Source organism: Elgaria multicarinata, chromosome 2, assembly GCF_023053635.1.
Source record: "Elgaria multicarinata webbii isolate HBS135686 ecotype San Diego chromosome 2, rElgMul1.1.pri, whole genome shotgun sequence".
In the NCBI taxonomy this organism is placed as follows: Eukaryota; Metazoa; Chordata; class Lepidosauria; order Squamata; family Anguidae; genus Elgaria; species Elgaria multicarinata.
The window spans coordinates 176,795,162-176,866,457 of NC_086172.1; the positions used below are offsets into that span (position 1 = coordinate 176,795,162).

Below are 71,296 nucleotides of genomic sequence, written 5' to 3' on the forward strand. Positions count from 1 at the left end.
GGAGGTTGAATCTGGGGAGAAAGAACACTGTTGATCCCTGTAAACTGAGTCCAGGGGATTTGAACTCAGGTCTTCACAGGCATAGTCTGACCTTATAATGGGAACACGATGGCCTTTGCTAGACCTACCTCTTAATCCATGCAGCAGGAGGGGCGAGCCCGTGGTGCAACTACCGCGGGCTGTTGCTCTAATCTAGACGTCAGATGCAACGGGCAAAAGGAAAGCTCCATCGCGTCCGCCATTTTTTTTGTATTTAAAGGGCCGGATGTGCACGAACGCTCGTGCACTTAGGCAAGTATTTTTGTGAACCACCCAGAGAGCGCCAGCTATTGGGCGGTATAGAAGTGTAATAAATAAATAAATTAAAATAGTTCTCCCTGCTCCCCTCCCCCATCCCTGATCTCCCCCCTGGCTCCGATCTCCCTGGCTCTGATCTCCCCCCGATCTCTCCCCCGGCTCCGATCTCTCCCCCAGCCCCTGGCCCCGATCTCTCCCCGTGCACGGCTTCTCCCGGCTACGTGCGAGTAAGCGGTGGAGCCGGGCTAGACCTTCCGCGGTCCCATGCTCAGCCCGGGACTGTGGAAATACCAGGCCAAAAGTAGTGCCCGTTACCCCGGGGCCAGGCAGGGTTGACCCCTGCCTGAGCCTGGGATCCCCTGTGCACCATCTGGATGCACAGGGGCAAGCCCGAGTGTCAGCCTGGGCTAAACCCTGGTCTAGCAAAGCCCTGTGTTCGCTTTATACCAGGTCAAACTACTTGTCCATCTACCAAAGAGTTGTCTATTTTGACTGCCAGCCACTCACCAAGATCTCCAGCCTCCCTGCCTTGAGATCCTTGAACTGGATATACATGGGACTAAACCTGAAACCTTCTGCATGTGAAGCAGAAGCTTGGACCATTCTACTTACCTATCATCCCTCTGCAACATTTCCAGGTATCCACACTGCCCCGTCTCCCGTTATTTACTCTGCATGTGAGGCACTGGATGAGTTCATACAAAGACACGACACCACTATACTGATGATAAACACTTCTTCATCCAAAGTAGGTCCTTAGTGCTTAACAGATGTCTGATCATTGATGATCCAACTGAAGCTGAACCCAGACAAGAATTCGATTTCAGATCTTCCCAAGCCTTACATTTATAACCCCTTTTTGTTACAGAAACAAGAGAGGCAGCAAATAAAACAGCCTCTAAAAACTATCAACAGGATCTCAAATATTATTAAAAGCACAGAGGAACCCAAGAGTTTCCGTTAGGTGCCGAAAAGGTAACAAAGGCCTTAGCTAGACTTTACCTTCTATCCCACGATGGAGGAGGGAAGATCTCGTGTTGTGATTAACGCGAGATCCCTCCTCTGCTTACACGTAAGGCGCAACGACCACAGGAGGAGAAGCGTTGCGCCCGCCATTTTTTTATTTTTTGAAGAAGACGGAGCGTACAAACGGTCGTGCGCAAAGGTAATTTAAAAAAAAAAAATCCCCGATGGGCGCAGCGCCCGGGACGGCGGAAAAAGCGGGCCCAGAGTGGAGGGCGAGATCCTGGGGCAAGGGAGGGATGATCCCTCCCTGATCCCGGGATCCCCTGTGCGTCATGTGGACGAACAAGGACGATCTCAGGGTTCGCTCTGGGATTTCGCCCAGTCTAGCTAAGGCCAAAGATGGCACCAGGTGAATATTGTCAGGAAGAGAGCTCCATAATTGGGGTTTCTCCCTCCCTCTCTTCAATTGCCCCCTGCCTAACCTCAGAAGGTAGCATCATCTGGTGAAGCACCTCTGAAGAAGATGTTCATTGGGGGAAAGGTTCATGTGGCAGAAGGCAATTCTGAGAAACACAGGTCTCAGCTGCTTATGGCTTTCAAGGTTAAAGTCAACACTTTGAATTGAGTCCCGAACTCAAATCAGAGCCAGCAAAGATCTTTTAGATACTGCCATAATATGTTCATCATGCTTAATGCCAGTTAGCAAATCTGGGCACCTCATCCAACACCAGGTGAAGCTTCTGAACGCTGTCCAAAGTCAACCCATGGTACAAGACACCCTCGCACACAACAGCCTAAGCTGTTCTGACATCACTGCCAGCTTTATGACTTCAGGCATAGAGAACATGACCTGTGGAGCCTGAAGCAGAAGAGTCTAGTTTCCTTCAGATGAGGCTCTCTTGTGGAACATAGCAGAGCCTGGCTTGGTCGCCTGTTTGCTTAGTCTCAACAGTGCATGGACCACTTTGCAAGCCTCAGGACTTTACAAAAGAACCGATGGATACATCAGTGCACTGAACAGCAAACAGGTAGCTTAGCAGCTTGCCCCAACCTGGTGTCCTGCGGATGTTTTTGACTAGCATAGCAATGGGAGTTGTAGTTCAACATATTTGGAGTGAATATGAGGTTGAGGAAAGGTCAATGAAAATAAGAATCCTTTTAATTGGAGTTTATGTGGGGATCCGACTGAATGTAAGAGGACATTTAATGAAAGGAAGGCAAGAGGGGAAGAGAATGAATTATCTTCTCTTTCCTCTTGCCCTTACAGAGTAATAAAAGCACCATCCAACAGGAGGGGACAGACAGACTGACTAGCCATAACTGCAAGCTGCATTTTTCCACACAATGAAATTCAGTTCAATTTAATTTTTAAATCCTGCTTTTCTGTAAAAACAATGAGGCAGCATATGGTAAAATCCACAATAAAGACAACAAAGGAGCTAAAAACGACACAGTAAGAATTAGACAATAATTTCAACTGGCCTAGAAACTGACAGGTCAATGCAAGCAGGGCTGCAGCTAGTTAATTTTAAACCCTAGATTTACAGAGCAATCCTATGCCTCACCACCCCTCTCCCCGGAGAGCAGCTGGGGTACCATACGATGCTGTGGATCCCCTCTTCCTTGGCCAGAGATAGTGCTCCACCCAGAGAAGCGATCCAAACATGGATTTCCCAACCCAATCCCCATGGAAAGGTACATGGCGGCTACCTTACCTGAAATCACTACCCCAAGGGAGAAAAAGGGGAGAGATAGGTGTGTCCTAGTGAGCATGGACAAGAGAGGCCATGGCCAGCCATTTCCAACGGACTCCCTATCGACATTCTCCATATCATGTATAATTTTGTACACCTCTATCATGTCTCCCCTTAGCCTCCTTTTTTTCCAAACTAAACAATCCCAGTTGATGTAACCTTCCCTCATAGGGGAGATGCTCCAGCCTCTTAATCTGGGACTGTTTAGGCTAGAAAAGAGGTGAGTAAAGGGAGACTTGATAGAGATGTACAAAGTTATGCTTGGTGTGGAGAATTTGGGAAGGAGGACATTTCTCTCCCTCTCCCATAATACTAGAACCCAGGGTCGGCCCATGAAACTGTTTGGTGGGAGATTCAGGACAGAGAAAAGGAAGGACTTCTTCACACGGTGCATAGTTAAACTATGGAACTCACTACCACAAGATGTAGTGATGCCAACTGACAAAAGATGTCTTTAAAAGGGGGTTAGACAAATTCATGGATGATAAAAACTATCAATGATTACTAGTCATGGTGGCTGTATATTACATCCGCAATCGGGCGGTATTCCTCTGTATGAAGGCTGCGGCTGCCAATTTGTAGGCTAATTGTGGATAACCCTTGTGTGGAATGGAGACTTATTTATGTGTGTTATTTATTTGCGTATTTATTATTTATTTATTTATTTAGTTATTATTTATTTAGTTAGTTATTATTTATTATTTATTTGCTTTATTTGCTTTATTATTTATTTATTTAGTTATTATTTGTTTATTTAGTTATTATTTATTTATTTAGTTAGTTAGTTATTTGCTTTATTCTCTCTTCTGTTTAGTGAGGTTACTTAAGTTTATTTGTACTATTTTATTATATATATTTATATTCCTACTATGTATTTATCTGCCAACACTATGGTTATTGTAGTTTTTGAATATTGTTGTATTTATTGCTGTTTGATACCTTGTAAATTGTATTTATTGTTGTTCATTTGTTATGTTGTGAGACGCTGTGGGCACAATTTTGTGGGAAAATACAAATAAAAATATGTATATGTAAAATACAAATAAAAATATGTATATGTAAAAATGTATGCCCGTTCCTGGGGAACATGGGCTGGAGGGTGCTGTTGCAATCATGTCCAGCTTGTGGGCATCGGGTTGGCTGCTGTGTGAACAGGATGCTGGGTGAGATAGACCCTTGGTCTGATCCAGCATGGCTCGCCTTATATTTTAATGGAGTTGTAGTCCAAAACATCTTGAGGGCACCAGGTTAGGTAAGGCTGGTTTTAGGCTCAGCAAGGGGGAGGCGCGGTAAAGGAATGAGAACTAAAGAGGTTACGAAAAAGGCTTCACCTGAGAAATATTTTTGAAACACGTGTCTATGTGTGTGTGCGCGCACTGTCACGTGTCTTCCCTTACACTATTCTCCCTTCTCTTGCCTCCTAAGAATCGTGTGTATGCCCCAACCCGCATCTTTCTATTAGTAGCCCCGCCCTCTCCCCGGCCCACCCAATATTCCCCTCAGGCTCGTTCCCGCCTATTTTTCGGCCCATCTGCGCCTGCGCCGCTTTCCTATCCTCGCAAGGGCCCTTCCATAAAGGCAAGATAAAAGGCGGAGGCATCGGGCTTTCTCACGCGTTGACCATAGAGTCTGGCTACGACCATAGAGACAAGAGAGGCAGGACGGGACTGGCAGCTGTGCCAACCACAGTGCTGGGGCCGGCCGTAAAGCGAGCGAGCCGCCTGCCCAACTGTCGCACGCGGCCGCCAGGGGAGGGAAAGGTAGCGAGCGAGGCGCACGAGCCCAGGCAAGGCCACGCCTCCTACCCCCTTTCTCCTTCCTCTCCCTCAGCCCTTCCTAGGCGCCTGCCGTAAAGGGAGGCGGCGTCGCGAAGCGTCGCGCGTCTTTTCCTCGCTCTGGAGCGGCGGCGGCGGCCTGGCCTGACAGGAAACCTGGCCTCGCTTTACGGCCGCTGGATGAGGAGGAGCGGAGAAGGGGAGCGGGAGGCGCCGCGGCCGCTACTGCTGCTGAGGAGACTTTGGGGTGAGGAAGAGGAGGAGGAGGAGGAGGAAGAAGGGGGCGCGGGCGAGAGAGAGGGGTGGCGTACGTGAGGGAGGGGGGAGGACGACGACGAGGGGGTCGCCATGGGTCTCTCTCCCTCACGCTCTCCTTCTCGGTGTCTCTTTTTCTTCCTCTCGGTCTCCTCAGGACATGGCCGAGGTACCGCCCGGGCCTAGCAGCCTCCTCGCTTCGCCGCCGGGAGCCGCCGCCTCGCTCCTTTCGCCCTTCCCAGGAGCCGCCGCTGAGGAAGAGGAGGAGGAGGAAGAGGAGGAGGAGGAAGAAGGAGGAGGAGGAGGAAGGCCCCGTGGGGGGGAGGAAGAGGAGGAGGTCGGGGATGAAGAAGGGCGGGAGGGCCCCCCCTCCCGCCGCCGCCTCTGCCCGCCCCGCCGCCGCAACCACCAGCTCAACGGGCTCATCGCGGGCCCGGACTTGCGGCACTTGCGGGGCTCCCTCAAGGGCAAGGTGCTGAGCGGCGGCGGCAGCAAGAAAAGCGGCGGCGGCGGCGGCGGCGGAAGCAACACGGCCCCTGGCAAGACAATGGGACACGGGCAGGAGCCCCCGCCGCAGGAAGGGCCGCCGCCGCCTCCCCCCTCGCTCAGCAACCACCACCGGGGGCCCCATCCCCAGGCAAGGACTGCACAGCACCACCACCAGCACCGCCGCCACCACGGCGCTTCTGGCCCCTCTGCCGGGGACAGGAATGGGCTGGCTGGGGGAGGTGACGAGGAGGAGGAGGAGGAAGGCCAGGAACAGGAGTTGGAAAGGGAGGAGGAGTCCCTGCTGCTCCTCTCCAGGTCCTTGGCCTCCACGTGCAGCTTGCAGAAATGCCCCGTGGGGCCCCCCACAGACTCTTCCTGGGCCCCGCAGCAGGTGGAGGAGGAAAAAGAGGACCTCACGATACGATACGTCCGATACGAGTCCGAGCTGCAGATGCCAGATATCATGAGACTGATCACCAAAGATCTGTCTGAACCCTACTCCATTTACACATATAGGTATTTTATTCACAACTGGCCTCAGCTTTGCTTTTTGGTAAGTTGGGGGTGGAGGGGGCGGGGGTGGAAAGAGACATGGTTAAAAGTGTGTGATGCTAGGTAGAGGGGGGACGGTGGCGGGGGTGGGAGGGGGGAGAGAGATGTAGGTTGGGGAGCACTGGGTAATATGTGGGGGGGAATTACAGCATCAGTAAAACTCGAGGATGTGCCCCAACTGTTGGTCACTTTGTCAATGAAATAAATGATACACAAAATAGGGGTGGTGATCTCTGTGGCCCAGTTGATTTGGCAGCTGTTTGTGTGAGTCTCTTGATTTGTGAAGAGTTTTGAGTAACAAAAGCCTGCGTATTGGTATGCATTGTAAATTAGTGCAATAAGAGAGAAACTTCTGTGCCTGTTAGTTTTCGGGAGCCAGGGTAGTAAATGGAAATCCTCAAGCTCCGTGAATTCACAGCAGTGTGGTCAGTTTTCGAAACGGTTTTGGAGTGTTCAATCATTTGTATTTTAATTGTCATTAGTTCTTTCATTGGATCTGTTTTTAGCATTCTCTTCCCCAGCCTCTGTCCAGGAAAAATCTGAAATAGCAATATTAATGGTTTTAAGAACATCAACATAACCTTCACAGGAATATTTGTAGAGCAGGTTTTTGAAAAATTAACTCCTAAGTTAATGTTATTAAGTCATAACATCTTGGCCTGGGTATGGTCTAGTCTTATTTTCCTGCAGCCAAGGATTGATGTAAACAAACATTATTTCTGAAAAGCAATCAAACTTTTTTTTAAAAAAAATACTCTAAAAATAACGTTCTACAGAATTTCATAATAACAAATTTCCTTTTCGTACAATTGGTGTTTGAACTTCTGGTCTATGTACACCAACTAACGTGTCTACAAATATTAACACAGTAATACTATCTTATCCATAGTGAAAATAGAACAATTGGTCTAATCTTTTTTTATATATTCGAAAACTGTATGCTTTCCCAGTCTCCATACTAAATGCTATTCTTCTTTGGATTCCTTCAGCTAGTTCAATGAGACAACTTGATATTATTCAGTGATGGTAACTGATGGTTCACTGAGGCTAAAAAAGTTTTAGAATGCTGAAATAGATGTTGGTAGAGAGTTAGAAATTTGAGAGATATGTTTGTTTTCCTACAGTATGTAGTGCCAATTTTAAATTGAAATGGCTACCTTTTAATCAGTAAAACCATGCTGTATTTATAACATTAATTTATATGCAACATTTATTGATCATGTCTCTCATCAAACTACATTTTGAAATACTTATTGTTCCAGTTACAGACATTGAGCAATTGGTCCATCCATATAGATAAGGGGCTGACCACGGTCCTGGGGAAATTTTCCTTTCAAGCCTAACTTTAAAAAGAGTGCAGTTAATGTGGTGAGAGAGAAGGAGGGGGAAACCTGCACACCTAATTAAGTGACAGTACTCTATATGGGTGAGTTCGGATGACAGCAACAGGGGAAGAAGCCTGCACGTGCTGCGTGAGTGACTGCCATTTGCTTTACTCGTCGAGCTGCACGCAGGTTGGTATGTCATCTGAACCCGGCGCACGGCCAGGGTGGGCAGGACATCGTAACCACCCTACAGCCTCTATTGCATGTTATGGGTTATAGGGTAGGTACAACTCCCCACTACACACCGGGTTTAGAAGACATGCCCACCTGAGCTCCAGCACAGGGAATAATGCAAATAGCCATCGTGGACAGCGGGAGGAGCCGTGATGGCTTCTTCCCCCTCTGTGATTGTCCAAACCAGTCTTGATGTTAAAGAACTTGTTTATTTTAAAGGAAAATGACATGTTCTTTTATACTACTAACAGTCAGATTGGACTGCACTCTGCAATGCTTAGACCTCAGACTTGCCAGTCCGCCATAAGTTTAATTTTATGGAGGTATATACGAAGTAACTGATGTTCAGGTTTATGGTATTTCTTGGAGATTGCTTTATGAGGGAGTCTGTTAAGCCATTCCCCTGATCTTTTCAAGGAAGACATCATCTGTAGGTTTTCTACACTGATCTGAAATGTGTGTAATATTTATGAGCTGCTGTTAAGACTGAGCTTTTGATAGGGTTGTGAGATGTAGAAGTGCAGCAGGAGGCATTGAAGGACACGAGTAGTTGACTGGGTAGGAAGCAAGAATAATGGTGTGAGAAAAATCTTCAATGTTTGGCTATTCATACTGGCAACATTAGGCTAAGTGTTCATCGCTCTTTGCATTTGGTCTATGAATCACTCAGACCTTGTGTACAGCTGGAGCAGATCTCAACCAGATGTATTTATTGGGTATGTGACTTCAGAAGCCATTGGCTTGGCTTCAGCAACAAAACTGAACACCATGTTTTAGTATAATGCTGACTTCATGCTGCATTTGGTAAAAGTGCCGAGGGTGTTCATGGGCATCTGTTTCTAAGAAAAGTGATTAAGCAATTCAACTTGAGTCAGCCAATATCTGTGTTCTGCACAGCTTCTGGCACTTGTTAGGCTTGTTTCTAAATAGTCATTTGCAGGGTTGATCTTCCAGTAGGCTGAACTAGAGCACATCACAAAAATGCATTTGTAAAGGCATTCTAGGAAGAAAGCATTGCGTTTATGGGTTTCAATGTTTATCAATCCTAATAGTTCTGAGCAAGTTCTAAGTATGAAATACAAAGTGTTCTTCCTAAATCTTTATGGCTCCTGTTTTCCAGGCTCAGTCAAACTAATAACGCTGCAAGACGTTGAGACCCCTGGTTAGTCTCTAGCGGAATTAATCTCTGTGCAATGTGTGCTTGATCATTTTTAGCAATGCTACGAAGCCGGAACTAATTTTGTAGTAATGTCAGGGAGAAATGCTCAGCTTCTCGGTAGTTAAGGGGATATTCATGCTTAAATGTTTAATTGGTGGTAGTGGTATACTATAATTCCCTCCCTGTTTAGATGAAATTAATAAGACACAAACCTTCAGTAGACTGAGAATCTAAATGGAGCTAATACGTCTGTGAACTTCTAGTTAGTGTTTTGTAGAGTAACGGCCCTGTTCAGTTATCAGTCTGGTCCAGGCCACAAATTACCATTTGGCAGTCAGGAACAGACTCCATCCACCTGTGGATTCCCTTTTCCTGGTTTAGTTGATTCATATAGTTTGTTTGATTTCAGGTGTCATAGGAAACTATGACCAATGCTAACTAGGATTGCCTAAAAACAATGAAAGAAAGCTGGTTTATGGACACATGAGAAGAAAGAGGGTGTATAAAAGCCTGTGGCATATACCTAGTCTCTAAGCCATGGCTTATAGATTGTCCCATCATGTTGTCTTAAATCAGGGCTATGAAGAAAATTTGTAAAGTGAATTCAAAGCTACTTCAACTGAAGCACTGTTTATTTAGCTGCATTACTGGAAATATAGTTAGAAAGCTCCTTTTCCCAGACAAAGGGACATAGGAGTTCAGGTGTTGATCAGGCACATGCAGAGGAACCCATGGCTCCAAGGTTGTGAACCCTGAGCTTGGATTTGCTGTTATCTCTGTTTGCAATTACTTTTGCCACTATTACAAGGCAGACATTGTCAGTCAGAAATAATTTGCTGCCAATCTTAAGATTGATCCAGCAGGGCTGCTCTTGTGCCCACTTCCTAAAATGCTTGCCAAACCTTTCTACCCAACAAGGATGGGTGGCTGGAATTGTTAACAAACCACCCAGAACCCACACTCTGTTTTGGTTTATTAACCAACCTTGTGTCATGCAAACTGAGGCTATGTCACAGTAACCTGGTTTGCATGTTCAATTTGAGCCACAGTAGCATAAATTTATTTAAAACATTTATATCCCACCCTATATCATTAAGATCTCAGAGTGGCATACAGATAAAAATATACAGTATAAAACAGTAAATATACACAGTTAAAAACAAATTAAACCATGATCCAAGTTAAAACAATATATAATTTAAAAGCAATAAAAGCAGTTAAAACAATGTGCCACTGAGTTTAACCATCAAAGGCATTGTTATAATAAGCCAATGTGGCTTGCAGTGTGTGCCCAGCCCCCACTTTGTAACCCAGCCTTTCCTCGTAGGTTCTTGTCATCTGAACCTGGTGGGGTGACATTGTTGGCATGGTTAACAAACCACACATAACCCTAAAACCGCCCATGGGGTCTGGGTGTTTTTTTAACCATGCCAACACCCAACCCTCACTAGGTTCAGATGACACACACAGTAGTTGGGTTATCCAGCACATCCTGCAAGCCACGGTGTCTTACTAAAGCCACTGTGGCTCAAATTGATTGTGTGAATCTGGCCACTATGATTTAGATGATGATGCGTAATAAAAACTGTTCTGCGTACCTACCAATACTAAGACTCTGTACTCTATTTAAATCCTAAGGATAGAATGTAAGAGAATAGTGGTGCTGGCATGAGGGCACAAAATGCTTAGGTTTTTACCAGTATAAACATTTTAAGATCAAGCAGCTGGTAGTACTTTCCCTGCTGTGCAAATACTGTCCACTGGCAAAACGAATAAGCCTGTTGTATACTGTGTGTGCATGTGCCCTTGAACTCACTACATGAATGCACTTGTTGCAAGAGGTTTGTCTAGAAAAAAAAACTGTGTCCCATTCATCTCAATGAGCAATTTAAGCACTTGCTTAAATCCCTCCTAGCGAAGTTGTTGGGACTTCAGAGTGCTTAATTGTGGTTTGATTGTACCGCTAGTCTATAAAGCTTCTGAATTGCAAGAGATCATGCATTTTCACCGTTCGTATCAATTTAACAAAAGGACTGGCTATATCGCAGTGGTCACTTAATACAGTCTAGCTACTCCACACAAAAATTGATGTTTTAGCATTTTCAGCATTAGAGCAACATTTCTCAGGATCTAGCTGTGTGTCAGGATCTAGCTGTGTATATCAAATGTGTGCAAAGTTTCAGCCTAGGGCAAGTTTTTCATGTAAGGTTGTTCGCTCTTGCTCTCTTTTCAGAACTCGAAAGCAGTTGCCCTGCAAACCAAAATAACTTGGATAGTTCCTCTATAGCTTATTGTTGCTTAAATTGTAATCTCTTAAACTTTCAAGGCTTCCTCTACCAAATTTGAAAAAAGAAAACATGTTATGTAATTAAATTTGAAATCCAGTATCTTTTCTTTAACCAAATAGTTAAAGGATTTGTGCAAAAGAGAGATTTCTTCAGTGGGTCTCTGTGTTGACCTGTTACTTGAGAAATTCAACCCATTTGTACATTGATTTGTATATGAAAGGAGAAAAGCGATAAATTTATCATGGAAAGATTAATTTTCTATATGTTTTAGATTCAAAATATTTTTTGCTTAAGTCAGCCCTTCTATATTGAAGGTAAATTTCTGTACAATCATACTTTATCATGTAGGTTTATACATTTTCTTTCGTTCTGCAATTTCTTCATTTCCTATCAAGATTTTTTTATGAGAATGATGCATTAGGAAATGTATCGTTAATATCGCACTTAAATGCTGATTGGATCTGCTGGCCAGTGAAGGGCGTTTTGAATCCATAAGGACTCCGAAGCAAATTCCATTATGACAAGTGTGTGTGTGAAATAGGGAAAAGGGGTGGGGTGGGGCTGAGCTCCCTAAAAGAAATTAACAAGGCATTCATCGTAAGATAAATTAATTTAAAGTTGGCCAGATTACATTTCAGAATCTGAATTTAGCTGTTTGCAGTGCAGAGGCCTTCTCCTCCCCCCCCCCCCCCAAACAATCCTCGAACCAGTTATTCCAGAATAGCCTCTGGAATCCTTCCTTTGATTCCAGTTGAGTACATAGTTAGAGGACATCAGGCTTTATATCATTAGAGCAGCTTATTCATCTAAATAATACTTAAGTCATGTAGTTTCTACTTGGGGTTTCATCATTCTTTTCCTTATGCAACTGAAAGGCGCACACTTATGTAGGTATCAATGATGCATCATTTGAATTACAATAAGGCTTTGCTTTGGCATTATATAGTTCTTTGGGGAATAGGACCAGGCCAAGCAATTCTAAAGGTAATGCTGGAAACTCGCATGAGGAGATCTTCCTGTCCCTTACACACACCCATGAAAAGCCACTCAGAAGGATTTGGCAACCCCTCTTAAACAGCGTGAGATGAGGCAGGGAGGGGGGAGGTGGAAATTGCTCAAAATTGGATGGAATAGCTTGTCCACTCCATGCACGAAAAGGTGTGCCCACCCAATCTTAGGCAACTTCCTGCTCCCTCAGCAGCCCTCCTTGCCTGTTCCCTGCTCCATAAGAGGGTCCCTTGACCCTTCACAGAGATTTGTGGAGCTGGGGGAGATGGGAAAGTCTTACACAAACGTCTTTCCCTTCCCATGACTCAGGACGCAAGCTCATGAGTGTAACATTTCTTTTTTGATAAATCCTATCGGAAAACATACAACAAAATGTGCAATGAACACTTTTGGTTACTAGGCGATGCATCTGTCTTCATAGCAAATAACTTCCAGGATGCAGTCCTTTTTATGAACGGGCATATAAGGTTAAGGATTTTGTAGCACTGCGTATTGGCTTCTTAATCTACAAAAATGTCTTTGCATTTTTTTTTTAAAGGCAATGGTAGGAGACGAGTGTGTAGGTGCCATTGTCTGCAAGTTGGATATGCACAAAAAGATGTTTCGCAGAGGTTATATAGCCATGTTAGCAGTGGATTCCAAATACAGAAGAAAAGGCATAGGTAAGAAGAGCATTCGTGTCCTTTAAAAATCCTCCTAAATACAATACACTGACTAGTTGCTGTTTTGAATTATAAATTTCGGCGTGCGCCCTTTCGTTTTACAGGTTATTTTGATCATGATTCGTTTTTAAGGCTGGGCCGTTCCCAGCCTCTACACAAGCCATGGGTTCTTATCCTAGGGATATACACTTCTGTTTGTAGTTACAATTCAACTTGATTATAGAGTTGAGTTTGAAATTATTATGGCACACGTAAAAAAAGGAAAAAAAGAAGGGGAAGAGAGATCTAAAATGAGTGAATTTGTTACCCTTCTCTTCCCATGACTTCCAAATTACACACATTACCAAGATGCACCACGCTTGCTGAAGCTAACCAGGACAGGGTCTCTTCAGTGCCTGAAAACCATAATGCCTCGTTGTGCTGCCTTGAGTTCCATTATGAAAGAAAATATCTTTCCCCTGTGCTATCACTGCATCATTATATTGTGGAATCCTTCGCGCTGTATGGTGTATCCCAAGTTTATGGAATTGATATGGAAATCATTTTAAACGCCTGCACTTAATCAATGCAAATCAGCAGAAGCACTCTAGCACCTAATGTCCTTCCTGTGCGTGTTCCAAGGGGACAAAGCAAACATTCCAAAGGGAAAAGCTGAAGCCAGGATTCTATGAGGTCACCAGCTTGTCCCATCGCCAGATGATATCTTCATCTTCTCTGCAAGTTCCCTGGGCTTGTTTGATTGAGTCACTGTGAAATCAGTGGAATATGTCAAGGCTACGTTCTGAAGGACATTTCTAGTCATGGGGCTCTAGCGAGTGCTGTGCAATAAAACCCTTAATCTACCTACCTATATGTGATGTGGGCAGGTGGCATCCCTCAGGTGGTCAGATGCAGCCTGACTACCAGTTGCCGACCCCTAGATTCTATACTCTTATTTAGGCGAGAATCTTCAAATTTTCTACCTGTGTTTTGAACGCACACTTCACTGGCAATGCATCATTGACAGACTGAATTGGACACAGGCCTTAGCTAGACCTAAGGATTATCCCAGGCAAATGGAGGGGTCGTCTCTGCCTGCTCCCGGGATCCCCTGTGTGTCATTTGGATGCACAGGGATGATCCCGGGATAAAGGCCTGGTCTAGCCATGGCCAGAAACAAACTAACCTTCTGGGGGAGCAATATCGGGGTTGACTATGCTTTCCCTCCTGCATACACCTCCACTTGAGGCTTGATTACACAGTCTGATCGTTCTAGCCTCCTTGTTCAGACCAGGACTGTACACATCTTGAATTTTATTATTTATTTACAATATTTATCTACCACTCCCTCTCTGAAGATTTTGAAGCGCTGAACGAATAGAATAAAAGAATGAAAACACCTTTAAAAAAGGCTTTTTTAAAAGAATTATTTGTTCTTGTCGTTGGCCATGGGCCTTGATCCCATCGTTAGGGTGGGGGGGTTGCCGTGCAGTTGTGCTTTGCTTTCTTGGTGCTCTGAGCTCAACAGGAACAAATCTCTGCTGACTGACTGGAGAGACGCTTGCCATGCAACTGTGGTGAGAGAATTCATGGGACGCTGCTTTGGACAAAGTAGCAAGTTGCGGACTATGACCCTGTTCAGATGACACACTAAGCCATAGTGGTTAAGCATTTTGAACTAAACATTATGGCTTAATGTGTTGTGTGAACCATGACTTAGCATTTCACGTGAACAATTCCTAACCATGGTGACTCCATAACTACGGTTTAAACACGCTCACAGTAACCATTTGCTGCAAAAGGGTTAGCAGCCTAACCATGGCTTAGTGTGTTGTCTGAACAGACCCTGTGGCGGTGATCCAAAGCCTTCCTTGTGTGTGGTGTCCCCCACAGCAACTCTTCAGAGGAAGCTTGTCCCACCCACCCCTTATTTCGTGACATGCCTTGTTTATATGCAATGCGCACTCTTTAAGTTGGGAGCTTTGTCTTGTGAGGAATCTTTTTGTAGTAGACTTCGTCATTTAAAGGAAAGAATATAAAGCTCAGGGTTTTTTTTTTTGGCAGGGGGCATTTCAAAAGTATCTTGTTTCATTTTGTGTAATAGGAAATGCAGAAGTGCCATTCTGTTTACAGCCACGGTGTTGGTTGTAGATCTCACGATGTGTACATTCTCATTCTCTACCCCTGTCCATGCTGTGGCAGGCTAGGGGGTAGATTTTTCTGGAAGTCGCTTTGTGGACCTGCTTGGGGCAAAACAGCAGGGTGAAGATCCTAAATAAGTCTCTGCTTTAGTTCAAATGCCCCATCCCAGCGTGACAGTCTTTGTTAGTTGTATAGAATATCCACAATAACTATTGATCTTGGTTAAATTAAATTAAATTTGAATTGTTTTATAAGATCATATTCTGCACTGTAAGAGCTAATTTGTGCTGAAATAATTTGTCCTTGTAGCTTAAATTTGTTTGTTTCTTTTAATCTCTGTTCCAGGTACAAACTTGGTTAAGAAAGCTATTTATGCCATGGTAGAAGGAGATTGCGATGAGGTGAGTCTTGTTCCTTTGAAGCAACTATGTCTTCATGCTTTGCTCACTTGAAGGCTGTCTCTTCAAATGCTTTTTGCACTGTAATCAGTTAGAGCAGAATATAGAATACATTCAGAAAGATACATTATCCTGAAAGCTTTCTGTGACTCCAGGAGAAAAGGAGTTGTTTTCTGTCTCTTTTGGGCAGTGCAGTATTAACTGTGACGGCTAGTTTTACACATGCAAACGTATGAACAACAGGTGCTCATCTTAACCAAAAGTTAAACAATGAGTGGCTACAAAGTTAAGGAAATAATGAAACAATAAACTTATAGCAAAAGCAATCTTTTGAGAGAGAGAGAGAGAGAGAGAGAGAATAAAATGTGGGACACTTTTTAGAAGCGTACACACAAAAGTAATAAGCATACAAACAACAGTAATACAGCTGCTCCACAATATCTGTAAGTGAAGGCCAAACGCGTTCCGACTTGCGATCTTCTTCAGTGGCCTGATAGCATAGCTCGTTAAAAACGTCAGTTCAGGTACATGGTGTTTGTGTTTTTTTTGGAAAAAGAAAATATACGTGGGCTGACTCAGTTGATCCCAAATTCAGGGAATGTATAAAGTTGTCACTCCCTATAGCACGGCGAAGGGTGCCTCATAAATCACTGGCTGCCCCAACTCCCGTGGATGGACATTTTTGTGCCCTTTGCTCCAAGCATTCTGTATTGTACTAACTGGGCTGTGTTGGGTAACTTTTCATTTTTTAAAAGGCATTGAAGTCTAGACTTTGTAATGATGACAGTTCAATTATAGCAACAACTATTGGTTTCATCTAGTATCAAGTCTAAAATACTAGATGTGGAAGAATCCGTGTAAATATGAGTTGGAGAATCGTTCTAGAGCAAGGGTGGTCAGCTTGTGGCCTTCCAGATGTTTTGGCCTACAGTCCCTATCAGCCCTAGCCAGCATAGCCAGTGGTGAGGGATCATGGGAGTTGTAGGCCAAAACATCTGGAGGGCCCCAAGCTGCCTCTCCTCTAGTATGGTGCAGTACTAATCAGGACCGTCCCTTTGACTCCTCAAATAAATTTCAGGAAGATTTTCACGCTTGTGGTTTTTTTAAAAAGAAATTTATGTGGAATTTGAAGTAGTTGCAATCCTTCTGTTTGAATGTATGCCGCATCGCTTCTTTGAATAATTCAGTTACAATTAACTTACTCACTACACCTGTTTGTTTCTTATAAGCACAATTAAATCAAGTCGATGCTAATCAGCTGCTTTGTTGCTGTAGATTAAGTAGCAAAAGAATGAGATTACCTTTCCTGTGTTTGAGAACATAGTTTTGAGTATATATGAGACTAGTCCTGTGGGTTTTTTCAGCATGTACATCTCTTCACTGTAGGTATAAAACAGTGGACTAGGAGGAATTCTAGATTTCTTTTTGGAAATTTTAATTTGGATAGAAAATTCTGCTTGTGATGCTAGATATTCCATTAGAAATCACATAGTTTAACAATAATGGCTTTCTTCCATAAACTTGTAGGTTTCCATCGTAAAAAATGTCTTGCCAGGTTTTTAAAATTTGTGCTTAATGAGCTAAATATTGCCCATATTTAGCTCATTAAGCTTGTACCTAAAAAGTTAATAGGCAAACAATAAACAGCCTTCACCACTGTTCTTGGCGGAAAGACAGGATATAAACTTAATAAATTCCAAAATTGTGGCTCAGTTAGGCATTACACCAAAACTGTGGCTTGTGCGAAACCTCTCTTTAGAATCCAAGCCATGGTTTGGAGCATTCACTGTACAATCCATGGTTTAAAGCTTCTTGTGTGATTTGTTTTCTGTCTGCTCAGCACTCCTGTCTATAGGTATGGTGACATCTGAATGTACAGCAACAAGCCATGATTGCAATTCATCAGTGTCAAGTCATCATGCCAAATCATAATCCTGTTTTGCATATAATGACTGCCCACGGGTTAAACAACCCATGGGCTATCAGGCACAAGCAGGAATGAGAGAGAGAGATCTGCCACTTCCGCTTTCACTCATCAACCTATGGTCGACCCGTTTGTATGTTTTTGAGTATAACATGCAAACCCAGAGTACTGTGTTGTTATAGCGGGCTTCAGCAAACTATGCGCTTGCTGCTGGATTTAAGCCCTAAACAAATCAGCACTTGGAGTTTGCATGTCATGGTCAACACCATATGAGTCTATATGATCGTAAGTTTCTGATTAAAAACAGATAGCGCATAGATTGTTTAATGCACAGGCTCTCATTACGGGTGAACCAGCCCATATTAACACTAATCATTGTTGGCAAATTCACTTCAGCCTCTGGTTTCTCATTCCGGTTTACTGGCTGATCACAAACCATGATTTATGAGTTCACATATGTTGCCAAATCTCCTCAGTCATAATTTGACATTATGTTCAAAAATCTTAAGGATGTTACTTGTTTTGTAGCCCATTTTTTGCCCACTAAATTGAGGTCCAAGATTAACTTAACATCGAATGATTCTAAAATCTTGACTTCGAAGAATCTTGTTTCTGGAGGACTTACTGGCAAATAGGCTTTCCTGAGTACCAGAAAAGGGAACCTCAAAGTGCTCAGGATGCCAGTAAACTTGAATTTCAACATTTAATCACTTCTTGAAGAGCAGGATCACCCAGTGGGTTTTACTGGGGAGAGGCAACGAGTGGGGTACCGCAGGGCTCAGTCCTGGGCCCAGTGCTCTTCAACATTTTTATTAATGATTTGGACGAGGAGATGCAGGGAACACTGATCACATTTGCAGATAACACAAAACTGGGTGGGATAGCTAATACCCTGGAAGACAGAAACAAACTTCAAAGGGATCTTGATAGGCTGGAGTGCTGGGCTGAAAACAACAGAATGAAATTTAATAGGGATAAATGCCAAGTTCTACATCTAGGAAATAGAAACCAAAGGCACAGTTACAAGATGGGGGTACTTGGCTCAGCAATACTACAAATGAGAAGGATCTTGGAATTGTTGTAGAAGCTGAATATGAGCCAACAGTGCGATCTGGCTGCAAGAAAGGCAAATGCTATTTTAGGGAGCGTTAATAGAAGTATAACTTCCAAATCACGTGAGGTACTGGTTCCTCTCTATTCGGCCCTGATTAGGCCTCAACTAGAGTATTGCGTCCAATTCTGGGCTCCACAATTCAAGAAGGATGCAGACAAGCTGGAGCGTGTTCAGAGGAGGGCAACCAGGATGATCAAGGGTCTGGAAACAAAGCCCTAGGAAGAGAGACTGAAAGAACTGGGCATGTTTAGCCTGGAGAAGAGAAGATGGAGGGGAGACATGAGAGCACTCTTCAAATACTTAAAAGGTTGTCCCACAGAGGAGGGCCAGGATCTCTTCTCGATCCTCCCAGAGTGCAGGACACGGAATAACGGGCTGAAGTTGAAGCCAGATTCCAGCTGGAAATTAGGAGAAACTTCCTGACTGTTAGAGCAGTACAACAATGGAACCAGTTACTTAGGGAAGTTGTGGTCTCTCCCACACTAGAGGCCTTCAAGAGGCCGCTGGACAACCATCTGTCAGGGATACTTTAGGGTGGATTCCTGCATTGAGCAGGGGGTTGGACTCGATGGCCTTGTAGGCCCCTTCCAACTCTACTATTCTATGATTCTACTTTTTTTTATTACAATTATTTATATCTCATCTTTCAGAATACAAATCCTTCCCAGGCAGCTTACAAGTAACATCAAAATACATTTTTTTTAAACTGCAGTAAACAGTGTCATCAAGACCTGCTGCAAAGGGGCAACTGGCGGTTGGGACCCTGTGAGAGAAAGGGAAGATTCCAACTGAAATGATCTCTTAAGGCCGTCTTTGCCTTTTTGTCTCTCAACTCATGGCTGAATGGAGACTGCTCCAGATGTCCCCAATCCTAATCCAATACTCTGATCACTATATCGCAGGCTCTGAATAGTTGTAGTTGAGAACCTTAGTCCCATTTTGTAAATGTATTGCATGTTTAAAAATATGTATATGAATAACAAGAGATTTAAAGATGCACTTTTGAATTGGTTCCTGGAACAGATGTGGATATTTTTTTTTGTTATGGTCTTCCCTTGACTATCTCTCCCTTGAGAAGTTGACTCTTGCTTTAACATGCACATTTCAGATTGAACCTATGATGTCAAAGTGGCTTGGATTTGTTCTCTGCAAAGTCCTAAAAGAATGTTAACTCCCTTTGAAAAAAATTGTATCTTCTGTTGTAGGTTGTCTTGGAGACTGAGATCACAAACAAGTCTGCGTTGAAACTTTATGAAAACCTTGGCTTTGTGCGAGACAAGAGGCTCTTCAGATACTATTTAAATGGAGTTGATGCATTGCGTCTTAAACTGTGGCTGCGTTAACAGGAGCACCTCCTCTTTCCAACCAACATGGCAGCAGCGTCCTTTGCATGCAATGCAATTTGTGTGGAATTGCTTTGCAGGTGGACATAATAACTTCCATGCAGCTCTTCTCCGTCGCACCTAAATCGTTGCACTGTGTGGCATGGCACATCTTGTTCTGAATTTACAGCAGGTTGCTTCAGACTTCAGATCCTCTTGGTAACCAGGAAGATGTGCCAGTAGGTAGCCAAGATCCCTTCTTTTCAGTTGCAAGTCTACTGACTCTTGTTATATAAACGGTGAACATTTTATCCAAGAACCTGTGTTAGCAGAACACAACTTCTTTTTTTCTTTTCTTTTTTTGGTGTGAGAGAGAGAAAGAGAGAGAAAAGCCAATGTAGATTGTAAAATTCTATAAGTATACTAACATTTCATACAAAATTCACCATAGGTTTTTTTGTTTTTTTTTCTGGGGAAAATAAAAACAGCTTCAACTTTAGGTTTTATTTTTCAATATTGAACTTTCCATTTTTAAATATTGGTACCTCAGTGATTAGTGAATGAAAAAATGTATTGTAGGGTGGGGTGTGTGTTACATCGAGTAACGGTAACAATTAAATTGCGTCTGCCAGTGCCTGTATAGATACGTATATTTGTCTCCACCGCTAATTTTTGAGTGCATGCTTTTCTTTTCTTGATTTTTTGTCTTTGCAAGAATGGCTTTTATTTAAATTCTGGATTTGATAATAAATTATTTCATTTATAATTTGGATACTTCTCCCATGTGAGGGCTTAAAAAGTCCTTCTCTTATAGCAAGAAGTGTAAGCTATCTTTAAAAAAAAAAAAAAACCTTGAGTAGCTGCTAAAAGGGAGTCTGATGCACTTTTTCCTTTAAAGAGACTGAGGGATCTTTTTTAAAACAAACAACAAATTAATGCAAATTGGATCAATTTTTTTAAAAATCAAAACTATCACTATAATAGCTAAAGAACCATTATTTTAAAGCATTTGGAATAACTTAATTTTGATTTGGATTCATATTGCTTTGCTTCCATGTTCTAAAAATGCTTTAGTCTTCAGTTCTTGGTCTTGGAAATAAATTTCACCATGTCCATTTTTAAGCTGCTTTGGTTTTCTCTATTTTTTTTTATTTTTATTTTTTTGCAAAAGCCAAAACTCTTGCAGTTTTAATTTCCTTCTGAATTATTTGGCAGAGGTGTATCCAAACATCGGGTTTGAACTTCCCCCCTTTTTTAAAAAAATGGGCTACACGGGCTTGTTAAGACCAACATCTTTTTTCAGCAGTTACACAGTGTGTACTTCTGTCTGTCAGTGCAATATGTAAAGCGAATCACTTCTTTTTGGCAGTTCAGCAATGACAGCATTGATATATATATATATATATATATATATATATATATATATATATATATGCAAAATGTAAAAACAACCCTAGATGACTCATGGAAAAATAGATTGCTTCCTTATATTGAAAGGAAAATCTTCAGAATTCAACTTTGCCTTACTATGTTGTATGTTAAGGATTCAACCTATCATTTTGTAAAATGGCTCGAGTTACTGTACATTTGAGAGGACCTGACCTCCAGTCACCCTTTGGAGAAAAAGACCCATTCTGGACAGCTTAGTAAGTTTAAAGGAAGGCCATCCTTATTTTGCACAGACTGAGCGTCTCCCCCACTATGTATAAGTTGTGAATTGTATTTGGGAAAAATAAAGGATTTTAATTTAAAACGGGCACTTCTTTCCAGACACGATTTATATGGCTCACCACCTCCTCTCCCTCACCTGTCTGCACGGTGCCTCCATTTGCAGCTCTTTGCAACTTAAGAGTGCCCTGTTGGCCGAAGCAACATGCCACGTTTGCAGCAGCGTAGAACTTCCTCTTGAGAACCACCAGCCATCTTCATTCACGCTAGTGCAGCTCTAGATAAACCAGTGGGGAAGGTCATCTCTGCTACTGATGAGGTCTAGGGGTTTGGGTGGTACTGCCAAAATGTCATGGAGAATTCTGTAAACATCTTTTTTATGACTTCTTCCCCATAGAATTTTGTATGTTTGATGTTACAGCCAGTGAGCCAGAATGGAACGGGGGAGCATTCAAACATGCAATCTCCCAACTGCCGCCATAAGAACATAAGGAGCCCTGCTAGATCTGACAGAAGGCTTATATAATCCAATTTCCTGTTCACAGAACCATCCAAACGCCTTTGAGAAGCCTACAAGCAGAATTACGAGCACAGTAGCACCCTTCTGCACATGTTCTGCAGCAGCTAGAATTCAGAGGCGTACGATCTCTGATACTGTAGGGCAGCCTTCCCCAACCTGGGGCGCTCCAGATGTGTTGGACTACACCTCCCAGAATGCCCCAGCCAGCTGGCTGGGGCATTCTGGAAGGTGCAGTCCAACACATCTGGAGCGCCCCAGGTTGAGGAAGGCTGCTGTAGGGGATCCCACCGATTTTCTTACCCTCTATCAAAAATGATACCATTCAGGAAAAACCACACCAGGTGCTTTTTAGACACATTTGAATCTGTCGTTTTGGCACTAGTGGGGTTCCCCCCCCCCCCCAACTGGCTACTGAGCCCATTTCAAATACCATCTGTTTTCAGTAAATTCTTGATATCTAAGGTTTGGCTGCTGAACCAAAAAGTATATAGCTTTTCTGTGTAAGAAAAATACTGTTTGAAAAATGAGACTACTGTATAGCAAAACTTGTAGTAAAAAGGACCAGGGCTGTGCATGTATAATATTCAAGTCTTATTGGTCTATTTCCAATTTCAGAAGGTAGAAGACAAATTCTCAAGAGCTGCTGCACCACCAAGATGAGAATTCAGTTCCAACGAGCTCATCCGTTTCTAAAGCTGCCTCCACCATAATAAAAGCAATTTGTTTTCAGTGCAAAAATATTATTGCTGTCCTGCGCTGACATTAAATCTCTACGAAAGCTAAAAATTTGACCCAGCTACCTTTTCCAAATTGATAACTTCAAACTAATGTTCATTAATGTATATCCAAAAACTCTGAAGTCAGTCAGATATAAGGATGCTTCCTAGCACTGGTCATGTCTTAAGAGAGTTACAGAAAATGTAACGAAGTACCAGAAGACATGGGGGGGTTTTTTCTGCAAGAGAGCATGCACAACCTACAGACAGGCTTGAGGGTTTCTGCCCTTTGAGGATCTTTTCTTGGAAGTACATACACTTCCCTCTTCTAGCTATGCTGTCATGTATTGCATGAAAGCATAGCTGGAAGAAGGAAGTATGTGTTTGCCCCTTAGTGTTAGGATAGCTGGGTGGATGTATTAGCTGCCTCTGTAGGACTTAAGTTGCCCTCTGACTCCAGCAAGAGAAGGACTAATTCTTTTCTCTCCCACATGCCCATAATCTGGCCTTCTGCAGGAACACCTGGTGTCTTCTGGCAGCTGCCCATACGTATAGTGCAACAAGCGTTTGTAGTGTGGGGACATACTTCAGGAATGTGTCTACTGAATTTAATCAAAAGTATCTGCAGCTTTAGCTGTCCTGAGTGTACTGTGTGGTAGTTACCTTTGTGATCCATAGCATTTCCTACTGTTCTATGCCTAAGTAACCCTAAAACGTGTAATAGGTGTCTTGAGGGCCAGGATCTCTTCTTGATCCTCCCAGAGTACAGGACACGGAATAATGGGCTCAAGCTACAGGAAGCCAGATTCCGGCTGGACATCAGGAAAAACTTCCGGACTGTTAGAGCAGTATGACAATGGAACCAGTTACCTAGGGAGGTGGTGGGCTCTCCCACACTAGAGGGAGACCTTCAAGAGGCAGCTGGACAACCATCGGTCAGGGATACTTTAGGGTGGATTCCTGCATTGAGCAGGGGGTTGGACTCAATGGCCTTGTAGGCCCCTTCCAACTCTACTATGAGCATAGGAACATAGGAAGCTGCTTTATACTGAGTCAGACAGGGTTTCAGGTAGGATCCTTTTCCTTGCCCTACTTGGAGAAGCTAGGATCGAACCTGAGACCTTCTGCATGTGTTCCATCACACTGGGCTATGGCCTCTCCCTGTTGCTTTTCACTACACTCCTTTTCGCTGTTAAAACAGAGTAAGGTACTGCAAATTTCCCAAGACTGACTGAATCTATTCGGAACCTGCGTAGAAATAAAGGGACACGTTAGACGCCCTGTATTTTATTCATCACAAAACACGTAACAAAAGTTATAAGAAACCAGCTATTTAACTGAATAGCTGTATTAATTTGTTGTGCAGGTTTATAGCAATCACCTGAGATTATACAAACACATTTACAATTCTTAAATAATTCTGTTCACAATGCTTTCCTTTGCAGGCTCTCCATCCTATTAAAAGAATACAACTGCCTCTATGGCCTTAGCTAGACCTACCTGTTAGCCCACGATGGAGGAGAGAAGATCTCGCGTTGTGTTTAACGCAAGATCCCTCCTCTATTTACACGTGACGACCTCAGAAGAAGCGTTGCGCCCATCATTTTTTTATTAAAGGGCCAGCAGCACACAAACACTCATGTGCATAAGGTAAGTGGTTTTTGAAATTTAAATTACTTTCTCCGCTCCCCCCACCCTACCCCCGATGGGCGCAGCGCTCCTTCTGAGGAATCGTGCGGAGTTGGGTCAACCCGGCCACACGTTCTGTGGTCTCGGGCTCAGGCCAGGACTGTGGAAAAACTCAGGCCAAAGGGGAGGGGGAGATCCTGGGGCAAGGGAGGGATCCCCCTCCCTGATCCCGGGATCCCCTGTCATGTAGACGCACTGGGATGATCCCGGGGATCACCCCAGGATAAAGCCCCGGCTAGCTATGGCCTATAATGCCAGGTAATGGGATTATTCCTGTTCTTATAGGGGTGGGCAACTTACGGCCCTCTGAATGGTTTGGCATAAAACTCCCATGATCCTTCACCATTGGGATCATGTTTAGAGCAGATGGGAGTTGTAGGTCAAAACATCTGGATCGGAGCCACAAGTTGCCCACTCCTGTTTTTTAATCGCCTGCTTGTAGGATTAAAAGAAAAGATAATTTCATCCAATTAGGGCTACAGCCTGAACCCACTTGCTAGGAAGCCCCATTGAACTTATCGGCCGTTGTTTTTGAGTAAACGTGCATAGAATTTCACTGTAAATAACCTCAGACATATTAAATTTATTTATTTATTACATTTCTACACCGCCCAACAGCCGGAGCTCTCTGGGCGGTTCACAAAACTGCCTCTATTGCTGTTCTGCACTGATTTCTTATCCTTTTTGGTCCCCTCACTGCACATTTCTGCCCTTGAGCTTGATGACACAAGATGCAGAAGACACACAATTGGGTAGGATAACTAACACCTGGGAAGTCAGAAACAAACTTCAAAGTGACCTTGATAGGCTGGAGTGCTGAGCTGAAAACAACAGAATGAAATTTAATAGGGAAAAATGCCAAGTTCTACACCTAGGAAATAGAAACCAAATGCACTGTTACAAGATGGGGGAGGATACTTGGCTCAGCAATACTACAAACGAGAAGGATCTTGGAATTGTTGTAGATCACAACCTGAATAGGAGCCAACAGTGCGATATGGCTGCAAAAAAGGCAAATGCTATTTTGGGCTGCATTAATAGAAGTATAGCTTCCAAATCGCGTGAGGTACTGGTTCCACTCTATTCGGCCCTAGAGTATTGCGTCCAGTTCTGGGCTCCACAATTCAAGAGGGATGCAGACAAGCTGGAACGTGTTCAGAGGAGGGCAACCAGGATGTTCAGGAGTCTGGAAACAAAGCCCTATGAAGAGAGACTGAAAGAACTGGGCATGTTTAGCCTGGAGAAGAGAAGATTGAGGGGAGACATGATAGCACTCTTCAAATACTTAAAAGGTGGTCACACAGAGGAGGGCAAGGATCTCTTCTCAATACTCCCAGAGTGCAGGACACGGAATAACGGGCTGAAGTTACAGGAAGCCAGATTCCAGCTGGACATCAGGAAAAACTTCCTGACTGTTAGAGCAGTACAACAATGGAACCAGATACCTAGGGAGGTTGTGGGCTCTCCCACCCTAGAGGCCTTCAAGAGGCAGCTGGACAGCCCTCTGTTGGATATGCTTTGAGGTGGATTCCTGCATTGAGCAGCGGGTTGGACTCGATGGCCTTATATGTCCCTTCCAACTCTACTATTCTATGATTCTATGTAAGTTTACCCTATCCCCAACTGTGGATAGGGCCCATAGCGTTTTGCTGAGGCAGGATTGCCTTAAAAATATCCCATGGCTGTGGGATATTTACAATGTACAGCACCATGTACATTGATGGTGCTATATAAATAAATTAATAATAATAATAATAATGTGTGGTAGAATTTCGGTTCAGTAGATTTGACACTTTGCATGACAATGGGTGCTCATTCCTGAAGGCATCTTCTCATTCTATCTTAAACCAATGTCAATTAAGTCAACAGAGGATGTAAAATGCATTAAGAAGCGTAAGTTAAAACCACCTCTCTTAAAGTCTTAGCTATGCATCATTTATACAACGGATGGAGCTTATATTCAGTTACCAACTTTTCCTTGAACTTTTTTTACATTTATATATTGCCCAATAGCTGAAGCTGGCGGGGCGGTTCTCAACTTTTGCTGCCTCCTCTGAAATCACTTTGGTTCAGCAATAATAGTGTTCACAATAATGTAGGTAGGAAGCCATTCTATAAAGCACATGGTCTTCAATGTCTATATACTAATGCCCAGTGTATGGGAAACAAACAGAATGAACTTGAACGCTTAATACGTGAAGACAAAAGCAACTTGATAGGTATAACTGCAGCTTGATGGGATGGCTCCCATGATGAATACAGCAATTGAAGGCTGTAACTTGTTCAAAAAGAACAGAAGAAATAGAATGGGAGGTGAAGTAGCGCTATATGTTTTTTTAAAAAAACTTATCCCTGCACAAAAATACAGGCGGATCAGACTGGGAGCCCCATCAAGAGCATCTGGATTGAAATAAATGGGGCAAGGAATAAAAAGAACATGATAATCGGAGTCTACTACTGACCACCCGATCAAGGAGAAGACGAGGATGACACTTTTGAAAAGCAAATTGCCAGTGTTTCAAGAAGGCGTGATGCAGTAATTGCCAGTCTTTCAACGAGGTGTGATGTAGTAACTTCTATTACCCCAATATCTGTTGGGAGGCAAATTCTGCCAAATGTCCCTCCAGGAAATTCCTGACGTGTTGCTGATAACGTTCTCCTACAGAAAGGGGAGAAAAGAACTAGAGGATCGGCTTAGAGCAGTACAACAATGGAACCCATGACCTAGGGAGGTGGTGGGCTCTCCCACACTAGAGGCACTCAAGAGGCCTGCACTGAGCAGGGGGTTGGACTCAATGGCCTTAGAGGCCCCTTCCATCTCAACTATTCTATGAACTTCTCGTGATTAACATGCCAGGTGGAAGGGCGAATAGCCATCTCCTGGATGTTCCATTTTTCTATATACCGGGGCGCGGGGGGCAGCAATCAAACACGTTCACACCCCATCTCCTGACTGATGCTGGGCAGCTTGTCACCCTCCAGGTATTTTGGCCTACAACTCCTATCAACTCTAGCCAGCAAAGCCAATGGTGAGCGATGATGGTATCGTAGACTAGAACATCTGGAGGAGCACAAGTTGACCACCCCTGGCATAAAGGAAGAGTATCTGTCGCCCTGTGATGTCATGTGCCTGTCACATCTGTGCAACTAAAGTGCAAGGCAGCACTTCAACCTTAAATTAATGCGAAGGGGCAGGAGGGGGCATCATGAAAAGTATGGCTTATTGCTGGTTCAGTATATATATATATATATATATATATATATATATATATTTGTAACAGATGTACTATTTGGGGGGAAAGGTGTTGGAATCTGTAGAGTTCCTGATTCTTTAGGACAGCCTTCCCCAAACTGATGCCCTCCAGGTGTTTTGGACCTCATGCCCCAGGCATCATGGGAATTGTAGTCCAAAACCTCTGGAGGGCACCAGTTTGGGGTAGGATGCTTTGGAAATCCAGGAGCTGGCAAGGAAATGGAATTTTAAGTGTGCATAATTGGTCGGCAGCAGGACAGAATGGACTGATTGACTGACTGATTGGCATAAGAAATTGCTAGGAATTAGATGTGGTTTGTATCCCACTTAGCAAAACCACTGCATTCCCTCGGGCTTTAGGGCATGGTTCCCAAAGTCCGCTACAAGTGCTAATTTTCAGATAGAAATATAAGGGTTGCTGGGAGAAAAATCTGTGTGGCCCGGATTAGGTCCACCCACAGGCCATCCCCGAAATCTAAACAATTCGTCTAAACAATTTAAGAAGTGCTGAGAAAAGAGGAGAGAGAAAGATTGCACAAGGAGAATCGCTTTCACGCAGTTCCAATATGGTAAGTTATCTCATTTTGGCCATCTAAACCATTTAGCCTGAGGTCTCCTTATCTGATGACAGGCCCGGTTTCTTGCTTCCTTCATCAGGTATTGGGTTACTAATACCCTTTGCAAGGAAAGGAAACGTTTCCTCAAGCCTAGATGGTAGATGCTTATTTATTGATTGATTCACTGAAATGAAATCCAACTTTCTTTCTCTGCGCTCCAAAACAGGCCCCAGTTCCTTCCAGCCCTTGAAAGAAAATAAATCCAGCTTTTTTCACTTTTGGACAGTTTCTTTCTAGGTCTTTACACAAACTCTATCATTGCCTTGTGTTTGAGCCGAATCTGAATATTGAAGGACATCCCCGTAGTTCTGCACTCTGATGTGCCCAATCCCTGAAGAGTGAGGGAAATTGTGAATAAAAACTATGGTGAAAGGCAGAGACAAGATAGAGGAATGTATTCTGCTTGGCAATCCTGTAGCATTACAAATGTGGCTACAGGTATATGCAAATACGCCAGGATTCTGTTGCCTTGAAATAGGGTGACCATATTTTGGAAACCAAAAAGGAGGACAACATGGTAGCCCCCCAAGGTGGCATGTCCAGCACCAAGGGGGCGTGCCCACCCAAACATAGCCTTGGTCACATATCTGATTTTACAGCACACATTTAAGACAAACCTGTTCTACATAGCATCTTAATGTTAAAATCACTGAAATAAAGAACAAGAGAGATTCAACGGATCTGAAATGAACTTCACTCACTCCGACTTTTGTAGGTTTTGCTGTACTTCGAAGCTTTTGCTGTACTCTGTGTGTTACATTCTCCCCTTCCCTCAAATATCTTTTCTGACTGTATCTTTACTCATTGCAAGCTGCTGCTGTTGTTAACAAGGTTTGCTACTGGCTGGCCGGATGGCTGGCTTTTTTTAATTTCAATTTTTTTTTAAAAAAAAGCTTGTGTATAATTGTCACAAGTTTCTCTACTCTAACATTAGGGTGGGTGTTGTGGCAGTGAACACAACTTTGCCCATTCACACTTCTCACTTACATACATTAGCTTCTCAAGGCTTGGCACCACTTGGCACATCCAGACTTTGAACTCCTGTCTACTTCCTGCACAAACATGCAACTCTGAAACCCTCTTCCTAATGCCCTGCGTTTCATACCAGCACCATGGGGCTAAGTTACAATAGATGTCTCTGGGTTGTCTGTGCAGCCTCTGTTGTCTCTCACTCTAAGTCATTGCAGACAAACCAAAGCCTCCAGCCTCAAACAATCTCTCTCTCTCTCCCCCCACCCCACCCCCCGCCAAAGTCTCCCAATGGTCCAGCTAGGCTGCACACTTGTGGCTTGGGATATTGCTTACTGCAGGTTATTGCTTGGTCATGTCTGGTGACTCTTACATCATTATTATTATTATTATTATTATTATTATTATTATTATTATTATTCCTGCCTTTTGCCCAATACTTTAAAAACCTCTGCCACCAGCTGCCTCCACCTCCTCTCCTCTTGCACAACTTTGATGCACTCTTAAAACACTGCGTGGCAAGCCAGCCTCAGGGCCAAGCTACAGGTGCATCTGGGTTGCCTTCAACCTCTCTCTGCCTTATACCAGCCAGCCAACATCTCCACCCTCAAATAATCCCCCACCCCCCTCTCTCTCTGCCAAAGTCTCCCAACGGTCCAGCCAGGCTGTGCACTTGTACCCTGTGGCTGGGGGTAGGGCAACAGCTTATAGCTTGGTTGCATCCGGTGACTCTTGCTTTTTAAAAAAACTCCACAGCCAGCCGCCTCTGCCTGCACCAAAACTAGGCTCTGAGACACTCTTAAAAAGGCTCTGTGTGGTACAGCAGCCTCTCAGGGCTCAGCTACAGCCATCTCTGAGTTGTGTCTTCAGTCTAACTCTGTCTCTAAGAGATATGCCAGCCAGCCAAAGCCACAAATCTATCTATTTTTCTCTGGTATGCACTTCAAATGTTCTGCATTGCATCCCAGCAGTGCAGTCAGAGCCTAGCTCACAAGTGTACAAAGGGAAGTGGTAGCGAAGCAAAGCAATGATATACCAGGTTCCAACATTCACAGCAACAGGGCATCCGCAAAGAAGAGAGCCTCTCTCTCGACTGGCACCCTACTGTTGGTCGTGAGAGTTTTTCTCTAAAGATCATCGCCCATGATGTGGAAATTTGAAAAAAAGGCCTCTGGCCCATTCTGTTTTGCCCTGTGGGCTGCTTTGACTGACCTCTCCTTTCGCACATTTTGATTTGTGGATGCCTTGCCTCTGCTGAGCTCCAGGTACCCGACTGCACACCAAATCTGCAACAGGAAAGGTGCCCTGCTTGCCCAGGACTTCTTACCTAAAGACTGGAGATCCCCTTAATGCCAAGGGCTGAAACTGCTCAATATGCAACACCCCAAAGAGGAGGTTTGACAACCTGAGCTTGAAGGATATGGCTCCAGCTGTTTTAAAACGCAATTTTAACACTTTGAACTTTTAAAAAAATCCCTAAAAAAAAATGGATGAACAGATCTGATTCAAACTTGGCATGGCTAAATCTCTCCTTAAGAACTATCATGGTGCCAGCTTTCAGCCCTTTATCTTTAAAAATGTCATTTAAAATTTTTTTAAAACCTCAAACTTTTTAAAAACTCCTAAAACTCAATGGATGAACAGATCTGTTTCAAACTTGGCATAACTAAAGTCTTTGTTAAGAGCAATCATGGTGCCAAGTTTCATCTCTTTAACTTTAAAAATAACATTTTTTTAAAAAAAATTAAATCCTCAAATTTTAAAAAAATCCTAAAAATCAATGGATGAACAGATCTGTTTCAAATTTGGTATGGCTAAAGCTCTACCTAAATCCTATCATGGTGCAAAGTTTCATCTCTTTATCTTTAAAAATGACTATTTTAAAAATAATAATTTTAAAACCTAATTTTAAAAAAATTCCTAAAAAATCAATGGATGAACAGATCTGTTTCAAATTTGGTATGAATAAAGCCCCACCTAAGAGCTACCATCATGCCAAGTTTCATTATCTTAAAAGATGACAGAGTTATAAGCATTTTTGTTAATTCCCATTAGAGCTGCTCTTTGGGGGAAATCCGGATTTCCCCTCCCCCTCCCAGATTTGTCATCAAAAACCTGGACAAATCTGATCATATGGTCACCCTACTTGAAATGCCCATTTCTGCACCTAGCATATCGAGATTCTTTTAGCTTCCTGAGTAAGGTCTATGTTAGGGTGACCATATGAAAAGGAGGACAGGGCTCCTGTATCTTTAACAGTTGCATAGAAAAGGGAATTTCAGCAGGAGTCATTTGTATATATGGGGACCCTGGTGAAATTTCCTCTTCGCCACAAGAGTTAAAGCTACAGGAGCTATACTAGAGTGACCAGATACAAAAGAGGGCAGGGCACCTGCAGCTTTAACTGGTGTGGTGAAGAGGAAATATCACCAGGTTTTCCATATATACAAATGACACCTGCTGAAATTCCCTTTTCAATACAACTGTTAAAGATACAGGAGCCCTGTCCTCCTTTTCCTATGGTCACCCTAGTCTATGTGCAGTACAAACCTGTATTGGCTTCATGCCCCATTGGTTTTTATGGCTTCCCCACAAAGAATATTGGGACCTGTGCTCTGGTAATGAGCTGAGACTTACAAAAAAGACACCCTCCCTACAATGCTACACTTCCCAGGGTGACCTGAGAAAAGGGAAAGACGATAATACCAGCTTAAACCTGCTGCAGACCTCAGGTTCTTGGAAGGGGTGGGCAAGGCCTATTTATTGAACCCACCAGCTTTCCCCAACCTCATGCCCTCCAGATGTGTGGGGACTACAATTCCCATGTAAGAGTCATGGCCGCTTGGCCTTTTGCACGGCACCCTTAGCTCAGAACTCTCGATCGAAAAACTCGTCAAAAAGGGCGATCCTCTCCGTCTTGGTTCTCACTAAGGCAGGCCTCCGGCAAGGTTTCCCAAAGCCGTTCCAGGTATCGGAGTCGGTGCTTGAAGCATCCGAAGAGGATTCTCTTCTGGCCTGCTGCTTTAGCAGCCACGTCTCCACTTTACCTCTCTGGCCAAGATGGGATTCAGGTGGTCTGTGCTCTTTATAGAGTCCACCGCTCCATAAATCATCTAATAAAAGAAGCAAAGCAAATCTCTGTTGCAGCATACAGCCAGCAAGTCACAGGAAGCGTAATGATAACATTGTTGTATTGACTACAGTCAGTCACTAGTTTTGCCTAAAGCAGTCCTCCATAACATGGTGCCCTCCAGACGTGTTGGACTAGAACTCCCATCATCCCCAACTGGGCCTAACACATTTTTTTTTGTCTTCTTGAGCCAGCCATGTTCACACGGTACGACTGAGCGATGTTTTAAATATGGGTGACCTTGCCCTCGGAAATGAAGTAGGGCTACTGACAGCAGATGGAGGATACAGAGTACTCAGCGGAGAGGTTTGCTCATAGCAAAGAACTAAAGAGCCTTAAATCTAAAGATGGAGCTGACACAGAGAGTAAAGAGTGAACTGGCTTCTTAATCACATAGCAGTAACAGCCGCGCAAGCCACAAAATGGAGCTTAAACTGGAAAACTTGGCAAATTCCTTGATGCCACTTACCATGGTGTCCATTAAACGTTTGGTCACGCTCAATGGCAAATAGATCTTCGTCATCCTCACTGCTATTATTTATCTGCACATGCCCACGAGTCCCCTGAATGTTGAGGTCCCTTGTTTTTGGCTGATTGAGTCTTGCTTCCTGGTGCAGGCGCCGCTTCAATTCTGCCTGGATTTATAAACAACTCGTCATGGGGTGTCTATACACAATGGACTTAAAACTGGGTTAACAGTCATTCCTTCCCTCTAGGCTCCCCTAATTTTACAAGACAATTATCAGATGAAGTGGTGGAACATTATCAAAGAGAAATTATGCACATAATTGTGCATGGAATAATGGGCTCAAGTTAAAGGAAGCCAGATTCCAGCTGGACATCAGGAAAAACTTCCTGACTGTTAGAGCAGTGCGACAATGGAACCAGTTACCTAGGGAGGTTGTGGGCTTTCCCACACTAGAGGCTTTCAAGAGGCAGCTGGACAACCCTCTGTCAGGGATGCTTTAGGGTGGATTCCTGCATTGAGCAGGGGGTTGGACTCGATGGCCTTGTAGGCCCCTTCCAGCTCTGCTATTCTATAGGGTGACCATATTTGGGAAACCAAAAAAGAGGACACCTAGTGTGTGTGTGTGGAAGCAGCTTTCTGAGTCCTGCAGAAAGTACGTTATTCCCCCGCCACCTTAAAGAACCCGATTGGAGTGGAGGAGGGGAAAGGATTTCATTCTGCACCACCACCATCCACTCCAATTGGGGCCTTTTCTATAATGTCCACCAATGACCCACTTTCCCCTTTAAGACCTCAATTGGAGCTCGGGGTGGGGGAATGATGTGCCTCAAGAAAGCATGTCATTCCCTCCTGCCATGCTAATGGCAGCCTTAAAGGGGAAGGTGTGTCATTCCAGGACATTATTGAAAATTATAGAAAATCCCCCCTGACACCATGGAAAGAACAAAAACCAGGACAAATCCGGGGAAATCCTGACAGTTGGTCACCCTATATTCTATGATTCTATATGGGCTCTCTACAGAACATCTACTAGCCATAGGTTTAGAAGAAGCCAAAGACCTTGTTAAGTAGCATATTTGGGATATTGAACTGCAGAACGATCTAAGCCAAATCCTATATATTTACCGTTCTTCTCAAGATATACAGGGCGGTGGCCCTGTGGCCTATCTGAGCTCCCTTACATATTATAAATACAGGTGGCCGTTTACTAGGGCTCGCTATAATGCTCTCCGTCCAAGTTCACAGAAGGCAGATATCAAGGAATTCCAGTCTCCCAAAGGTTATGCCCATGTGATTCAGGTGAGATAGAGACATCCTCTCATGTGCTTTTACACCGCTCGTTCTACTCAGAGGCCCGGTCACGCTTAATCCATCCTCTACTACAGGACTTTCCAGGTAACACCGAAGAATCTTATACCAAGTGCCTCCTTGCCGATAGAAACCCCTCAGTTACGTATAAGGTTGCTAAATTCTGTCACTTGGCTATGAGGACACGCCATAACCTATTAACCTCGGAGGACTGTTAAATCTCTGGGAGATGGGAACTAAGGATTTGTACTACTTTGTATGGTTGCTGTTGCTGGATTAATGTTGTGCTGGTCTCGGACTGTAATAAAGTTATTAAATTCCTTCCCTCTAGGGGAGCCTGGGAGCTGTAGTTCAATGAGGGGGTTGCTATTGCTAACAGCATCCTCAGCTCTCAACGAACTACAGTTCACAGGGTTCTTTCAGGGAAATCATCACAGCTGAATAGGTATAAAAATCAATACAAATACAAATTCACAGTATTACAGTATCACAGTTATATGGGTTTCAAAAGAGGAAACCCATATAACAAGTTAATGCAGAGTTTAAGTTGTGGTCAGCATCATATTTTCAAATAGAAATATTGTCTCAACATGCACATTTAATAGCTGGATCAATTGACTAAAACCCATATGATCAATCAGCTAAAATGTATTTAACAAGGTTGAGGCTTTACAATGCTATTTATTTATTACATTTATATACCGCCCCATAGCTGAAGCTCTCTGGGCGATTCTCATGTCCACAAAACAGTAGTCCCATTACTTTACTTGATCATCCACATTTTTCCTCCTTAAATCCACCGAATGCATCTCTCTTTAAACCGCTTCACCATTACCTCTTTCCTTATTTCCAGCATCTTCATCTTAAGCAAATACTGCCGTCTTCCTGCAGGGTGGATAACGGCTTCCCCTCCCTTCTCTAGCTCCTTCTAGGGTAAGCGGAGGGATAAAAGGTGCACAAACTTTTTATTAAACAAACTCACGGTTTCTTCTCCCATCCCAGCCATCACCGCTTTGGTCCAGCCGTAAAAATGGTATTGGTAGTTGACCCAGGATACGACGCTTTTGCTGATGTTCTACTCTTTATTTATTTATTTATTTATTTATTGCACTTATATACCGCTCCCATAGCCAGGGCTCTCTGGGCGGTTTACAGAAATTCTAAAATTAAGACGAGTATACAAAATTTAAAATTCTAAAACACAGAAGCATACACACATAAAGCATTAAAAACCGTTTAAAAAACTAAACATGTGGGTGATTAAGATGTGCCGCCATATGCCTGGGCAAAGAGGAAAGTCTTAACCTGGCGCTGGAAAGATAGCAGCGTTGGTGCCAGGCGAGCCTCGTCAGGGAGATCGTTCCACAGTCTGGGGGCCACCACCAAAAAGGCCCTGTCCCTCGTTGCCACACTCCGAGCCTCTCTCGGAGTAGGCACCCGGAGGAGGACCTTAGATGTTGAATGTAGTGACCGGGTATATTCACTGGGTATAATTCTTTGGCTATCCAAAACCACAGATTCTCATCTGGTGTGTGTCAAAACCTAGATCTACTCGGGAAAGGATAAACTAGGAACAGAAGAATCCAATTCTTAAATCCAAGGTACAAAAAGTGTGCGCGCCACAGGCCACATGTGGCCTGCCAGATCCCCTCCATTTGTTGATACCGCTGCCTAAGAAATCAGGGGGCCACTGCCTGGGGTTTCCCTTGCTAGCGCTAGCAAGTTAACCCCTTCCTCGTCTCCAAGTCTTCTGTTTACGTGTGTGTCCGTGCACCCATGCATGATGAGTATGGGAATGTCTGTGTGCGCTTGTGGGGCCTTGATTCCACCCGATGTGGCCCCTGGGGCCGAAAAGGTTGTGCACGCCTAAGTTAGGTCAAATGGAGGTCACAGAAACCAGAATTCACCACTGCAGGACATGGTCCCATGAACTGATAAGAGTCCCACTTTTATCTATCTGAGTAATTTGGGAGCCACTTAGAGCTCCATCAGAGGAGCGTTTATGGCATGCTCATTACTGGGCATACATGAATTTTCGCAGGTCCCTCCCACGACGTTGTCTGCCTCCTGCCCCTTCTAGCCTTCTTCATGCCACAAAATAACGCCCCAGTAAGTCTGACTTATTTTTAAAGGCAGAAGTTGCCCCTATCTCTTGGTGTGTGTAGGAGAAACAACGGAATCAAAACAGCCCACTGAATGGGCCATGTGCACGTTGTTTACTTCCTCTTTCAAAAGAGGAAGTAAAGAAGGACAAACGTGCGGGCGGAGAAGCGACGGTAAGGAAACGAGATTTTCCCGTGTGATGACGTACCCAATTCCCACCACCACCAAAAAAATGCAGTCATGTGCCCTCATCCCTGATCTGGATTGGAACCCTTGTGTGAGAGAGGAAGAGGTTAACTCTTTCCTCCCTGTAACATTTCCCTCCTAGTAACACACACTAACACATGCTCCTATTTGTTCCTGAAGGTGAAACAGCACATTTTGAGAAGTGCAATATTAGCTCTGGAGCGGAAGAGAGGTGAATGGTGTATTCCTGGATTCTGTCAGGAAAATGTCATAAGCAGGAAATGTTTTGTCCCCTCTTCCTCGCATGGCTGCTTATGGGGCAGATAGGGGCAATGAAATAGGGATAAATGCCAAGTTCTACATTTAGGAAATAGAAACCAAACGCACAGTTACAAGATGGGGGATACTTGGCTCAGCAATACTACAAACGAAAAGGATCTTGGAATTGTTGTAGATCACAAGCTGAATAGGAGCCAACAGGGCGATATGGCTGCAAGAAAGGCAAATGCTATTTTGGGCTGCATTAATGGAAGTATAGCTTCCAAATCACGTGAGGTACTGGTTCCTCTCTATTCAGCCCTGGTTAGGCCTCATCTAGAGTATTGCGTCCAGTTCTGAGCTCCGCAATTCAAGAAGGATGCAGACAAGCTGGAGTGTGTTCAGAGGAGGGCAACCAGGATGATCAGGGGTCTGGAAACAAAGCCCTATGAAGAGAGACTGAAAGAACTGGGCATGTTTAGCCTGGAGAAGAGAAGATGGAGGGGAGACATGAGAGCACTCTTCAAATACTTGAAAGGTTGTCACACAGAGGAGGGCCAGGATCTCTACTCGATCCTCCTAGAGTGCAGGACACGGAATAACAGGCTCAAGTTAAAGGAAGCCAAATTCCAGCTGGACATCAGGAAAAATTTCCTGACTTGTTAGAGCAGTATGACAATGGAACCAGTGACCTAGGGAGGTGGTGGGCTCTCCCACACTAGCGGCCTTCAAGAGGCAGCTGGACAACCATCTGTCAGGGATGCTTTATGGTGGATTCCTGCATTGAGCAGGGGGTTGGACTCGATGGCTTTGTAGGCCCCTTCTAACTCTGCTATTCTATGATTCTAAGTGTTCCATGTTCAGCTCTTTTTTTAAAAAAAGTGTGCTTAATGTAGTGTGCGGTTTGATCCTAAGACTCGCCTGTATTTATTCCGTAAACTTTTCCCCCTTCTCTTCTTATCGGTGACCCACCTACCTTTGCTTTGCATGCTGCCGTGCCACCTTGCAGACTCGCGTACTTGTCTGGAGGGGTGTCATTTGCAAGAATGAAAGGCTTCAGCTTCTGTAAAGCCAAGAAAAGTTGGAGCATTTAGCACATCAGTACAGGACCTCAGGCTTGGGGGACAAATAGGTACGGTGACCATATGAAAAGGAGGACAGGGCTCCTGTATCTTTAACAGTTGTAGAGAAAAGAGAATTTCAGTAGGTTTCATTTGTATGTAGGCATGCAGCACCTGACCAGATACAAAAGAAGGCAGGGCTCCTGCAGCTTTAACTGTTGTGATGAAGAGGGAATTTCACCAGGTGCTGCAGGCATACAAATGGCACCTGCTGAAATTCTTTTCAATACAACTGATTCTAAGTGTTCCATGTGGTGATGAAGGGGGAATTTCACCAGGTGCTGCAGCCATACAAATCACACTGGCGGGAATTCCCTTTTCCAAACAACAGTTAAAGATACAGGAGCCCTGTCCTCCTTTTCATAGGGTCACCCTATTTAAGCTACAATCGACTGGTATTTTTTATTTTTTGGCCTCACCCCCCCCCCTTTCCCCCCCCCCCCAGCTTCCCTGAAATGGAATTTGGCCCTCAGGCTCAAATACATTTTCCACCTTGTTTAACACCACTTTGGATTTTACCCTGATTTTTACCTCCCTGGTCCCGAAAGTGGAACTGTATTATTAGAGGCCTTCAAGACGCAGCTGGACAGCCTTCTGCCAGGCATGCTTTAAGGCGGATCCCTGCATTGAGCAGGGGGTTGGGCTCGATGGCCTTAGAGGCCCCTTCCAACTCTACTATTCTATGATTCTATTCAGGGAGGGGGTTTATAGTAGGGTGACCATATGAAAAGGAGGACAGGGCTCCTGTATCTTTAATAGTTGTATTGAAAAGGAAATTTAGCAGGTGTCATTTGTATATATGGGGAACCTGGGGAAATTTCCTCTTCATCACAACAGTTAAAGCTGCAGCTGCTCTGCCTTCTTTTAAATCTGGTCACTCTAGTATAGCTCCTGCAGCTTTAACTGTTGTGATGAAGAAGGAATTTCATCAAGTTCTCCATATATAGAAATGACACCTGCTGAAATTCCCTTTTCTATGCAACTGCTAAAGATACAGGAGCCCTGTCCTCCTTTTCATATGGTCACCCTAGTTTATAGCAAATTGTCCTGGCTTGCTTTTGGCTGCCAAAAAAAACCCAAGAAATCTTCTAATTCAAATGTTTTTCAGCATTATCAATCAAATGCAGCATTCCTTAAAGTCCATAATATCCTACAGCCGAACTAAATTCACAAAAATGGAGTACCGTTCTGTTTCTGTACAGGTTTATACAGGAGAACGGCTACACTGGGCCAGATTATGTCACGTTTGATTGTCCCTGTTCCACATTCTATCCTGCCTTAGTAAGGTTTAGAAGTGACCTGTCCTATGCAATGCTGTGCGTGTTTACTCAGAAGCAAGCCCTACTGCATCCATTGAAGCTACTTCCAGGTAAAGTGTGCAGAGGGTTTCAACCTTAGTATCGCTGGCGAAAGTGCCATTAAGACTCTACATATTCCATTCAGCGGTTTTAATCAAAGGATACAAATTTAAGGGTGGTCACTAGGTGGCAGCAAGTGACACTACAAAGCTAACGGTTCTTCAAACCATTTTCAGATGCTCCCAATGAATCATAGAATCATAGAACTGCAGATGAATTGGTGCTCAAGGGCCTAGAGTTTCTTCTGTTTGGGTTTCCACTGAAATGTCTCATGGGGAGCCCATGTGAGGAAGTTTCACAGCCTTCAAATGTCCATGCAGATTGTACATACATTAGGGTAACCATATGAAAAGGAGGACAGGGCTCCTGTATCTTTAACAGTTGCATAGAAAAGGGAATCTTAGCAGGTATCATTGGTATATACGGAGAACCTGGTGAAATTCCTCCTTCATCACAACAGTTAAAGGTGTAGGAGCTATACTAGAGTGACCAGTTTTAAAAGAGGGCAGGGCTCCTGCAGCTTTAACTGTTGTGATGAAGAGGAAATTTCACCAGGTTTCCCATATATACAAATGACACCTGCTGAAATTCTCTTTTCAATACAACTGTTAAAGATACAGAAGCCCTGTCCTCCTTTTCATATGGTCACCCTACCCAAGGCCCTCCTGCTCTGGTGCCAGTGACTGATGAGGTAGGGTGACCATATGAAAAGGAGGACAGGGCTCCTGTATCTTTAACAGTTGCATAGAAAAGGGAATTTCAGCAGGTGCCTTTTGTATGTATGGAGAACCTGGTGGAATTCCCTCTTCATCACAACAATTAAAGCTGCAGGAGCTATACTAGAGTGACCAGTTTTAAAAGAGGGCAGGGCTCCTGCAGCTTTAACTGTTGTGATGAAGAGGGAATTTCACCAGGTTTCCCATATATACAAATGACACCTGCTGAAATTCTCTTTTCAATACAACTGTTAAAGATACAGGAGCCCTGTCCTCCTTTTCATAGGGTCACCCTAACATACTTCCACGCACACACACGCCCCCCACAAAAACATTAAGAAAAGAACTTCAGGAGGCTCTTGTGAACCTGCTTGGTGCTTTTAGTAACATCCCAAACTGTCGCAAATGCCCCGTAAATTCAATGGTCAAAGCACCCTCTTGGCTAGGGATGGGTGAGAAATTCATTGAGTTCACATTTTAATCTAAGATATTACCCAAATCGCACCTCCCAGAACCGAATGCAGACACAAGTGTTATTTGTGATTGGAAATCCATACATCTTTAAGTTGCAATGTGTTTCGCAAAACAAAATCCGTTCAAGGACACGCACGCATGTGAAAGGTGCATAAGGAAAATGTGTAGATTTCAAGCCAAGTGCTCTTGGTCCCACATCGACCTATTGACCTGATTGGAGTCCACCCAGAGAAGAGCCTTCAGTGTGGTGGCCCCCTTTCTTTGGAACTCCCTGACCCTGGAGGCACCAACTCTGTGTTGCTTCCGTCGCCTCTTGAAAACAGCTCTATTCCAGGAGGCATTCCTTCACTGGCAGCCACAGTTTTATTGGTATCCTGTTGTTGTTTTGTTAAAGTATAATTTAAAGCACCATGTTATTATTTTTATTATTTATCCTTTTACTATTTTACTTCTTATGTTCACCACTCCGGAATCTGTTTTAGATATGGAGCAGTACACAAATGTTGTAAATAAAATAAAATAAAATAAAATAAATAATGACAAAATAAAACACACTTGGTGCATGTGTGCAAAAATTAGGGCTGGGCATGCCTCAGATTCAGAAGTCTGAATCACAGAGGCCATTTTATGGTGGATCCGTGCCATGACACGATCGCTGGCTTCCTAGTGAGATTGTTCGCAATCTCGCGGAGAAGCTGGCAACGGCAGCAGAGAAGCCAGCAATGGTGGCGAGGAGCAGGCAATGGAGGCAGCGAGGACATGTATAGCCTCTGGTCCTGGGCCCCGGTAAGTACAGCCCTCCTAGGCATTGCATGCTGGGAGTTGTAGGCTGTATAGGGGCCTAGGTCTGTGCAAGGAAATGGAGGATCTGCCATAAAATGATCTCTGTGATTCGGACTTCCGAATCGGAGGCCCGAAGCTCACACAGCCCTGGATGGAATGAGCCCTGGTGGTGAAAAATGGAGAACCTGAACAAGATCCAGCTTGACAGATTCACCCAAGCGTGACTAGCCTTGCCTGTGCCCAACTACTTTGCTTCTTCGAAGAAACTGTAGAGCTGTGCTGGAAATTGTCCCCTTAAATGTCCGCTTCTCGATCCTTCACCCGTCACTTTGCCCAGCCGCACTCCGGGTGAAGATGGCCACTGAAGATTTCCCCTGGAGGGTTGTCCAATCTAGGGCTGGGTTTAAGTGAAAGAACCCTAAGGGTGCAATCCTATGCATGTTTAGACAGAAAAAAAAGTCCTACAACTCCCAGCATTCCCCAGCCAGCATGGAACATAAGAACATCAGAAGAGCCCTGCTGGATCACACCAAGGGTCCATCCAGTCCAGCACTCTGTTCACACAGGGGCCAAATAGCTGTCGACCACGGAACCACAAGCAGGACACGGTGCAACAGCACCCTCTTAAAAGGGAAATGGAACCCATGCCCACCCCCACCCCTGTGAGAAAACTCTTCTAATTCCTCCTCTTCCCCTGCTTCTTTTAAGAACATGAGAAGTGCCCTGCTGGATCAGACCGAGGGTCCCTCTAGCTCAGAATTCTGTTCATACCGTGGCCAACCAGCTGTCAACCAGGGATCCACAAGGAGGACACAGCACCCTCCCACCCCTGTTCCCCAGCAACTGGTGCACACAGGCTTACTGCCTCGGATACAGGAGGCAGCACTTAACCATCAGGGCTAGCAGCCATTGATAGCCTTCTCCTCCGGGACTTTATCCAACCCCCCTTTTAAAGACATCCAAATTGGTGGCCATCACTATTTCTTGGGATCGTGCCTTAAGACAAGAAAGTAGTTGCCCACCCGCAGTTACCAGCACCTACAGACTGAGCAGCACACAGGATCCTGATTCCAGCTGGACATCAGGAAAAACTTCCTGACTGTTAGAGCAGTACGGCAATGGAATCAGCTACCTAGGGAGGTTGTGGGCTCTCCCACACTAGAGGCCTTCAAGAGGCAGCTGGACAAGCATCTGTCGGGGATGCTTTAGGGTGGATTCCTGCCTTGAGCAGGGGGTTGGACTCGATGGCCTTGTAGGCCCCTTCCAACTCTGCTATTCTATGATTCTATGATCAGGTGGTCACCTGGTCTTAGTCGTCCCTACTACAGTGAGATGTATCCCATTTCGATTCAAATTATAATCATTATCTCCAAATCTACATCTCTACAATTAGCATGTGCAAATGTTATGCATATCCGTGTCTGTCTGTTCGTTTGGGTTTTGGGGCGATGCGCAAGTGGCCACCCTACCCCACCTGCCATGGGATGAAATGGGTCACCCTCCCTCCTAAGACGGAACTGGAAGAGGCAAAGGAGCTGGTGGAAGAGAAGCCAGAGCTCAGCTGTGTCATCTTTCTCTTTAAAAAAAACCCAGCAGGATTTCTGAGTTGACACCTGGCAATGAAAATTACACACCTGAGGTGGAATGGAGGGACTGTGAACAATGGAAATGGAGGCAATTTCAAATACTTGAAAGGTTGTCCCACAGAGGAGGGCCAGGATCTCTTCTCGATCGTCCCAGAGTGCAGGACACGGAATAATGGGCTCAAGTTACAGGAAGCCAGATTTCAGCTGGACATCAGGAAAAACTTCCTGACTGTTAGAGCAGTACGACAATGGAATCAGTTGCCTAGGGGGGTTGTGGGCTCTCCCACACTAGAGGCTTTTAAGAGGCAGCTGGACAACCATCTGTCAGGGATGCTTTAGGGTGGATTCCTGCATTGAGCAGAGGGTTGGACTCGATGGCCTTGTAGGTCCCTTCCAACTCTACTATTCTATGATTCTACGATTCTAAGGTCAGAGGAAGAGTGGGAGAGTTTCAACTCAGGAAATAGAAACTTAGTTCGTAGAAATGAACAAGAACCTGCCCTCCTGATTTGAGGAAAGAAACAATTAAGAACAAAGCAAATTCTGACTCCTAGGTGTTTGGCTTTCTGTCCTTGCACTACTCAAGAGAAAATCTTTCCTGCTCCATTCCAGAATCCAGGCTGCTTTCCCCCATCCCAACAATTCACTGCACTGGATCCTAGAGTATCTCTATCTGAGGTCTGCTTGCTCAAGTGCTCCCATTCACAGCTGTGAGGAATTTTGCCTGGGATTCTGAGCTGGAGGTCCTCAGGGGATCACTTTTGGAGGTGTTCCTTCAATCTCCCCATCCCTGAGACTGTCAAAGCCTGAAGAACAAGGCCAAGCAAAAGGAATCAACAACCCAGCTCAAAGCACCTGGCAGGATCTCACATGAAAGCGGGTGAACGGCACGCTGCTGAAAAGAAAAGGCGGCGAGGGATAAGGAGCGAAGGAGGGAGACAGCCTTTCAAAGGAGCCTTGACAAGACAAGGAACGGTAACACGGATCCCTCTGGGGGACGGATTCCCACCAGGCTGGGTCTCAGCCGATGATATCGCTTGAAGGGATGTTGCCAAGGTGTCGCCCTGTGAATTTCAATCTCAGCAATGCGGCACTGGTTTAAGGAGCTGATAGCATCGCTGCCTTTGGGGGGCATCAACGTTCAAGACGGCCTCCCATTGGACTGAAAGCTGCAGCACTTCGCTTCAACCCGAGAACTTAACAGGATAGCAAGAAAGGGTTGCAGAGACGACGGTGGTGGTGAGGGGCACCAAGGGACCAACCAGAAGGAGGAGGAAAGGGGAAGGGACGACATGGCCAGAACAGGTGGCACAATTAATTTGTGGCATTTGCTGCCACAAGGTGAGGTAATCATAGGCATGCGCACAGGGTGTGCCCGGGGCTGCCCCTGCAGGGTGTGCCCGGGGCTGCCCCTTCCCGGGGCTGCCCCTGCAGCCATTAGAATCCCTTAAAGGCCCCGATTGGAGCATTGGGGGGCAAGAAAGCACGGTTTCCCCTCCTCCGCTCCAATCGGGGCTTTAAAGTGCACACCCTAATGAAATGAGTTGTGCACGCCTCTGGTAGTAATGCCCGCCTGTTAAGATAGAATCATAGAATAGCAGAGTTGGAAGGGGCCTACAAGGCCATCGAGTCCAACCCCCTGCTCCATGCAGGAATCCACCCTAAAGCATCCCTGGCAGATGGTTGTCCAGCTGAAGGCTTCTAGGGTGGGAGAGCCCACAACCTCCCTAGGTAACTGATTCCATTGTCGTACTGCTCTAACAGTCAGGACGTTTTTCCTGATGTCCAGCCAGAATCTGGCTTCCTTTAACTTGAGCCCGTTATTCCGTGTCCTGCACTCTGGGAGGATCGAGAAGAGATCCTGGCCCTCCTCTGTGTGACAACCTTTCAAGTATTTGAAGAGTGCTATCCTGTCTCCCCTCCATCTTCTCTTCTCCAGGCTAAACATGCCCAGTTCTTTCAGTCTCTCTTCATAGGGCTTTGTTTCCAGACCCCTGATCATCCTGGTTGCCCTCCTCTGAACCCCCTCCAGCTTATCTGCATCCTTCTTGAATTGTGGAGCCCAGAACTGGACGCAATACTCTAGATGAGGCCTAACCAGGGCCGAATAGAGAGGAACCAGTACCTCACGCAATTTGGAAGCTATACTTCTATTAATGCAGCCCCAAATAGCATTTGCCTTTCTTGCAGCCATATCGCACTGTTGGCTCCTATTCAGCTTGCGATCAATAACAATCCCAAGATCCTTCTCGTTTGTAGTATTGCTGAGCCAAGTAAGTATCCAAGGGGTTTAGATGAATTCATGGTGATAAGTCTGTCACTGGCCACAAGTCATGGTAGCTACATGGGGAGCAAAATTTATTTATTTATTTATTTATTGCGTTTCTATACCACCCAATAGCCGAACCTCTCTGGGCGGTTCACAAAACAACCAGAGCCTCTGTGCCACTGCTTGGGTCTTCCCTAAAGCATCCGATTGGCCACTATGTGAAAGACCATGGTGAACGAAGTGAAGCTTTGACCTGACCCAGTAGCCTCCCTTTTCATTTTGTGCGGTTCACTTTGGGCCAAAATGCTGAGCGCCAGTGCAGAGTGGGAGTAGAGATATGTGGACGTTGTTAAATTTTTGTGGATTATCAGAATAGAGAGACATTTTTCTCCCTCCGTCCCTCATAATACTAGAATCTAATGGAGTCATCCTAATGATGTTGATGGGTGGGAGATTCGGGACAGATCAAAGGAAGGACTTCTTCACACAGCACATAAACTATGGAATTTGCTACCACAAGATCTGGTGATGGCCACTAATTTGGATGGCTTTAAAAGGGGGGTTGGATAAATTCCTGGAGGAGAAGGCTATCAGTGACTACTAGCCCTGATGGCTATGTGCTGCTTCCAGTATCCGAGGCAGTAATCCTGTAAGCACCAGCTGCTGGGGAACATGGGTGGGAGGGTGCTGTTGCACCATGTCCTGCTTGTTCATCCCTGGCCGATGGCTGGTTGGCCACTGTGTGAACAGAGTGCTGGACTAGATGGACCCTTGGTCTGATCCAGCAGGGCTCTTCTTACGTTCTTATATTCCATCATCCATTCATTGACAGGATTGGATTTTTAATTTTAATTTTACCAGAATATCATTCTACTTAAGTCAACCATCTCTGTCACTTGAGGCCCAGGTGGCCTCGGTGGCACGGAGTGCCTTCCACCAACTCCGTTTGGTGGCCCAGCTACGCCCCTATCTGGACAGGGATAACCTAGCTTCAGTCATCCACGCTCTGGTAACCTCCAAATTAGATTACTGCAATGCGCTCTACGTGGGGCTGCCTTTGAATACGGTTCGGAAGCTGCAGCTTGTGCAAAATGGATAACTGGAACCAGAATTGATAACTGGAACCAGAAGGTTCAAACATATAACACCGATTCTGGCCCGCTTGCATTGGCTGCCTATATGTTTCCGAGCCCAATTCAAGGTGCTGGTTTTAACCTATAAATGAAATAAATAAATAAATAAAACCTTACACAGCTTGGGACCACAATACCTGATGGAACGCCTCTCCCGACATGACACTACCTGTACACTGCGCTCAACATCTAAGGTCCTCCTCCAAGTGTCTACTCCGAGGGAAGCTCTGAGGATGGCAACAAGGGCGAGGGCCTTTTCAGTGGTGGCCCCCCAATTATGGAATTTTCTCCCCGATGAGGCTCGCCTGGCGCCAACATTGTTATCTTTTCGGCGCCAGGTCAAGACCTTTTTCAATTCAATTCATCTTTATTTACAGTCAGTTGACCAGAAAGAAAAAGATACGGATCATTTCAAGAGATCCTTTCTCTTCTCCCAGGCATTTAACAACATATGCTAAGTTTGTTTGTTTCTTAATGGAGCCCAGAACTGTTGTTGTTTAAAATGGATACTGTTTTATACTGTTGTTTTTATATTTTTTGACGGTTTTAAATTTTTATTTATTTATTTATTTATTTATTTATCACATTTCTATACCGCCCAATAGCTGGAGCTCTCTGGGCGGTTCACAAAAATTAATTTTGTATACTTTTTTTTTTTTTTAATGTTCACTGTTTTTAACTTTTGTAAACCGCCCAGAGAGCTTCGGCTATGGGGCAGTATATAAATTTAATAAATAAATAAATGTACAATAGCACTACTGTGAAATAGCACAAATGCCTCCACTCCAGTGAAGATCCAGGCCACATAATTTGGAAAAAATCCGGACCGCTGCAGAACCTGCAGGTCAGATTCATAGAAATCTGAACTCATTTGAATCCATTATGGGAGCTCCTTTAGAATTCTGACTGGTTCTGACTGAAACCCGGAGTGGATTCACAGCCCCACTGACATTAGAGAGACCAGCCTCCACTGAGTCTGTGGAGGCCTGACCTCCTCCTTTTTGGATTTAGCCCATGGCCAAGAATTCCCCCGATTCTGTTCATCTCAGCAGATGAAGGGTAAGAATCCCTTCTTTCTCCCTTCCTCCTTAATCTCTTTCCTTTTTCTTCTTTCCCTCAAGCCAGTAGCTCACTCTCAGTCCATTTCTATGCTGGCTGGGGATGATGGAGCTTGATTTGCCTCTCAGCATCCTTCAATACCATCGACCATGGTATCCTTCTGGATAGGTCATCTGAGCTGGGAGTTGGAGGTACTGCGTTGCAGTGGTTCCACTCCTACTTGGATGGCCGATTCCAGAAGGTGGTGCTGGGGGATTATTGCTCTGTGCCGTGGCTCCTAAGCTATGGGGTTCCACAGGGCTCTATCTTATCCCCTATGCTGTTTAACATATACATGAAGCCGCTGGGGGAGGTTATCCGTAGATGTGGACTGGGGTGTCATCAATATGCGGATGATACCCAGCTCTGCCTTTCCTTTTCATCAAACCCAGGTGAGGCAGTGACTGTTCTGAACCAGAGCCTGAGCACGGTAATGGACTGGATGAGGGCTAACAAACTGAGACTCAATCCAGACAAGACGGAGGTACTGTTAGCGGGTGGTTCATCTGTCCGGCGAGGTGATGTTTGCCCTGTCCTGGACGGGGTTGCACTCTCCCTAAAGAATCAGGTCCATAGTTTGGGGGTGCTCTTGGATCCAGAACTGTCACTTGAGGCACAGGTGAACTCAGTGGCAAAGAGCACCTTTTATCAGCTTAGGTTGATATACCAACTGCGTCCTTATCTGGACAGAGATAGCCTAGCTACAGTTATCCATGCTCTGATAACCTCTCGCTTGGATTACTGCAATGCGTTATACGTGGGGCTGCCTTTGAAAACGGTCCGGAAGCTTCAGCTGGTACAAAACAGGGCAGCACGGTTACTAACAGGGACTGGCCGGCGAGATCACATTACGCCAGTCCTTTTACAACTTCATTGGCTGCCAGTCCAGGTCCGGGCCCGATTCAAAGTACTGGTATTGACATTTAAAGCCCTAAACAGTTTGGGGCCAGGTTATTTGAAGGAAGGCGATTTCAAAAAGCCCGTTACCTGCAGCCTTCGTGGAGGGTGCTGCTTGATGATGCTTGCTTCTCCCCATTCTGTCGTCAGGTCTAACGGAAGAGGCCGGGGCCCTTAAAAGGCAAGGAAGCACCAGATGAAGAGGAGCAGATTGTGAACGTCTTTCACACTGTTTACCCAGAATGGAAGATGGTCAAACTCAACCCTTGCTGTACTCTACTGCACTGATGAAAAGAAGGACAATGTTGGATACTGATAGAACGCCCCCTGCTGCAAGGTTGCGGAACCTCAGGCCCGGGGGCCAAATCCGGCCTTCCTGGGGGCCCTAGAAAGCCACACCCCCTTCCTCTCTGGCCCCACCCCTTTCTCTGTGGCCACCAATTATTTGTTGTTTTCCCAGCATTTCTGAAGGGTTGCGGGTTTTTTGGCCCATTCTAAAAAGTTGAAATGTCTTGTATAAAGCTCATTTCCTGACAGTAAAACCATTATGCTAAAATATACTGGGATTTGTGGGGGGGGGGGAGGGAGGTTTGGCCCTGCCCCTTTTTTGTTTAGCCCCACACACCCCTGGAACACACACACACACATATATGCTTCTCTGAAGTGGAATTTAGTCCTTGGGCTGAAATAGGGTGACAACATGGAAAGGAGGTCAGGGCTCCTGAATCTTTAACAGTTCTATTGAAGGGTCCATCTAGTCCAGCACTCTGTTCACACAGTAGCCAACCATCTGTCGGCCAGGGACCAACAAAGCAGGACACGGTGCAACAGCACCCTCCCACCCATGTTCCCCAGCAACTGGTGCACCCAGGCTTACTGCCTCGAATACTGGAGATAGCACACAACCATCAGGGCTAATAGCCATTGATAGCCTTCTCCTCCAGGAATTTATCCAACCCCCTTTTAAAGCCATCCAAATGGGTGTCCATCACCGTTACATGCTTTAAAGACAATGCTTGTTCCATTTAAGGCACGAGCCAAACACAATTCTCCTGCTATAATATGCTATCCCAGCCATTCTTATCCAGGAATCCTCCAGCTGTGTTGGACTACAGCTCCCATAATCCCCAGCCAGCATGGCCCATGACTGTGTTGACTGGTGCCAAGCTGGAGAAGGCTGGCACAGACACTTTAGACAAGGTGTTGCCGGGGGGGGGGGTGTTTGCCCCAAAACAACGCAGGGAAGCCAGCATGGCTGAGCTTCTCAGTAAAAATGCCCCCTTCCCCCAATTATAACGTTGGCCATTTGGGTAGTCTTTTTTGTGGGGTTTAAATTGTTTCTGTTTCTTTTATGGCACCTGCATGATGTGTGTCTCCTACTTAGGAAAAACATTTGTAACACCCAGAAATGAAAACCTGGGGACGGGTTATCCTTTCTGGGGAAAGTGGCAACCCTACAATATATAGGGCTCATCTACACAAAGCAGGATATTGCACTATGAAAGCGGTATGAAAGCGGAATATGTGTCGATGGGCCCCAACAGTTGTCATTGCACTTCAGTGCCGCTATAAAGCAGTCATGTGGCTCCTGCCTTTTATATAGCGCTTTCATACCGCTTTCATAGTGCAATATCCTGGTTGGTGTAGATGAGGCCAATGTATTAGCTATAGCTGACACACATCCCCTTGTTTAGATAGTTGAGCTCATGCTCACTTGCTGTGGTTGGTGTCCGGCGCATTTATGGATTTGCCACACCAGCATCATTAGCGTGTGAAAACAGCTGTGCAAAAGAACAAAGTTTGTGTCGCAGGGAACGTTTTCATCATGACAGATAGAATCCCCTTTTTATCTCCCCCAAGCCCAGGTGTTTATGTAAGGGCTGCTGCTGTCATAAAATGCTCAGGATCTGTTGCTAAACGCCCAGAACTCATTTGTATTCACCGCGGAATCTTCCAAGTTGTGAAATGCAACTTGGAGTGTGTGTATGTGTGGGGGGAAATCTCCTTTCATGCTGGGAATATAGCTGAATGATCTGGGTTGGGGGCAGTCTATATCCAGGGAGAAATCATTACTGAATCTCCTTCTTGCAATGATGATGACGAAAGCTTTGCCTTCTTGTTTTTATGTTTGTAAAATGCATTGCTAGAGGCAAGCTTCCTGTGAAAATGCTAAAGAAATGTAAGAGGGCTGCTGGACTAGAGATGTAAAATTTCCGGAAATTTTGAAGTCATGGGAAAAAAACCGGGGTTGTGTTTTTTTCAGGGGCGGGAGGGGTTCCGTGAAGAAACGGAAATTTTCGGGAAAACTGAAATAATGTGATGTTAGCACTTTTTACAGATTGAAAGTCACTTTGTTACTTTAAGAACATAAAATGGAATTCTGTCCAAGTTGGTTTGACATAAAATTATTACACTTGGTATATTAAAAGTACAGTGATTTCAAATTTAATTCACTTTAAAAAAAAATAGAAAAAATTGGTGACAAATGGAGCTATAAGCTTCTAACTGTTAAGAACACCTGAACTGTAAGGAACCTCTTTGGTTTTGCCAGTTTATGAGGAGCAGGCAAAAAAACAATTTAAAAAAACAACAGAAGCAACCATCAACATTAGTAACAAAGAAAATTATTTATGTCTCCGCTCGTCCGCCAGTGTCAAACATAAAACACCCATTCCCATAAAAAGAACTGAGGAAAAAAAACCGGGGAACCAAGATTCAATGAATAAGCATGGAATTTAATCAGACACATTTTCTATCACTATCAGTTTCGGTCTCTGCTTCAATGGCAGTGCTGCCCCCTAGAGGCAGAAATGCATCTTGCTCTTGCATTTGAGAGTTGTAGTCTCAGTTTGCAACCTCGGACTTGCTTATCCTTGGTGCACAGACATTGTAATGATCTGATACTATACCGTTTTTAGAAATCATTTGGAGAAGTAAATATCTGAACACCTTGTCTTAAACATTTTATTCATTATGCTAAAATAAAACATCCTGTAATGTTTTTTCTTCTTCATTTTTATCCACTTGGCTCTGAAAAAGTGCAATAAACATTGATGGCATAATGATCACAATAATAAGAACCTTACAATTAGATCGCTGCAATGTGCTTCAGGTGGGGCTGTCCTTGTGCACTGTTCAGAAACTGCAGTTAGTGCAGAATTCAGCAACCTAACTATTCTCACCTAATGTCTGTGTTAAAAGAACTGCACTGGCTGCTTATTAGTTACTGAGCCAGGTATAAGGTTATGTCCTTGTCATACAAAGCCCTAAACAACTTGGGACCAGGATTCCTAGCAGAACGCCTTCCCTTATACATACCCAGGCAATCTTTAAAATCATCAGAGGAGGCCTTAACATTCCGAAACTAACAGAATGTCTCCATGCAATACCCCGGCAGTGAGCCTTCTTGGTGGTGGCATCCACTCTTTGGAAAACCCTCCCTCGGGCAGTTCGGCAGGCAGAAAATGCAGCATCTTTCAAACGCCTCCTGAAGTCATACCTGTTCACCCCGACGTTCCCTGGGCTGCAATTAATTTAATCATTTCGCTGCATCTTACTGCTCCTTGTACTGCTTTTATTGTAATTGGAACTGTTTTTAATGTTGTGTTTTTAATATTATATTTTAAAGGTGATGTTATTTGTGAACCATTGAGGGGTTTTGTTATATTTAGTGGTCTAGAAATATCACAAATAAATAAATGAAGTGCGCACTGCAATGGATTTCCATAAATTGTTTGAATTAATGCCTTCCCCTACCAAAATAAATAAATTATATATTTAGTGTGCATGTCCATTTCATTTGGCTTTGGCTTGAACGCTAATATGTTATTGCAGCTGCGATGGATGAAGCATAAAGAGTAAAGGTACAATCCTGCTAGAATTAACTACTGTTAAACCGTACTGACAAGCCGTCTGGGGTATATAACATATTCCATTCATTCATGTGTGACATCAGACTGAAGTGGGCTTTGCAATCAATGGAGCTTTTTAAAAAAAACAAGGCTTAGATCTGGCCCAATTTAGGGTGACCATATGGAAAGGAGGACAGGGCTCCTGTGTCTTTAACAGTTGTATAGAAAAGGGAATTTCAGCAGGTGTCATTACAGGCATGCAGCCCCTGGTGAAATTCCCTCTTCGTCACAACAGTTAAAGCTGCAGGAGCAATACTAGAGTGACCAGATACACAAGAGGAAAGGCTCCTGCTGCTTTAACTGTTGTGACGAAGAGGGAATTTCACCAGGTGCTGCATGCATACAAATGACACCTGCTGAAATTCCCCTTTCTATACAGCTGTTAATTAATTTTTATTTGTTTATTGCATTTATATACCGCTCCATAGCCGAAGCTCTCTGGGCAGTTCACATAAAGATACAGGAGCCCTGTCCTCCTTTCCATAGGGTCACCCTAGCTCAATTACACCCTAAAACAGGAAACGAGAAGAAAATGCATGGTTACCTGTGGCATATCTTCCTTGCCATGTTTCTCTCAGTGGAGGAAGGTGCCTTTCCAATACCGGATTTCTCCCCATCCAGGAGGTAACTGAAGTCTGACGCATCTCTTGAGGAGAATTCTGGAACGTATACACAGCCACACTGCTGGAGGCATCCAGTCTTTCCGCTTTGCTTGACATCGGGGCCACCTTGGTCACCTTCCTACGAGCCTTGGACGAATTCAAACCCATCTTTCTGGGTTACGGATGACTCACTTTCAAAAGAAAGAATGGCCAAACCTTCTAGTAAATAATAATAACAACAACAGCAACCTATATTTCAATCCTCGGACTCAAAAATGCAGAAAGGTAGTCCTTAAAATGGGGGGACAAAGATCAATCCTACGACCCTGGAACCGCTTGGTGCAGAGGTGGCACTTTTGAACGGCCATATAGCTGCTCAAAAGAGGTTGAAAGTGCAAAGGCAAATTCAAGATCTCCTCAGGAAGAGGGCCCTCAACAAGGGGTAGATGTTAGCTTTGGGATCCATACAGTTCCATTTCTTCAATCGCTTTTTGAGGTGAAGGTGGTCAAGGTCCTTCAATGGTATTTTTCTGTCAGAACGCACGCACAAATACACACACACGGAGAGAGAGAGAGACATACCAAAAGCCAAATGTGCACCCATTTCCATGGTAACACCTCCATCTCCACATATGGTGAGTCCAGTTAAACATTGACCTGGTCTGGGAACTTCCTCAAGTGAAAGAACAAGCGTCTGCCTTGTACTGAACATTAAATTGGCCCAGAGCATTCTGGGAGATCAAGGTTAAGTATTGAATAACCGGATTTTGAAGACATTCCTCTCTCTCTTTTCACCAAGGTGGAGTTAACCATTAATATCTTTTCACTTAAGCCCTTTTCTCTTGAATTGCCACCGTTTGTTTATACACTTTTTTTGCAGAGAATCCAGATTTCATTATTGCTTCGTTATACCACTGTTTAATTTTTTCTCCTCTTGTTCTTTTTTTAAGACATGGTTTGTGGAGATTTTAATGGCGTTTCTCCCGTGTGGACAAGCAAAAATGTTACTGAGGCACCTGAGAGAGGTGGCGTCTACAAGGCGAAGTGGTGATGTTTCCTGCATGCACTACCAAAGGGATCCATTCCCCCGTTATTTAAAATAACGTTTCAGCCAAGCTGCAAGGATTGCTGCAAATCCTGACATCAATCAAAGAAGCAACAGAGGCAGCAGAGCTCCTGCCCACGAATACGACATTTGGGCATTTTCATAAAAATAACATGGACAGATTTATTTATTTTTAACTCAACATGAAAACTCACCTAATTTCTCTAGCATATTTCTCAAAACACGTGCATTTTTGTAAGCACTTTTGAATGCACTTTCCCTAATATATGCTCTCTTTTTTTCTTTTTTTTTGCAAGCAATTTTCCTTAATCTAATGCATTTCTGTGTGGGTGTTTCCCTAACATATACATTTTAGTGCACGTTTTAAAATCTGTGAACTTCACGGCAAAATTCGAAAAAGTGCGAATATCGCTAACTGCATTTTAGTTCACGGAGAAGTGTGGAAAGAACAAATTTGGTAAGTCCATGTTAAAATGGGAACTGAGCAAAAATCCCCCACCCATCCCTAGATCCTGGAAACTGCCATTTGATCAGAATGGTCACCATTCCCTGTTCGACATCTTTAGCACAGGGTTGGGCTGACCTCAGCCTTCTATGGCTATGGCTAGACTGGATGGTCGGAGGGCGACAATCTCGTGATTTTAGAATCACGAGATCGTCGCCCTTGTCTACATGCAGCGTGTGACATCGCGGCCGCCATTTTGTTTTTTGTTTTTGAAAGGAGCAGGAGCACACTAGTGCTTGTCCGAAAACCATAAGGTTTTTTTTTTTTTTAACCACCACCCTACCCCACCCCACCCCCGACGGGCACGAGCTCTGTGCCCCGTGCCTGGGTCCCAGCTTCTCGTGAAGATCATCCCGAGACCATGGAAAAAGCGGGGGGGAAGGGCCTGCCGATATCATCCCTCCCTGCTCCCATGATGCCCTGTGCATCATGTGGACGCACAGGGGCGATCCCTGGGCGATCCCAGGGACATCAGATGGTCCAGCTATGCCCTATCATAGAATTATAGAATAGCAGAGTTGGAAGGGGCCTACAAGGCCATCGAGTCCAACCCCCTGCTCAATGTAGGAATCCACCCTAAAGCATCCCTGACAGATGGTTGTCCAGCTGCCTCTTGAAGGCCTCTAGGGTGGGAGAGCCCACAACCTCCCTAGGTATCTGGTTCCATTGTCGTACTGCTCTAACAGTCAGGAAGTTTTTCCTGATGTCCAGCCGGAATCTGGCTTCCTTTAACTTGAGCCCATTATTCCGTGTCCTGCACTCTGGGAGGATCGAGAAGAGATCCTGGCCCTCCTCTGTGTGACAACCTTTGAAGTATTTGAAGAGTGCTATCATGTCTCCCCTCCATCTTCTCTTCTCCAGGCTAAACATGCCCAGTTCTTTCAGTCTCTCTCCATAGGGCTTTGTTTCCAGACCCCTGATCATCCTGGTTGCCCTCCTCTGAACACGCTCCAGCTTGTCTGCGTCCTTCTTGAATTGTGGAGCCCAGAACTGGACGCAATACTCTAGATGAGGCCTATGTTGGACTTTATTTTATTTTAAAAAAACCTAATATCTCTGCAGTCCACTAGTGTGCTCTGAATTTATAAAGTAGGTATGCATATTCAGGAGCTGCGAACTGACTAGGGAAAACCAGTGGGCCTTAAATGATCCACAGCGTGCGCTCCTGCTTTAAGGACATCCGTGCCTCTCTGGATCTGACCACAGTCCATCGCGCCCCGGGATTCTGAGCAAAATGCCCAGCAACCAACAGGCGCTATGCGATCGGGCGGAAAATGACCGATATATCACAAGCCTTCAAATGCTTTGTATGCCAAAGGTCTCAAGTTCGATCCCCGCAATCTCTAGTTAAAAAAAGATAAGATAAGCAGGAGATGGGAAAGATACTTTTCCTCCTTAAACTGTGGAGAGCAGCTGTAAGTCAGTGTAGATAATTTTTTGCTAGATGGACGTATAATCTCACCTGGTATAAAACAGCATCTTCTATTCGAGCACACACACACACACACACGCTCGCGCACGCACACACAACCCACTACCGTTCCCATCTTTAACTTTGGCATCTTAACAAAGCTTTTACCCTCTCGTCCACATTTCCAGTGTAAATGATTGTTAGAGAGGGCATCCCACAAGCCAGGAATGATCGCTTTAGCACTGCTGAATAATGCAGTAATGGGGAACGCACATGACTCCGAGAGACAGACCCCAGCATGGGCTTCTCTCCCACACAGAAACTCTCGTCATGCTCCATCAGTTTAATATTCCCACCACGGAGCGAAAACTCCGTGGGGTTGGCTCCCCTTCCCGACCGAATGGAGGTGGACTGTGAGGAAGGATGGACTCGATCACTGGGGAAGGGAGAGGAAAAGGGAAGCCAGGCTTGAAAGCCAGGGGTCCCCAACACATGCCCCCCCACCCCGGGACCTCCAATGGCACTCAAGAAGCGTTCTGTTCTTTGTCCACTTTAATATCATAGAATTATAGAATAGTAGGGTTGGAAGGGGCCTACAAGGCCATCGAGTCCAATCCCCTGCTCAATGCAGGAATCCACCTCAAAGCATTACGAATATGTTTTTGTTAAAAACCTTGGGCAAGGTTAGAGCAGTATTTTCTCTCTCTCTTTTTTCCTAGCCTCTACCTTGCCTAGGGTGACCCTGTGGAAAGGAGGACAGCGCTCCTGTATCTTTAACAGTTGCACAGAAAAGGGAATTTCAGCAGGTGTCATTGGTAGGCATGCAGCACCTGGTCAAATTCCCTCTTCTTCATCACAACAGTTAAAGCGGCAGGAGCCCTGCCCTCTTTTGTATCTGGTCACTCTAGTATAGCTCCTGCCGCTTTAGGTGTTGTGATGAAGAGGGGAATTCACCAAGGGCGGCATGCCTACGAATAACCACTGCTGAAATTCCCCTTTCAATACAACTGTTACAGGAGCCCTGTCCTCCTTTCCATAGGGTCACCCTAACTTTGCCCTTTCTCTCTCCTCTACCCTTTTGCCTTCCCTCCCCGCCTCCCACCTCCCTATTTCTCTCCTTACCTCTTTATCTTCCTGTTTCCCCTTCCCTCCCAGCCTCCAGCCTTGCCCTTTCTCTACTCTACACTGATGGCGCTAAATAAATAAATAAGTAAATAATACTCCTTTGCCTTGCTGTTTCCCCCTCTGCCCCAGACTCTAACCTCACTATTTCTCTCCTCTGCCACACCTCTTCAGCTCACCGTTGACTAGCCAGGCCCTCAGCAGTCGTTATGTCACTAGCCACATCCACCATAGGAGCCATTTTGTGGTGGTGCCCACAGCAGTTTCCTGAATTCCCACTAATGCCCACAGATCCAAGAAAGGTGGGGACCCCTGTCATAGGCTGTCTTGTTTTCGTAGAGAGAGGCAATACAGCCCCCAGCACCTGGTCAGAACAAGCCCTTGGAACAAGCCCTACTGAAGAACCCCCATGTCCACCTCACCCCAAGGAGGCTTCTGCTTCCTCCACTCTCCCCAGCCATTCCAGCAGGCCGCGCTTGAGAGAGATGCGTGAGGGACTGGCCGGCGAGATCACATTACGCCAGTCCTTTTACAACTTCATTGGCTGCCAGTCCAGGTCCGGGCCGATTCAAAGTGCTGGTATTGACATTCAAAGCCCTAAATGGTTTGGGGCCAGGTTATTTGAAGGAATGCCTCCTCCCAAATGTACCTACCTGGACCCTAAGGTCATCCTCAGGGGTCCTTCTCTGCGAGCCCCTGCCAAAGGAAGTGAGGCAGGTGGCGACCAGGAGGAGGGTCTTCTCTGCTGTGGCACCCCGGCTGTGGAATGAGCTCCCCAGAGAGGTCCTCCTGGCGCCTATACTGTACTGTTTTCGTCGCCAGCTGAAGACCTTTTTATTCTCTCAGTATTTTAACACTTAATTTTAACTTAAATTTAAATTTTACTGTTCGAACTCTGTATTTTAATCTTATATCCATTTTTGCTGCATGGTTTTATCCTAGTTGCGCTTTTGAGACTGTATTTTGTATTTGTGTTTTTAACCTGTTGGTTGTTTTATTATGGTTTTAATTTTTGTGAACCGCCTAGAGAGCTTTGGCTATTGAGCGGTATAAAAATGTAATAAATAAATAAATAAATAAATAAAATTTCCAACATCCCTGCTGAACGACTTCATTTTTCACCCTTCCCCCTTCCCCTACCCTTTTTCATTGTGTGTCGTGTCTTTTAGATGGTGAGCCTGTGGGCAGGGACTGGCCCTTTCAACATCAGGCGGGTGTAAAGGCAATCCCGGACTTACCTCCTTCCGGGATCGTCCCCTGTGCAGATGGGAGGAGGGACGGTGCATGAGTTGAGGCGGCCATTTTTTTAAAAAATTACAGGAGCTGGAGTGTGCTCGTGCTCCAGAAAAAGGTACGTGTGGAGGGGGGGGAAATCTGCTTCCCCACCCACCCATGATTCCTCCCAGCCCAGCTCCTTCCCTCTGTTGACCCCCACGGGGAGATGGGGAGAAGCCGGGACGGGTGCCCACATCTCCCATGGTCTCGGGATGATCCCAAGACCACAGGAAGAATCGGGTTTTCCCAGGGAGTACTTATCCCTGGGAAACCCCGTTCTCATCTCTCCTTCATCCCGGGAGTCCCTGTGCGTCATTTGAACGCACAGGGACTTATAGAATCATAGAATCATAGAATAGCAGAGTTGGAAGGGGCCTACAAGGCCATCGAGTCCAACCCCCTGCTCAATGCAGGAATCCACCCTAAAGCATCCCTGACAGGTGGTTGTCCAGCTGCCTCTTGAAGGCCTCTAGTGTGGGAGAGCCCACAACCTCCCTAGGTCACTGATTCCATTGTCGTACTACTCTAACAGTCAGGAAGTTTTTCCTGATGTCCAGCTGGAATCTGGCTTCCTTTAACTTGAGCCCGTTATTCCATGTCCTGCACTCTGGGAGGATCGAGAAGAAATCCTGGCCCTCCTCTGTGTGACAACCTTTTAAGGGTTTGAAGAGTGCTATCATGTCTCCCCTATCATTTGGTAGGGAATCTCTTTCAACCTCAGGGGTAAATTTAATTACAGATAAGATCCTGGGGGCCTGCATTCCAGGCCTTGGCCTTGACCAGCCCAGATTTTCGGGCTGGTGTAGAAATGGCCACTGTCTCCTTTTCTAGATTATTTCAGCTGAGGAATGGTATATAAAAAAAAATACTCTAAATAAATAAAATAAAAATCAGCAGCATGTTTGTAGCGGGAGAGCGATTTGAGCGGCCCTAAACTGTTACACGCACGGCGCTGTGGGCCAACCCTTGTCAAGGCTCCCTTCCTGAGCTTTCGGAAATGCATTATGCTCTGGGACGGCGACTTCTCCAGCTGCCATTATTCGCAACACGTTTTGTTTTCCTGTCAGAGAGAAAGAGAGAGAGAGAGAGGCCCGATTGCCCCTCGCCGTGCCAAGGAATGTAATCTCGCCGCTGCCTCGTTTGTCAGACGGTATTTTTCTCCTCACTTATTCATTGCCTGGAACCCAACGGCAGATTTGGCCTGACAAAAAAAATTAAGTTAGCAGGTTGCTTCCCTTCTAGATATTCGAGCTTTATCTGCAAAAGAGGGGCTCTGCTACGGTCTTGTTCTCGCTGAGGGTGTTATGGAAAAATAACTGATTTCCCAGTACTCCCTTCGCCCATCTCTTCTCTCCCGTCCTTCTTCCAAGATCCCTCATTTCCCTTTCCCAAAATGCCACCCTTGGGTGATTTCTAAGTGATTTAGATGAGTAGAATAGACCCCCTACTCCCAGGTAGGAGAGAAAAGTCCTATTTACCTATTTGGGTAAGGTCGCTTACTCAGGGGTAAGGACGAGCCCCAGCCGCTGGTTAAATCACCAGGCGCTTCACACACACATACACACACACACACACCTCTTATTTCCTTTCCCCACGGCTCAGTGGGAAAGCAGGGAGAGAAATAAGAGATGGGAATCTCGCCCATCGAGAGGAATGTCAGGCGCCAAAGGAGGGTGAAGCAGGAAGGTTTCTGCCATGTAGGCAAGGTGGGACAGGAATGTCCCAGGGGACATTGCAAAGGGGGGGAAACCAGGGAGTGGTGGACAGGGATTAGTGAAAGACAATGGAATACGTGACAGGAAGGTCCCAGGATTCATCACTAAGGGAATCATGTGATAATGGAGTTTGCAAAGTCAATAGGGTCTCTCACCCATCTGGGCATGTCAAGAAAACAGGGAGGAGGATCAGCTGTGACGATCTGAGCAAGCAACCAATTATTGGCATACAATGTTTCCCCCTTGTATAAAATGAAACGTAAACTTCTGTTCCGGGCTTTTCCCTTACATTGACAAGGGAGAGGGACCTTTGTACAAAGAGATTTTTGGTACCTGAGTTGGAAATAAACTTTCCTTTTGAAAACCTGCATCCGGATGCCTTTTTATTTGATTTAATTGGGTTGTAATCCACAATTTTTCTAACAAGGGGAGGGCGAGGTCTGGGCTATACCACTTCAGTAGCCCTGGATTTACCTTTTTAAGCAATATAAGCACGTGCTTACGGCACGAAGGGAAGCGAGGCACCCCAGAGCACCGGCACCATAGCTGTAGCCATCTAATCTTAAGGAATTCCAGATTAAAAATCATTTTCAATACATTTTTGCATTTGCATTTTTCCCCTTATAACAGTTTTATTTTAAAAAAAAAGTGAATAAACCAGTGATGAAAATTTGTATTTTTTTTTCCTGTTGCCCTAGTTATAATAGAGCTTCGGCTATTGGGCGGTATAGAAATGCAATAAATAAATAAATAAATAAATAAATAAATAAATAAATTATAAGTAAGCAATTAGCTTATATTGCTTGCTGCTATTTAGTGTTAAATAAATATAATAATAAAAAAACAGTTTATATTTAATATAGTTGTGTGTTCCAACGTGGGGGATGGCCTTGAAGAAAACTGAGTTTTTAATGCCTTATTTCACCTTCAGCACTTATTTATTTATTTATTGCATTTCTATACTGCCCAAGAGCCGGAGCTCTCTGGGCGGATCACAAAAATTAAAAACATTCAAAGTATAAAACAACAGTATAAAACTATAATATAAAACACAATATAAAAGCTCAACCAGATAAAAACAGCAGCAATGCAAAATTACAAATTTAAAACACCGAGTTAAAATTTATTTATAGACTGTTAAAATGCTGGGAGAATAAAAATAAAAAGGTCTTCACCTGGCATCTAAAAGCATATAATGTAGGTGCCAAGTGAACCTCCTTAGGGAGCTCATTCCACAGCCGGGGTGCCACAGCAGAGAAGGCCCTGCTCCTGGTAGCCACCTGCCTCACTTCCTTTGGCAGGGGCTCGCGGAGAAGGACCCCTGAGGATGACCTTAGGGTCCGGGCAGGTACATACAGGAGGAGGCTTTCCTTCAGATAAGACTTATTGAGACAGAGGCCATAGCTAGACCTAAGGTTTATCCCTGGATCGTCCAGGGGTCAAACCTGTTCATCTAGGTGACACACAGGGGATCCAGTGCTCAGGCAGGGACAAACCCTGGATGATCCCAGGATAAACCTTAGGTCTAGCTGTGGCCTTAATGTCTTGCCGGCTAAGCAATGGAAGGGCTAAGAGGGCACCATTATTGGGCTGTGCTCCGGGCATCAGCTGGCCTTAATCCAGCCCTGCACTTCAGGCCTCAGATGAGGGCTCACATGACTAAATGTTAAGGGGAGAACAGTAGCTTGGCATGCAGATCCCTGGCATCTCCAAGTAGGGCTGGAAAACCCCTGCTGGATACTCCATAGATTTGCTGCTGCCAGTCAGTGTTGGCATTACTGGGCTAGATGGTCTGACTCAGAATAATGGGCTCAAGTTCCAGGAAGCCAGATTCCGACTGGACATCAGGAAAAACTTCCAGACTGTTAGAGCAGTACGACAATGCAATCAGTTACCTAGGGAGGTGGTGGCCTTTTCTCCAATGATTTTACTTCAACTTCTAACATCTTTATAGCTCTGTCATTCTGGGCAATCTTGTCAGCCAGCACCCCCATCCGCTTATCTGCCTTCTTGGAATGTTCATCCATCTTTTTAATCAGAGTTGCGTTGCTATCCAATATCAAGCTCTTAAGTTCCTCCATAGAAGTTGGCGCCATGCCAGCTTTCTCCGCCATCTTGTCAGTCCCGTTTTCGCTCTCGTTCCCACTCCCACTCCCACTACTTTGTTATTATTGTTATTATTGTGTAGCTTCTTCTGTGGGCACCTTTTCAAGATGGGCAAGATTATGATTAGAGGGGCACGGGGCGCGAAGTTCCTCAGGAGCTCTTTGCCCATCGGGTTGGGGTGGGGGGAGCGGGTGTTGTTGTTTTTTCACTCACATTTTACACAGGAGGGCTCCTGTGCTCTTTTTTGAATAAAATAAAAAAACCAAAATGTAAAGTTGGAAGGGGCCTCTAAGGCCATCAAGTCCAACCCCCTGAATGCAGGAATCCACCTTAAAGCATCCCTGACAGATGGTTGTCCAGCTGCCTCTTGAAGGCCTCTAGTGTGGGAGAACCCACAACCTCCCTAGGTAACTGGTTCCATTGTCGTACTGCTCTAAAAGTCAGGAAGTTTTTCCTGATGTCCAGCCGGAATCTGGCTTCCTGGAACTTGAGCCCTTTATTCCGTGTCCTGCACTCTGGAAGGATTGAGAAGAGATCCTGGCCCTCCTCTGTGTGACAACCTTTCAAGTATTTGAAGAGTGCTGTCATGTCTCCCCTCAGTCTTCTCTTCTCAAAGCTAAACATGCCCAGTCTCTCCTCATAGGGCTTTTTTCCAGACCCCTGATTAGCCTCACCTGGTGCATGGTTTGCACACACACACACGCATGCACACACACACACTCGCTTCCTCACACCCATTACCGCTGAATGACATTCTCTTCTTCCCCTCAGGCCTCAACCCCACCCCATTCCCTCTTACCCCACTTTAAAACCCAGCTTTCTTTGGGGCATTTTTCCCCTCCTCCACCACCACCTCAAAGCGTTTGCTACCAGCATTTCCACACCATCCCTGCTGCCAATGTGGCCGCCCCAAAGTGGTCTCAACTCTCAAAGCCCAAGGCCCTTCCTCCATCCCTGCCTTTGCGTTTTTCTCCTTATGTGTCTGCGTGGCAGAAGCTTCGTGGAAGCTGTAGTTTGCCAACCACCTCAGGTCCCTGGCCAGGGTGTGGAAACATAATGTTTGGCTATTAAAGCTCTTGCTTTGAACTTGTGAGAACTTTCAAATTTTCTGCACATCTACACTACTCCAGCTTCTGTTTAAAACAAAAATCAGCAAAATCGGTCTTGTAGATCTTGAATAATAAGCCTTACACTCTCTCATTCTTATATAACACTAGTGCTGTATCAAAATTTTCAAGCCTGTCTCGCATTCTTGGCAATTCAGGGGAGAGGGAGGGGAGGGGAGAGGGAGCTGGGGCAAAATGAATACTCCCAACTTCCCCCTCTCTCAAAATACTAGAACCCAATGGGGTCATCCCATGAAGTAGAACGGTGGGAGATTCAGGACAACTAAAAGGACTTCTGCACACAGCACAGAGTTAAACTATGGAACTCACTACCACAAGAAGTAGTGATGGCCAATGATTTGGATGGCTTTAAAAGGGGGTTGGATAAATTCCTGGAGGAGAAGACTATCGACGGCTACTAGCCCTGATGGTTGTGTGCTACCTCCAGTATCCGAGGCAGTAAGCCTGTGTGCACCAGTTGCTGGGGAACATGGGTGGGAGGGTGCTGTGTCTTCCTTGCGGATCCCTGGTTGACAGCTGGTTGGCCACTGTGTGAACCGAATTCTGGGCTAGATGGACCCCTCGGTCTGATCCAGCAGGGCACTTCTCATGTTCTTAAAAGAAGCAGGGGAGGAAGAGGAATTAGTAGAGTTTTCTCACAGCAGTGGGGGGCATGGGTTCCATTTGCCTTTTAAGTGCAAGAGGTGGCCAAGGGGATCTTCTTTCTATGTGTGTGTGGGGGCATGGGGATTACTCTAAAAACTCCCTTGATGCTAGTCATGGGTCTCTTAGCATTTCAGCTTCCAGCTGCCGATGCTTCCTGGAATGCCCAGGAGACCATCATGTAACGGTGCACAGTCTCCTGAGCATTTAGGAGCAGCTGCTTTGCCTTAAAAGCTCCATGCTGCCCTGAACAAGACCAGGGCTGAAGCTTAAGAAATCTCTCTCTCCCTCCACCCCCCACCTGCACCGCCCTACCCCACAAACTCCAAAAGCTCCGTTCTTGCTCACAGCCGCAAAGATGTGATGTTACTTCTGTCGATGCGATTAACATGCATGCTTTTTGTTACTCATCGATGCATTTCTTGGTTCCATTTCTATACCGTCAACGGCTGAAGCTCTCGGTGTAAAAAGCAGCCATGGAAGGAGGGTTGTGCTGGAACTCTGCCCGAGATTTGAAATCTGTTAGAGGAGCCCTCCTCTAAATCCCCCCATTACGGTGGGACGTGGGAGAGGGCTTTCTCTGTGTTGGCACCCTGATAGTTGAATGCCCTCCCCTTGGGCATTCGACAATGTACGACAATGGAACCAGTTACTTAGGGAGGTTGTGGGCTCTCCCACACTAGAGGCCTTCAAGAGGCAGCTGGACAGCCATCTGTCAGGGATGCTTTAGGGTGGATTCCTGCATTGAGCAGGGGGTTGGACTCGATGGCCTTGTAGGCCCCTTCCAACTTGACTATTCTATGATTCTACGATTCTATGGAGGCCCGACCAGCACTGACATTGGCCTCACTTTGACGCCAATTTGAAACATGGCTTTTTAAGCCTTCAGGGGGTAAATTTGCCTATAAGCTGCACATAGTTTTAATTGTTTTAATGCTTTTAAATTTTCTAACTGGTCTACGCTTGTTAATGGTTTAATTTGGCTTTAGCTGTGCATGTTATTTATTTTTTTATATGGTTTGAATTGATTTTATCTGTATGCTGCCCTGAGATCCCCATGTTATAGGGCGGGATGCAAATGTTTTAATAATAAATATACAAGCTATTGAGTATCAGGTGGGGCAGTTTAACCCTTTCCCCTCCACCCCAACATGGTCCTGATACCCAAGCACTTAACTCAAACAAAAGCTTTAGGGAGAGATTGACTATTGTCAAGATCATGATCAGGAGAGATTAAATTCCCTTTCCATATCACCCATGTAACACTGCTACTCACACTCACACACACACACACACACACACACCACATAACATAAGAACATAAGAAGGGCCATGCTGGTTCAGACCAAGAGTCCATCTAGTCCAGCGCTCTGTTCACACAGTGGCCAACCAGCCATTGGCCAGAGACCAACAAAGCAGGACATGGTGCAACAGCACCCTCCCACCCATGTTCCCCAGCAACTGGTGCACACAGGCTTACTGCCTCGGATTCTGGAGGTAGCACACAACCATCAGGGCTAGTAGCCATGGATAGCCTTCATCTCCAGGAATTTATCCAACCCCCTTTGAAAGCCATCCAAATTGGTGGCCATCACTACATCTGGTGGTAGTGAGTTCCATAATTTAACTATGCGCTGTGTGAAGAAGTCTTTCCTCTTATTTGTCCTGGATCTCCCACCAATCAGTTTCATGGGATGACCCCATTGGGTTCTAGTATTTTGAGAGAGGTAGAAAAAATGTCTCCCTATCCACATTCTCCACACCATGCATAGTTTTGTACACCTCTATCATGTCTCCCCTCAGCCTCCTCTTCTCCAAGCGTTCTATATACTTTACCAAAAGCCGGTACGTTAATTGCATTCAAGTAGGGTGACCATATGAAAAAGAGGTCAGGGCTCCTGTATCTTTAACAGTTGTATCGAAAAGGGAATTTCAGCAGGTGTCATTTGTATATATGGAGAACCTGGTGAAATTCCCTCTTCATCACCACAGTGAAAGCTGCAGGCGCCCTGCCCTCTTTTAAAGCTGATCACTCTAGTATAGCTCCTTCAGCTTTCACTGTGGCGATGAAGAGGGAATTTCACCAGGTTCTCCATATATACTAGTGACACCTGCTGAAATTCCCTTTTCTATGCAACTGTTAAAGATATAGGAGCCCTGTCCTCCTTTTCATATGGTCACCCTACATTCAAGCAGCTGACATCATAGCTAGGGTTGTTACAAAGTCTCATCTCATTGGTGCACAGGTTTACCCAGAAGTAAATCCCGCAATAAGTGGGGCTTATTCTCCCATGGATGAGCATAGCAACACTGCTTCGAACCATCAAAATCCATGGGGCATGAGTGCGCCAACTCTTTTATAGGGTTGTGACTTCCGATTTCAAGGCTATTTCCCCGCCAAGCCCTTGAAACTACTCACCAAAAAAGAAAGAGATTTGCTAGGTTTTTGTTTTTCGTTTTTTTAAAAAAGCAATTTATTGTGGTTCGTTGCGCCTACTCCCAGGTAAGTGTACAAATGTAAAAGTTGACGTACTGATGTGTTTAGCGTTAATTTTACAATCCATCCCTGCTTTTAAAACAATAATGGTAGGGGGGGGGTTGTAGCATACAGGTGGGTGAGAAAAAATTTATTAAATCATATTCACAGAATATACATGGCCGTGCAAGTTTTAGACATCGCTGGCTCTAAGCCAGCGGTATAGACACCGTCCCGTTCGCTCTGCTTCTGCTCCTGAAATGAACGCTGGAATCTGTGGCGTCCTCGGCGTGTTCCTCGCCCTTCTTTTCCTTTAAGCTGTTAATGAATCGCAGCGTCATTTCGTCCCATTCCTCAGGAAGCAGCAACAGCAAGAATCCGAGGCAGATAATGACGGTCGCCCCTAACCTGACGACGCTGAAGATCACCTCGCGTTTGAGAAGATCGACCGCTACGTTGCGGGGGGAAGGAAAGAAAAAAGAGGCGTGAGGGGGCTGAGACAAAGTGCCCCTCCCTCGTTTCACCACCCTTTTTATGGAGGGGGTGTTGCGAAATGTGGGGCCCATTTTAGCCAACTGTCCAAGGAGTTGTCTAAACGCCGGGTGGGTGCGCAGTGGCGCGGCGTCCACCCCGGGGCTTTCCGCGGAAGCTGCGGAGAAAAGAAGCGAGGTGAGGGCACGCAAGACGGCATTAAGACAACCCCAAAGCCTCACTCCGGAATTGCAGCAGAGGCGTGGCCAGGTGATGCTTGGTGAAAGGTGACCTGTAATGGGTCGCCTTCCACCAGGAAGAGGACAAAGTGGCTCCGGTCTCTAGACGCCCCCCCCCCCCCCGATAACACCGCATTCCCTCCTTGGGGTCGGGATTACCCGGCGCCACCCTTGGGGAGGGGAAGTGCAGGGTTTGAAAGGGAAGTGGTGCCAACCCAGTGCCATGAAGACACCCCACAGAGAGGCTGGCCTGGTGTCTATGTCATAGAATCATAGAATCATAGAACAGCAGAGTTGGAAGGGGCCTACAAGGCCATTGAGTCCAACCCCCTGCTCAATACAGGAATCCTCCTTAAAGCATCCCTGACAGGTGGTTGTCCAGCTGCCTCCTGAATGCCTCTAGTGTGGGAGAGCCCACAACCTCCCTGGGTAACTGATTCCATTGTCGTACTGCTCGAACAGTCAGGATGTTTTTCCTGATGTCCAGCCGGAATCTGGCTTCTTTTAACTTGAGCCCGTTATTCCATGTCCTGCACTCTGGGAGGATCGAGAAGAGATCCTGGCCCTCCTCTGTGTGACAACCTTTTAAGTATTTGAAGAGTGTTATCATGTCTCCCCTCCATCTTCTGTTCTCCAGGCTAAACATGCCCAGTTCTTTCAGTTTCTCTTCCTAGGGCTTTGTTTCCAGACCCCTGATCATCCTGGTTGCCCTCCTCTGAACACGCTCCAGCTTGTCTGCATCCTTCTTGAATTGTGGAGCCCAGAACTGGACGCAATACTCTAGATGAGGCCTAACCAGGGCCGAATAGAGAGGAACCAGTACCTCACGTGATTTGGAAGCTATGCTTCTATTAATGCAGCCCAAAATAGCATTTGCCTTTCTTGCAGCCATATCGCACTGTTGGCTCCTATTCAGCTTGCAATCTACAACAATTCCAAGATCCTCCTCGTTTGTAGTATTGCTAAGCCAAGTATCCCCCATCTTGTAACTGTTTCTGGTGCCAGATGAAGGCCTTCTTATTTCTACTAGCATTTCAGTCTTTCAGTTTCGGTTGTTTAAAACCTATTGCTGTATTTTAAATCTTTTGCACTGCTGCTAGGCTTTACTTTGTTTTTTACTTCTTTTTTTATAGTGGAGTTTTAAACTTTTAAACTTTTATCGTGTATCTTACGTCGTATTTTAGGGTTTTAATAGTTGAGGACCACCCAGAGAGCTTTGGCTATTGGACGGTATAGAAATGTAATAAATAAACACATACATTAAAAAAATTGAAATAAAATTTGAAACGAACTAATTAAATAAATGAAATCTTCAGGGTGCGTAGGACAAATTTCAGGGGTGGAGGGAGGTGAATTTACCACCACCACCACCAGCCGCCATATTGTTCTTTCTTTGGCAGTCATTGGCTGGAGACCACCATTTTGTTTCCCCATAATGCTGCTGTAAACAAAGCTATATCATCATGTCATTCTTTTATAGCAGTATTGGGGACAAAATTGGCTGCCTCCACTGGAAGCCGCCATTTTGCTCTCCAGAATGTTCCTGTGAATGATGCTACGTGATGATGTAGAATCTCTCACAAGAGAGCATGGGGGAAACAAAATGGCGGTGGCTGTGAGAAGCGTGGTACATCTGGAAAGAGTCCTGCTCTTAGAGCTGTGAAAGAGGCAGCAGCGAGGGAAATAATTACATGACTTCCTCCCACCACCCCAAAATTCGGCCAAAAGTTCTAACCTTCAGCCTTTCAGCCCGGATTTAATTGGCTCAGGCTAACACCTGACCCTCTCCCCTGCAGCTTGGCTGCCACTTGACACCTCGTTCTAACCATTGGCTGATTTGCTGCGATCATCACGGAATGTTCACAGACGTTCTGACTGCTCAGGTTGGCAGCAACAGAATGTTAGCAAGCAGTGCAATGTCTGCGCAGGGAGTGAAAGATCAGTTTGGCCAAAGGATGGGCTGAACGTTCACGTGGTGATTTGAACCCGTAGCAGCTGCATTTCCTCACCAACGTGACTACAACATACTCGCATTATGGTTGCAGTTCCCTGTAATGTGATACAGAGGCTGTACAGAGGGAGTTGAGAAGAGAAGCAGGGCTATTCCACCATTCCTGCTGGAATTCTACTTAATTCTTTCCTCTACCCTCCCCCTCTTTTTCTCCTTGTGTGTCATGTCTTTTTAGATAGTACAACCGCAGGAAGGGACTATCTTGTTTTAATAATTGCATGTAAGCCATTCCAGGACCATCTGTCAGGGATGCTTTAGGGTGGATTCCTGCACTGAGCAGGGGGTTGGACTCGATGGCCTTGTAGGCCCCTTCCAACTCTACAATTCTATGATTCTATGATTCTTTGACCCTTTTAGCAGAAAAGTGGGATAAAAACTACTATAAATAAATAACTGCCATTCTACAAGTTCAACCACAGCTTTTAAAGCTCAGCTAAAAACTTTTCTTTTTCCTACAGCTTTTAAAACTTGATTTTGTTCTGACTTTATACTGTTAGTTTTACCCTACCCTGTGCCTGCTTACCCTACCCTGTGCCTGTTGGCATTCTCTTCCCCTCCTTATTGTTTTATTATGATTTTATTAGAATGTAAGCCTATGCGGCAGGGTCTTGCTATTTACTGTTTTACTCTGTACAGCACCATGTACATTGATGGTGCTATATAAATAATAATAATAATAATAATAATAATAATAATAATAATAATTCATCCAGGAGCTGTGGAACACCCTGCCGAGGGATACTAAGTTAGCTGCTTCTCTGTTGTCCTTCTGCCGATAGGCAAAGACATTTTAATTCAAGCAGGGCTTTGGTGTGTAAGCTGGTCTGTTCAGTTGGGTACTGTTAGTATTCCATTACCATCGCGGTTTTCATACTGCTTTTAACGTATTCTTTCTTATTTTTACATTGTTGTTTTGTTTTGTACCTATAGTTCAAGCACCCTCAAGTGCCATTTTCTTAGTACAAAGGTAGCGTTCAAACAAAAGCAACAAATCCATCAAGCCATTTTATTGAGAGTCCCATAGCTCCATGGTGAGAAGCTTTTGAACCATAGGTGGGGAAACTCTTTTACTCCGATGGCCAGATTCCATTTTGGAAAAGCTGTTGGGGGAACCCCTTCCAGTGGTGGGCGGGACAAAAGGCAAAGGGGGAGTGCCCAAAGGCAAAAGGGGTGGGGCCGAAATACAAAAATGCAATGCGTGTTTCCTCTTAAAGGTCTTGCTGCCAATAACTAAAGCCTTAGGTAGCCTTAGGCCTCCCCACATAACAGATTTACCCATTGGCTGAGGTCAAAGCTCAGATTCCAATGAAGGGTGACTCTATGGAAAGGAGGACTGGGCCCCTGTATCTTTAACAGTTGCATAGAAAAGGGAATTTCAACGGGTGTCATTTGTATATATGGGGAACCTGGTGACATTCCCTCTTCATAGAATCATAGAATAGCAGAGTTGGAAGGGGCCTACAAGGCCATCGAGTCCAACCCCCTGCTCAATGCAGGAATCCAAGCATCCCTGACAGATGGCTGTCCAGCTGCCTCTTGAAGGCCTCTAGGGTGGGAGAGCCCACAACCTCACCAGGCAACTGATTCCATTGTCGTACTGCTCTAACAGTCAGGAAGTTTTTCCTGATGTCCAGCCAGAATCTGGCTTCCTTTAACTTGAGCCCGTTATTCCGTGTCCTGCACTCTGGGAGGATCGAGAAGAGATCCTGGCCATCCTCTGTGTGACAACCTTTTAAGGATTTGAAGAGTGCTCTCATGTCTCCCCTCCATCTTCTCTTCTCCAGGCTAAACATGCCCAGTTCTTTCAGTCTCTCTTCATAGGGCTTTGTTTCCAGACCCCTGATCATCCTGGTTGCCCTCCTCTGAACACGCTCCAGCTTGTCTGCGTCCTTCTTGAATTGTGGAGCCCAGAACTGGACGCAATACTCTAGATGAGGCCTAACCAGGGCCGAATAGAGAGGAACCAGGACCTCACGTGATTTGGAAGCTATACTTCTATTAATGCAGCCCAAAATAGCATTTGCTTTTCTTGCAGCCATATCGCACTGTTGGCTCATATTCAGCTTGTGATCTACAACAATTCCAAGATTCTTCTTGTTTGTAGTATTGCTGAGCCAAGTATCCCCCATCTTGTAACTGTGCCTTTGGTTTCTATTTCCTAAATGTAGAACTTGGCATTTATCCCTATTAAATTTCATTCTGTTGTTTTCAGCCCAGCACTCCAGCCTATCAAGATCACTTTGGAGTTTGTTTCTGTCTTCCAGGGTATTAGCAATCCCACCCAAATCCCATCACAACAGTTTATTTATTTATTTATTACATTTATATACTGCCCCATAGTTAAAGCTGCAGGAGCCATGCCCTCTTTTGTATCTGATCATGCTAAGTAGGGCTCCTGCAGCTTTAACTGTTGCGCTGAAGAGGGAATTTCGCCAGGTGCAGCATGCCTACAAATGACACCTGCTGAAATTCCCATTTCAGTATAGGAGCCCTGTCCTCCTTTCCATAGGGTCACCCTACATTAGGAGAGGCATTTTAGAATGGGGGCGGGGAAAACAGCACAAAAAGTGGGAAATCATCCAGCTGTCATTTCCCCAAGCCCTTCCGCTGCAGTGCAAGACAATATAGAGGTCTTCCAATGAATCCACAAGAC

The 71,296-nt window shown here is 45.0% G+C and overlaps 3 protein-coding genes across 3 annotated transcripts in view; 1 reads left to right on the top strand and 2 right to left on the bottom strand.

Annotated features, from left to right (window-relative positions):
- The first annotated feature begins 4,933 nt into the window (after nt 1–4,933).
- Nucleotides 4,934–21,399, top strand: NAA30 (N-alpha-acetyltransferase 30, NatC catalytic subunit). Its single transcript, XM_063118209.1, has 5 exons — nt 4,934–5,039; nt 5,205–6,089; nt 12,641–12,764; nt 15,231–15,286; nt 19,527–21,399. The coding sequence occupies exons 2-5, from the start codon at nt 5,208–5,210 to the stop codon at nt 19,662–19,664; spliced, it is 1,200 nt and encodes a 399-aa protein (XP_062974279.1). The 5' UTR covers nt 4,934–5,039; nt 5,205–5,207; the 3' UTR covers nt 19,665–21,399.
- Nucleotides 21,400–31,541: 10,142 nt separating this feature from the next.
- On the bottom strand, nt 31,542–53,138 carry CCDC198 (coiled-coil domain containing 198). The gene is made up of 6 exons (XM_063147678.1): nt 52,420–53,138; nt 48,055–48,137; nt 37,506–37,592; nt 34,818–34,910; nt 32,675–32,840; nt 31,542–32,188 (listed from the first exon to the last, which is right to left on the bottom strand). The coding sequence occupies exons 1-6, from the start codon at nt 52,643–52,645 to the stop codon at nt 31,944–31,946; spliced, it is 900 nt and encodes a 299-aa protein (XP_063003748.1). The 5' UTR covers nt 52,646–53,138; the 3' UTR covers nt 31,542–31,943.
- A 12,840-nt stretch (nt 53,139–65,978) lies between these two features.
- Nucleotides 65,979–71,296, bottom strand: part of SLC35F4 (solute carrier family 35 member F4) — a 167,400-nt gene continuing 162,082 nt past the window's right edge. Inside the window, exon 8 of the mRNA XM_063118202.1 lies at nt 65,979–66,373. Within this exon, the coding sequence (XP_062974272.1) occupies nt 66,132–66,373 (242 nt within the window). The 3' untranslated portion in view covers nt 65,979–66,131. The remainder of the gene's footprint in view (nt 66,374–71,296) is intronic.

What these genes read in the sequence shown, in the direction of transcription:
- NAA30 (XM_063118209.1), top strand. Translation starts at nt 5,208, where the DNA reads ATGGCCGAGGTACCGCCCGGGCCTAGCAGCCTCCTCGCTTCGCCGCCG. An exon ending in GGCCTCAGCTTTGCTTTTTG is followed by an intron (nt 6,090 to 12,640) that starts GTAAGTTGGGGG and finishes TTTTTTTTAAAG; the next exon opens with GCAATGGTAGGAGACGAGTG. An exon ending in ATACAGAAGAAAAGGCATAG is followed by an intron (nt 12,765 to 15,230) that starts GTAAGAAGAGCA and finishes TCTCTGTTCCAG; the next exon opens with GTACAAACTTGGTTAAGAAA.
- CCDC198 (XM_063147678.1), bottom strand. Translation starts at nt 52,645, where the DNA reads ATGGGTTTGAATTCGTCCAAGGCTCGTAGGAAGGTGACCAAGGTGGCC. An exon ending in CGGCAGCATGCAAAGCAAAG is followed by an intron (nt 34,911 to 37,505) that starts GTAGGTGGGTCA and finishes CGCTTACCCTAG; the next exon opens with AAGGAGCTAGAGAAGGGAGG. An exon ending in AACGTTTAATGGACACCATG is followed by an intron (nt 32,189 to 32,674) that starts GTAAGTGGCATC and finishes TTCTTTTATTAG; the next exon opens with ATGATTTATGGAGCGGTGGA.